Source organism: Dendrobates tinctorius, unplaced genomic scaffold (assembly GCF_039654945.1).
Source record: "Dendrobates tinctorius isolate UK_male_01 unplaced genomic scaffold, ASM3965494v1 ptg000446l, whole genome shotgun sequence".
NCBI lineage: Eukaryota > Metazoa > Chordata > Amphibia > Anura > Dendrobatidae > Dendrobates > Dendrobates tinctorius.
The window spans coordinates 797,097-869,185 of record NW_027362108.1 but is presented as its reverse complement, the minus strand read 5'-3'; positions in this window follow the sequence as shown (position 1 = coordinate 869,185).

Here is a 72,089-nt window from a genome sequence, read left to right as displayed (position 1 = left end):
ATATTCTTCTATTTGTCTCATTAATAAGTGACTACCTTTTCTCCCACTAATTGTTTTTTTTCGAGTCTATCAAATATTTAACCCCTTCCTGCCATCCGACGTACTATCCCGTCCATGGGACCTGGGCCCCTATGCCCATGGACGGGATAGTACGTCTCAGCGATCAGCGGCGCCCATGTGGTGAGCACCGCTGATCGCGGCCGGGTGTCAGCTGATTATCACAGCTGACACCCGGCACAATGTGTCAGGGACGGTCACGGACCGCCCCCGGCACGTTAACCCCTTGCACACCGCGATCAAACATGATCGCGGTGTACCAGGAGTTAAAGGGAAGCATCGGCAGGGAGGGGGCTCCCTCCGTGCTTCCCTGAGCCCCCCACAGCAGCGCAATGTGCAGCGCTGCTGCGGGGGGCTCCTTTCCTCCAGGCCCCCGAATCCAAGATGGCGACGGGGGCCTTCGGGGGCCTGCAGGAAGCTGGCTTCCTCAGTGCCTGCAAAGCGCAGGCAAGAGGAAGTCTGCTTCAATGCCTGTGACAGATCGCTGATCTGTCACAGTGATCTGTGATGTGACAGATCAGCGATCTGTCACAGGACAGTGATGTCCCACCTGGGACTGTGTAATAAATTAAAAAAAAAGTGTAAAAATAATTTTAAAAAAATCGCCAAATAAATTAGTAAAAAAAAAAAAAAAAAAAAATATTCCCCAATATTCATTTTTTGAAAAAAATAAATAAAATAAAAAGTACACATATTAGGTATCGCCGCGTCCGTAACGACCCGCCCTATAAAACTGTCCCGTTAGTTAACCCCTTTAGCGAACCCCTTAAAAAATAAAAATAAAAAACGAAGCAAAAAATGATTTATCATACCGCCAAACAAAAAGTGTAATAACGCGCGATCAAAAAGACGCATATAAATATCCATGGTACCGCTGAAAATGGCATCTTGTCCCACAAAAAAGAGCCGCCACACAGCATCATCAGTGAAAAAATAAAAAAGTTATAGCTCGCAGAATAAAGCGATGCAAAAATAATTATTTTTTATATAAAATAGTTTTCATTGCATAAAACCGACAATCGCCGGCTACGCTGGCTACGTCGATGGTGCCGTCAGCAACGATTTGGATTTCTGGATCACGGAGTGAACTACTTATACGATGGACTACTTGCTAGAGATGGGGTGCACCTTACGAAGACTGGTAAGCATGTATTTGGAAGTCGCCTTGCTACACTTGTAAGGAGAGCTTTAAACTAGAACAACATGGGAAGGGAAGCAAAAGACCAGAAAAAGCCATACACCTGACAAATGCTATCGAGAACTCTGCTATTAGAAGTGGAAAGGAAGAACAAAGACGAAAGAATCTAATTAATAAAAATATTGGATAAAGAGAAACCAATCACAAACTAAAATGTTTCTATACTAATGCACAAAGCATGGGCAACAAACAAGGAGAATTGGAACTACTAACACAGGAAAAGAAATATGATGTCATTGGAATCACTGAAACTTGGTGGGACAATACACATGATTGGAATACAAGACTAGAAGGATACAACTTATTTGCAAGAAACAGACTTGATAAACGAGGAGGGGGTGTCGCATTGTATGTTAGAAACGCGTATATCTGCACAGAGATTGAAGCTTCAGAGACTGGGAGTTCTGTGGAAACTGTTTGGGTAAGAATACAAGGACAGAACAATGGAAAGGACACCATTGTAGGCATTTACTACAGGCCGCCTGTGCAAGCTGAAGCTATGGATGAACTCTTTATGCATCAAATGGCCAAGTTCTCCAAAAAATATGACATAGTTGTCATGGGAGATTTCAACTATCCAGACATTTGTTGGGAATCTCTCTCAGGCAAAACTAACAGGTCAAGGAAATTCTTATCCTCTCTTGCTGACAACTTTATCTTCCAAAAGGTAAGGGAGAAAACAAGGGGAACTGCTACCTTGGATCTAATCCTTATAAACAGGGAGGAAATGGTTGAGGAGGTAAAAGTGGCTGGGACCCTAGGAGGTAGCGACCATGCTATTTTAGAATTTTGGATAACTAGAGGCGGAAGACCTGTGAAGACTCAGACGTCAAGGTTAGATTTCAGAAAGGCAGATTTTAAGGGATTCAGAAAGAGAATTGGAGGGATCCAATGGCTGGATATCCTTAAAGACAAAAATGTCCAGGAAGGATGGGAAATCTTGAAAAATGAAATTCTCAAAGCACAGTTGTTAACAATTCCGAAAAGAGGGAAGAATAGGAAGCAGTTAAGGAAACCAGGATGGATGAACACAGAACTTAAGCACATGCTAAAAAGGAAGAAAAAAAGTTTATAAAATGGAAAGAGGGAGGCATATCTAAAGAAGAATATAATGCTGTCTGCAGAACCTGCAGGGCACAAATCAGATTAGCTAAAGCTGAAAATGAATTGAGGCTTGCAAGAGATGTCAAAAGCAATAATAAAGGATTTTGGGGATATGTCAAAAGTAAAAGAAAAGTCAAAGATGCTATAGGATTTTTACAGGATGAAAATGATGAAATGGTAAGACAGGATGTTGAGAAGGCTGAACTTTTAAATTCCTATTTTGCATCTGTTTTCTCTCAGAAAGGAAATGTAACATCAACTGTTATTCACTGTCCTATTAAGGGAATAGAAGAATCCAGGATATCTATAAACAGAAAGATAGTGAGGAAACACTTAGCTAGCCTAAATGAATTCAAGTCTCCAGGTCCAGATGAATTACACCCCAGAGTACTGAAGGAGATAGCAAAAGAAATTTTTGAACCCCTCTCTATAATCTTTGAAAATTCTTGGAGAACAGGAGAAGTGCCAGAAGACTGGAGAAGAGCAAATGTTGTTCCTATCTTCAAAAAGGGGAAGAAGGTGGACCCAGGTAACTATAGGCCGGTGAGTCTGACTTCTATACCAGGAAAGATCTTTGAACAAATTATTAAACAACATGTATGTCAATACCTGGATAAGAATGAAGTGATTAAACAGAGTCAGCATGGGTTTGTAACTAATAAGTCATGTCAGACTAACTTAATTTCCTTCTATGACGGTATCACTGATTGGGTGGATCAAGGAAATGCTGTAGATATAGTATATCTTGACTTCAGCAAAGCATTTGACAAAGTCTCTCATACAATCCTTATTGAAAAAATGATTAAGTATGGAATGGACAAGGCAACTGTTAGGTGGATTCATAACTGGCTTAGTGATCGGACCCAAAGAGTGGTCGTAAATGGCTGCACATCGAGTTGGAAGAATGTCTCAAGTGGGGTACCACAGGGCTCTGTCCTGGGCCCTGTATTGTTCAACATCTTTATCAACGATTTAGATGAAGGAATTGAGGGTAAACTGATTAAATTTGCTGATGACACAAAGCTAGGAGGGATAGCTAATACTAGAGAAGAGAGAGAGAGGATTCAAAAAGATTTAAATAAACTGGAGAAGTGGGCAGAAACAAACAGAATGGTTTTTAACAGGGAGAAATGCAAAGTACTACATCTGGGCAATAAAAATGGAAAAAGCATATATAGAATGGGAGGAATATGGCTAAGTGACAGCACATGTGAAAAAGACTTGGGTATACTAATAGATTACAGACTGAATATGAGTCAACAGTGTGATGCAGCAGCAAAAAAGGCAAATGCAATTCTAGGATGTATTAACAGAAGCATACAGTCTAGATCACGTGAAGTCATTATTTCCCTCTACTCCTCTTTGGTCAGACCTCATCTGGAATATTGTGTCCAGTTTTGGGCACCACATTTTAAAAAAGACATCAACAAACTGGAGCAAGTTCAGAAAAGAGCGACCAGAATGGTGACCGGTCTGCAAACCCTGTCTTATGAGGAAAGGTTGCAGGATTTGGGAATGTTTAGTTTGCAAAAGAGAAGACTGAGAGGAGACTTAATAGCTGTCTACAAATATCTAAAGGGCTGTCACATTGTAGAAGGATCAACTTTATTCTCATTTGCACAAGGAAAGACTAGAAGCAATGGGATGAAACTGAATGGGAGGAGACACAGATTAGATATTAGAAAAAACTTTTTGACAGTTAGAGTGATCAATGAGTGGAACAGGCTGCCACGAGAAGTGGTGAGTTCTCCTTCAATGGAAGTCTTCAAACAGAGGCTGGACAGACATCTGACTGGGATGATTTAGCGAATCCTGCTTTGAGCAGGGGGTTGGACCAGATGGCCCAGGAGGTCCCTTCCAACTCTATGATTCTATGAAAACCTAAAAAAACAACCTAAATGAGGTATCGCTGTAACCGTACTGACCCGAAGAATAAAACCGCTTTATCAATTTTACTGCACGCAGAACGGTGTAAACGCACTCCCCCAAAAGAAATTCATGAAACGCTGGTTTTTGTTCATTCTGCGTCCCAAAAATCGGAATAAAAAGCGATCAAAAAATGTCACGTGCCCGAAAATGGTACCGATAAAAACGTCAACTCGTCCCGCAAAAAATAAGACCTCACATGACTCGGTGGGTCAAAATACGGAAAAATTATAGCTCTCAATATGTGGTGATGCTAAAACCTATTTTTACAATAAAAAGCGTCTTTTAGCGTGCGACAGCTGCCAAATATAAAAACCGCCATAAATAGTAAATCAAACCCCTCGTTATCACCCCCTTAGTTAGGGAAAAATAATAAAATAAAAAAAATGTATTTATTTCCATTTTTCCGTTAGGGCTAGGGTTAGGGTTAGGGCTTGGGTTAGGGTTAGGGCTAGGGCTGAGATTAGGGTTAGGGGTGTGTTGGGGTTCGGGTTGGAGTTAGAATTGGGGGTTTCCACTGCTTGGGCACATCAGGGGCTCTCCAAATGCAACATTGCGTCTGATCTCAATTCCGGCCAATTCTGAGTTGAAAATGTCATATGGTGCTCCTTCCTTTCCAAGCTCTGCCATGTGCCCAAACAGTGTTTTACCCTCACATGTAGGGTATCAGCCTACTCAGGACAAATTGCAAAACAATTTTTGGGGTCCAATTTCTCCTGTTACCCTTAGGAAAATAAAAAATTGGGGGCAAAAATATCATTTTTGTGGAAAAAAATGATTTTTTTATTTTCACGTCCGAGCGTTATAAACTTCTGTGAAGCACTTGGGGGTTCAAAGTGCTCAGCACACATCTAGATAAGTTCCTTAGGGGTTCTCGTTTCCAAAATGGGGTCATTTGTCGGTGTTTCCACTGTTTAGGTACATTAGGGGCTCTCCAAAGGCAACATGACACCCGCAGACCATTCCATCAAAGTCTGCATTCCAAAACGTCACTACTTCCCTTCCGAGCCCTGACGTGTGTCCATACAGTAGTTTTCTCCCACATATGGGGTGTCAGCGTACTCAGGACAAATTGGACAACAACTTTTGGGGTTCAATTTCTCCTGTTACCCTTGGGAAAATAAAACAATTGGGGACTAATTGATCATGTTTGTGGAAAAAAAACGATTTTTTTATTTTCATGCCCTGGCATTATAAACTTCTGTGAAGCCCTTGGGGGTTCAAAGTGCTCACCTCACATCTAGATAAGTTCCTTAGGGGGTCTAGTTTCCAAAATGGTGTTATTTGTGGGGGGGTTTCCACTGTTTAGGTACATCAGGGGTTTTCCAATCGCGACATGGTGTCCGATCTCAATTCCAGCCAAAAACATCAAATGGCGCTGCTTCCCTTCCGAGCTCTGCCATGCGCCCAAATAGTGGTTTACCCCCACATGTGGGGTATCAGCATACTCAGGACAAATTGCACAATAACTTTTAGGGTCCTGATACCCTTGGGAAAATAAAAATTGGGGTGAAAAGATCATTTTTGTGGAAAAAATATGATTTTTTTAATTGTACCGCTGTACGTTATAAACTTCTGTAAAGCCCTTGTGGGTTCAAAGTTCTCACCACATATCTAGATAAGTTCCTTGGGGGGTCTAGTTTCCAAAATGGGGTCACTTGTAGGGGGTTTCCACTGTTTAGGTACATCAGGGACTCTCCAAACGTGACATGGCGTCCGATCTGAATTCCAGCCAATTTTGCATTGAAAAAGTCAAACGGCGCTCCTTCCATTCTGAGCTCTGCCATGCGCCGAAACAGTCGTTCCCCCCCACAAATCGGGTATCAGCGTACTCAGGACAAATTGCACAATAACTTTTGCAGTCCAATCTCTCCTGTTACCCTTGGTAAAATAAAAAAAATTGAACCTGAAGTACTTTTTTTGTGAAAAAAAGTTAGATGTTCATTTTTTTTTTAAATATTGAAAAAAAATTCCTGTGACGCACCTAAAGGGTTAATAAACTTCTTGAATGTGGTTTTGAGCACCTTAAGGGGTGCAGTTTTTAGAATGGTGTCACTTTTGGGTATTTTCTATCAAAAAGACCCCTCAAAGTGGCTTCAAATGTGATGTGGTCCTAAAAATAAAATGGTGTTGTAAAAATGAGAAATCGCTGGTCAACTTTTAACCCTTATAACTTCCTAACAAAAAAAAATTTTGGTTCCAAAATTGTGCTGATGTAAAGTAAACATGTGGGAAATGTTAGTTATCAAGTTTTTTGTGTGCCATATCTCCGTGATTTAAGGGCATAAAAATTCAAAGTTGGAAAATTGCGAAATTTTCAAAATTTTCACCAAATTTCCATTTTTTTCACAAATAAACGCAAGTTATTTGAATGAAATTTTACCACTAACATGAAGTACAATATGTCACGACAAAACAATGTCAGAATCACCGGGATCCATGGAAGCGTTTCAGACTTATGACCCCATAAAGGTACAGTGGTCAGAATTGTAAAAATTGGCCCGGTCATGAACGTGCAAACCACCCTTGGGGGTGAAGGGGTTAAAAACAAAAAATATATTGAAAAAATGTTCAAAAAACCATAAAGAAAATGATGTGTCAGACTTTCTCTTGATGAAATGTATCACTCTGCGGTGGATTAGGCTGTGAAGCTGGTGAAAATACCGGGAGGAGAGGGCTTCAGTGACATGACTACTGAAGACGGAAACACCCTTCAGCAAGTGAAGAAGAGGATGAGGAACAGTTTGAACAATGGGTTTAAGAAGAGGAGGAGGTTGGCCCAACACTTGATCGACTTGTAACCATGGTCATAATGGGCAATGTACTTCATCGATTGGCTGAGGAATAGGACCTCCGTATGGTTCATATGAAGCAGAACCAGCATCTCTCCATGACTATGTTCATCACTCGAACAAGAGGTTGGTTACGCATTTAGTGGTAGTAAAAGTTACGGATGAGGCTGAAGATACTACTGCCTCACCTGAAGAAGCTCCTGATGAAGTGGTGCCAATAGGAGAGCTGTAATGCTCTTCCATGCTGTGCAGTACAGTACTGTACATTCATCCCATTTTCATCACCTTCAATCATCAGTACTACACAGCTAATTCATCATCTTCATCATGTAGAATTTGTTTATGAACATAAGTAGTGTTTATAAAAAGGTGCAAAAGGTTAATAAGGAACTGGGGTCATTTAATAAGGGACTGGTAATGGTAAATAAGTGTGTGGGAGGGGTTTGTAAATCCTTAAAATATATAAATGCTAAAATAAATGTAAGTTTCTTACTTGGGGGATTTTCAACTATCGTGTTGGAGGTTTAGAATGTAATGCCCGCGAAAAGTGGGGGATCATTGTGTAGGATTGCTGTGGATTATATTCACTTTTTGCAGTGGTTTTGAGGCTCTTTTTAAGGCAGATTCCAGGCAGAATTTAAAACCAATTGGGGGCAATATGAAAATAACACCTGACACCAGATAAAAAGGGGAGAAGTTGACTCAATCTTTGCAATGTATGTCTCTGTGCCACACTAAGCATGGAGGACATAAAGAGAAGATGAGAACTGTGAGGACTTGAGAACCAAAATTGTTGAAAGATATCAACAATCTCAAGGTGGGGCGTGGCTATGCCGTGATCGGGAGAGGACGCTGGCTAGGAGAGCTCCTCATCATCCTGCTGGATCCTGGACCCTATATAAGATATAGTTTGTGACGCCACCTGTGGTATTCGGCAAGGGATAGCCGACGCTGCTTAAAAAGACCGCTGAGGCTGATGGTGATGCAGCAGAGTTGGTACAGCTCTCCACAGGTAGAGCTAAGTCTCAGGGCAATTATATTATAAAAGATGGTGATGATGGATGTAATGCAGGGCTGAGGTGACGCAGCAAATAAACAGGAGAACACAGCGGGGTGCAGTCTTTACGCTTTTACTCACATTTTGAGTTGCAAACCAGGGCACTGAGTACTGATGGTAATGGAGATCCAGCCAGCCTGGAAGCAATTTAGGATCCACTAAGCCAGATGGGTTGGAGGCCTCCTTTCTACGCTGTCCCATGAGGTCTAAAGCTATGCTCAGTCCTCTGTTCATAGAATCATAGAATCGTAGAGTTGGAAGGGACCTCCTGAGCCATCTGGTCCAACCCCCTGCTCAAAGGAGGATTCGCTAAATCATCCCAGTCAGATGTCTGTCCAGCCTCTGTTTGAAGACTTCCATTGAAGGAGAACTCACCACTTCTCGTGGCAGCCTGTTCCACTCATTGATCACTCTAACTGTCAAAAAGTTTTTTCTAATATCTAATCTGTGTCTCCTCCCATTCAGTTTCATCCCATTGCTTCTAGTCTTTCCTTGTGCAAATGAGAATAAAGTTGATCCTTCCACAATGTGACAGCCCTTTAGATATTTGTAGACAGCTATTAAGTCTCCTCTCAGTCTTCTCTTTTGCAAACTAAACATCCCCAAATCCTGCAACCTTTCCTCATAAGACAGGGTTTGCAGACCGGTCACCATTCTGGTCGCTCTTTTCTGAACTTGCTCCAGTTTGTTGATGTCTTTTTTAAAATGTGGTGCCCATAACTGGACACAATATTCCAGATGAGGTCTGACCAAAGAGGAGTAGAGGGAAATAATGACTTCACGTGATCTAGACTGTATGCTTCTGTTAATACATCCTAGAATTGCATTTGCCTTTTTTGCTGCTGCATCACACTGTTGACTCATATTCAGTCTGTGATCTATTAGTATACCCAAGTCTTTTTCACATGTGCTGTCACTTAGCCCTATTCCTCCCATTCTATATATGCTTTTTTCATTTTTATTGCCCAGATGTAGTACTTTGCATTTCTCCCTGTTAAAAACCATTCTGTTAGTTGCTGCCCACTTCTCCAGTTTATTTAAATCTTTTTGAATCCTCTCTCTCTCTTCTCTAGTATTATCTATCCCTCCTAGCTTTGTGTCATCAGAAAATTTAATCAGTTTACCCTCAATTCCTTACGGTTCTTTAGTCCTTGCCTGTATGGCAGGCAGCTTGAGCCTTTCACAGGTGTCACTCCTTCGTGGTGGCTCTGGCTCTGGTATGCTGCTGTGCGTTCAGGTGTGTGATGGGGTCAGGAGGCCTGCAGTCTCCTGCCCTCCGGATTTGGCTGCTGGGACTGTTGTACCCATGCAGCCACGGACTCTGGCGTCCAGTGTCAAGCTCTCTTCGCTGGGGTGAGCTTGGTCACAGCTCCAAACTTAATGTGTATGGTGGTGTAGCACTATAACACCTTATATTACTGGGTCATATTATAGTAATTTATATCTTGGCATATTTTAGTATACGTAAACTTTCATTTGTATTTATCCCTCATATTTTGCCGTACTCTGCAATTCATCTATAGCATTGCAGTACTTTTTGGAGAACATTATTTCTTGGTTATACTTGTATATTCATTTATTTTCAATGTGCATTGTATGTTTTGTCCTCTAGCACTTTATAGTACTGAATCATTTACAGTGGATTTAATTCTATATCTTGCAATACTTTTCACTTTTGCACAATTTTTGTTTTACAGCACTATAGCACTTTTTAGTGCAATTTTTAGAATATTATGGTAGTACTTTTCACGATATTATTGTCTACACTATATATTTAACTTGCACATTATTAATAGAAAAAAGTTTTTTGAGCGATATATTTTAGCACTTAGCATTTTTTTTTACATATTTTTTATTTATTTTTTTCTGGTGCTGATATTATACAAATTTTGGCAAGATGTATTGATATATTTATTATTCAGATTTTTATGTCATCACATTATAATTTGGTATGCAAATATTTATAGTTTTGGCTTTCCATCATTTTTTCATGCTGGATCCGTTTTTTTCTCATAGACTTGTATTAGTGACGGATGGCCACACGTTTCATCTGTCGTCCAACGGATCCGTCAGAAAATCTCTGTCCGTCGGCCGGAGACAACGGACAGATGAACGTTTTTTGTGTACGTCGAAAAGTCGGATAGCGACTGATTCCGTCTTTTAAAACTGAGCATGCCCGGAATCATTTTTCTTCCTTTATTTTAACCCCCTGCGGCTGTTTTTTCTATTCTGGCACAAAATCCTTCTCTCTCTCTCTCACTCCAGAATTCTGTTTCTTTAATTCCTACAGCAAGGCTGCTACAACGGATCAGTCATAAAAACAGATCCAGTGCATTAGTTTTTTGCAATATACGCAGGATCCGTCCACTTGACGGATCTGAACACTTTGACGGATTGTGACTGATTGCAAAAGGCTGGAGTGTGAAAGGGGCCTTAAGAAGCGAGATGTGGATGAGAAAAGGCGGTGGATCCGTTGCCAACCGTTAATTGACGGAATCTGCCATCGGATCCTCCTTTTTATACTGAGCATGCCCGAATGAATGTCCTTTCATGATATTTAACCCCAAATCCCATTCTGGCAGCTAAATCTCTCTCTCTCTCGTGAAACAGGCCTTACTTTAAATTTCATGCACTAGCGTCTAAAGCGGATCCGTACAAAAAACGGATCCAGTTGCATCCGTTTGCCACAAAACGGAAACGGATCCACTTTTGCACACTGGCGGATTTTGACTAACGCCAGAAAACTGAAGTGTGAAACAGGCCTAAGAGAAAGAAAAGACTCAATCTGAGAAGAGGTCACCTATAAGGTACCAGGATGTACATTTTTAGCTATTGGTACTGACTGCGTCTCATCAGTACTATGGTTCCTGTATAGTCCACAGTCTGATAAAGACTGATAACTCCCAGCATCTCCTTACCATTGTTAAGGACATACTGGGAGTTGTAGGTTCATGAGATACAAATGTATATGGGCCTGACTTAGAAGGATTCAGCTCATCAGTTATTAATCACATGATGTCATAGACCTAAAGGAAAAGGGAAGAATTAGCTGGGTAGAAATGCAAAATGGGCGCCTTCGGCTTCATCTGCCTTGGGCACCCAAAATACTTTGTTTTGGCCCTGGTAACGGATAAAGCAAAATCCTACATGACCTATCAGTGTTCTACGATTTGGGTTGAGGACACTTATTGCATGTGGGCTGGTGAATTTTGTGTGCCAGGGCTGCTTTTTAGTCCCAACTCTGCCCTGAATCCCCTCGTGTATCTGAATGGGAGGAAGAGTGTGAACTTGTGCTAATTGTGCAGTCACACTTTGTCATCTCTGCTCCGTCCTGTCTTCCAGCGCAGGGTTAAATTGCTCTGACTTCATATCTGGCTTCATGGCTTGATCATAGATGCTGGATCCTCATCCCCCAACAAAATCTCACCAACCGAAGATTGTGAAAGAAACACACAAAACACTTTTATTGGATGTTAAATTGACCGAATTTTATTCCAAATCTCATCATTATTATTTCTTTCAGTGTCTGAAATTTAGAATCAGCCAATTACTATGAAAGAGACACTGAAAATGGCAGAACCCCCGACTCACGAAGAATCGTCCTTCAGCACTCAGGAGAGGAAAAACCCCCTGTGGTGGAAACCTCTAGGGAACCATGGCTGCAGGACTGCCCTTCCCTTGGGCTTAGAAGGTTAGTGCCAACATGTAACAGCAAATTGTACCTGAATTTGTACATTGTGTCATATTTGTTTTGGAGAAGCCTAATGCGACCTCTCCAGGCCGTACACATAAAGTGAAGGCGGCGAGTACCGGACGTGAGGGAGATCTGGCTGCAACATCTGTCACCCCATTGATCTGGCTGGCTAGGCGCTATGGCTGATCTGGCTGGCTAGGCGGTGTCCCCTTCCTCCCATTGTGGAGTGATGAAGCTCCAGGTCTCCAGACACATCAAGTATGGCTCCGTCTACGGCTGAATGACTTGTGGTTCTGGAATCTTCTCCTGCATCATAGATGCATGTGTTTATGACATCAGCGCAGTTGCCAAAGTTATCACAGGTGTTTTATACTGTGGTTTCATTGGCTAGAAAGTCCCTCTCAGTGTTCCAAAGAATTAACCCTTGAATGACTGGTATTGTGCCTTTCTCCAGAAGCCTGTAAAATAAACTTGTCACTAGACAGGACCATTATCATTATTATATTTTAAAGTTGCCCCAACCAAAGTCTAATAAGTGAGCGCATCTAGAGTTGATGTGTAACAAGCGCAATCATTCCATTAAGCCCTACTAAATGCATAAATGCACAATATGAAAACAGAGCAGTCTCATAGAAAATGAATGATACCAAGGTAAATGCAGTTAGATATGGGATGCTATATAGGGGCTCATACTGTATATAGGAGCTATATGGGGACTCACACTGTATATAGGAGGCAATATGGTGGCAAACAATATTCAGGAGGCTATATGTGAGTGCTCATACTGTATATAGGAGGCTATATGGAGACTTACACTGTATATTGGAGGCAAACACTGTATTCAGGAGGCTATATGTGGGCTCATACTGTATATAGGAAGCGATTTGCAGGCTCATACTGTTTATAGGAAGCGATATGCAGGCTCATACTGTACATAGGAGGCTATGTGGATGCTCATACTGTTTATAGGAAGCAATGCGCATGCTCATACTGTACATAGGAGGCTATATGTGGATGCTCATACTCTATATAGGAGGCTATATGCAGCCTCATACTGTATATAGGAAGTGATGTACAGGCTCATACTGTATATAGGAGGCTATATGTGGCCTCATACTGTATATGGGAAGCGATGTGCAGGCTCATACTGTATATAGGAAGCGATGTGCAGGCTCATACTGTATATAGGAAGCAATGTGCAGACTCATACTGTATATAGGAAGCAATGTGCAGGCTCATACTGTATATAGGAGGCAAAAACTGTATTCAGGAGGCTATATGTGGGTGCTCATACTGTATATAGGAGGCTATATGCGGCCTCATACTGTATATAGGAAGCGATGTGCAGGCTCATACCGTACATAGCAGGCTATGTGGGCTCATATTGTATATAGGAAGCAATGTGCAGGCTCATACTGTATGTAGGAGGCTATATGCGGCCTCATACTGTATATAGAAGGCTATATGCGGCCTCATACTGTATACAGGAGGCTATGTGGGCTCATACTGTATATAAGAGGCTATATGCAGCCTCATACTGTATATAGGAAGCGATGTACAGGCTATGTGCAGCCTCATACTGTATATAGGAAGCAATGTGCAGGCTCATACTGTATATAGGAGGTAAACACTGCATTCAGGATGCTATATGTGGGTGCTCATACTGTATATAGGAGGCTATATGCGGCCTCATACTGTATATAGGAAGCGAAGTACAGGCTCATACTGTATATAGGAGGCTATATGCAGCATCATATTGTATACAGGAGGTTATATGTGGGTGCTCATACTATATATAGGAGGCTATATGTGGCCTCATACTGTATATAGGAAGCGATGTGCAGGCTCATACTGTATATAGAAGGCTATATGGGGACTCACACTGTATATAGGAGGCAAATACTGTATTCAGGAGGCTATATGTGGGCTCATACTGTTTATAGGAAGCGATGTGCAGGCTCATACTGTTTATAGGAAGCGATTTGCAGGCTTATACTGTACATAGGAGGCTATGTGGATGCTCATACTGTTTATAGGAAGCAATGCGCAGGCTCATACTGTACATAGGAGGCTATATGTAGGTGCTCATACTGTATATCATAGAATCATAGAATCGTAGAGTTGGAAGGGACCTCCTGGGCCATCTGGTCCAACCCCCTGCTCAAAGCAGGATTCGCTAAATCATCCCAGTCAGATGTCTGTCCAGGAGGCTATATGCGGCCTCATACTGTATATAGGAGGCTATGTACAGGCTCATACTGTATATAGGAGGCTATGTGCAGGCTCATACTGTATATAGGAGGCTATGTGCAGGCTCATACTGTATATAGAAAGCAATGTGCAGGCTCATACTGTATATAGGAGGCAAAAACTGTATTCAGGAGGTCATGAATGTCACCTGCTTAACCCAGCAGGAAGTACGGCGGAGTCTACAAATCACTAAAATTGACAAATCCCCGGGCCCGGATGGGATACACCCCCGAGTACTGCAGGAATTAAGCACAGTCATAGATAGACCATTATTTTTAATCTTTAAAGATTCCATAATAACAGGGTCTGTACCACAGGACTGGCGTATAGCAAATGTGGTGCCAATATTCAAAAAGGGGACAAAAACTGAATTTGGAAATTATAGGCCAGTAAGTTTAACCTCAACTGTGGGTAAAATCCTGGAGGGTTTTCTAAGAGATACTATACTGGAGTATCTGGAGAAGAAAAACCTTATGACCCAATATCAACATGGGTTTACAAGAGACCCTTCCTGTCAGACTAATCTGATAAGCTTTTATGAAGAGGTAAGTTCCGGACTGGACCAAGGGAATGCAGTGGACGTGGTGTACATGGACTTTTCAAAAGCTTTTGATACGGTGCCACACAAGGTTGATACATAAAATGAGAACAATGGGGATAGGGGAAAATATGTGTAGGTGGGTTAAGAGCTGGCTCAGGGATAGGAAACAAAGGGTGGTTATTAATGGAGCACACTCGGACTGGGTCACGGTTAGCAGTGGGGTACCACAGGGGTCAGTTTTGGGCCCGCTTCTTTTTAACATATTTATTAATGACCTTGTAGGGGGCATAGAGAGTAGAATTTCAATATTTGCAGATGACACTAAACTCTGCAGGGTAATTAATACAGAGGAGGACAATTTTATATTACAGGAGGATTTATGTAAACTAGAAGCTTGGGCTGATAAATGGCAAATGAGCTTTAATCGGGATAAATGTAAGGTCATGCACTTGGGTAGAACGAACAAGTTGTATAATTATGTGCTTAATTGTAAAACACTGGGCAAAACAGTCACTGAAAAAGACCTGGGTATATGGGTGGACGACAAACTCACATTTAGTGGCCAGTGTCAGGCAGCTGCTGCAAAGGCAAATAAAATAATGGGATGCATTAAAAGAGGCATAGATGCTCATGAGGAGAACATAATTTTACCTCTATATAAGTCACTAGTGCGACCACACTTAGAATACTGTGTACAGTTCTGGTCTCCGGTGTATAAGAAAGACATAGCTGAACTGGAGCGGGTGCAGAGAAGAGCGACCAAGGTTATTAGGGAACTAGGGGGTCTGCAATACCAAGACAGGTTATTACACTTGGGGTTATTTAGTTTGCAGAATCAAAGGCTTAGGGGTGATCTTATTACAATGTATAAATATATGCGGGGACAATACAAAGACCTTTCTAATGATCTTTTTACTCTTAGACCTGTGACGGGGACAAGGGGGCATCCTCTACGTCTGGAGGAAAGAAGGTTTAAGCATACTCACAGATGCGGATTCTTTACTGTAAGGGCAGTGAGACTATGGAACTCTCTGCCATATGATGTTGTAATGAGTGATTCCCTACTAAAATTTAAGAAGGGACTGGATGCCTTTCTTGAAAAGTATAATATTACAGGGTATATACACTAGTCTCCTTAATATTGCGTTGATCCAGGGAGCTAGTCTGATTGCCGTATGTGGAGTCGGGAAGGAATTTTTTTCCCCAATGTGAAGCTTACTGTTGCCACATGGGTTTTTTTTGCCTTCCTCTGGATCAACATGTTAGGGCAAGTTAGGATAGGATATGGGTTGAACTAGATGGACTTAAAGTCTCCCTTCAACCTTAATAACTATGTTACTATGTTACTATATGTGGGTGCTCATACTGTATATAGGAGGCTATATGCGGCCTCATACTGTATATAGGAAGCGATGTGCAGGCTCATACCGTACATAGGAGGCAATATGTGGCCTCATACTGTATATAGGAAGCGATGTGCAGGCTCATACTGTATATAGGAGGCTATGTGGGCTCATATTGTATATAGGAAGCAATGTGTAGGCTCATACTGTATATAGGAGACTATATGCGGCCTCATACTGTATATAGAAGGCTATATGCGGCCTCATACTGTATACAGGAGGCTATGTGGGCTCATACTGTATATAGGAGGCTATATGCGGCCTCATACTGTATACAGGAGGCTATGTGGGCTCATACTGTATATAGGAGGCTATATGCAGCCTCATACTGTATATAGGAAGCGATGTACAGGCTCATACTGTATATAGGATAAAGTACAAATATATCCCAAATACTGGAAAAAAATTCTTCAAAGGCTCAACTCACTGGAAATATAATAGCAAAAAAAATCTCAAATGAGCTATTAAGCATCACAAGAGATCAAAATTGGAGTTTTATTCGGTCGTCCATGACAGCACCACCTGAGAGAGGGGATCCGCCCTTTAGGAACAGGAAACCTACAGATACAAAAAGGGCGGCACCTCTCCCACGCATCAGTTAGTTTCCTGTTCCTAGAGGACAGGACTCCCTACAGATCGTCCGTCATGGAGTCGACGAGGGATTCCCAGGCCGGCTGACCGCCTCAGGTAGCGGGGGGATCTCCTACCTCGGTCCAGTTCGGGGTCCCTGGAAGCACCACGGTGGGGCCGGGTAGGTCGCCACAGCTGTGGTTGGAGCAGGTGGAGCATAGGGTCCAGTGGACAGCCGTCTCCAAAGTGCGGGCACCAGGTACGTATACGCCCCTCCTGAGTCTCCCCCTGGGGTCCGGTCATCCTCCAGCGTCCGGGTCGGCGGTCGCGCACAGTCGTCGGGCGCAGGCGGGCGCATGTGGGGGCGGCGGGCACGCCGGGGGCGCCCTGCCGGCTCCGTTCCGCGCGCTCCCGCGGTCTCTGACGCACGGTGGAAGTGACGCGGCGGAAGGGGCGGAGCCGGGGATGCCGAAACCGGAAGTCGGGTGCTGGCCGGCTTTCCAGTGTGCGCCGCGTGTGCGCGGCGGTCCGGGGGGACGCGCTGTACCCGTGGCGAGGGGTGGGGGGGAGGCGGAGCATGCAGGGGGGGGGTCGCGGATGCTGGGGAGGTGCCACGCCAGAACCCTGCTGACCCGGGTACAGGGAGGCCTTAAAAGGCAGGAGGCAACGCTGCGGGGGTGCTTCTGAAGGCCCAGCGATGGATATGACAGAAGCCCCCATAGAGCAGCAGGACGAGATACAGGAGCGGCCACAGAAGGAGGCCGTGGCGAAGCCTCATGCGAGTGGCCATACTGTATATAGGAGCTATATGGGGACTCACACTGTATATAGGAGGCAATATGGTGGCAAACAATGTAATCAGGAGGCTATATGTGAGTGCTCATACTGTATATAGGAGGCTATATGGAGACTTACACTGTATATTGGAGGCAAACACTGTATTCAGGAGGCTATATGTGGGCTCATACTGTATATAGGAAGCGATTTGCAGGCTCATACTGTTTATAGGAAGCGATGTGCAGGCTCATACTGTACATAGGAGGCTATGTGGATGCTCATACTGTTTATAGGAAGCAATGCGCAGGCTCATACTGTACATAGGAGGCTATATGTGGATGCTCATACTGTATATATGAGGCTATATGCGGCCTCATACTGTATATAGGAAGTGATGTACAGGCTCATACTGTATATAGGAGGCTATGTGCAGGCTCATACTGTATATAGGAAGCAATGTGCAGGCTCACACTGTTTATAGGAGGTAAACACTGCATTCAGGAGGCAATATGTGGGTGCTCATACTGTATATAGGAGGCAAATACTGTATTCAGGAGGCTATATGTGGCCTCATACTGTATATGGGAAGCGATGTGCAGGCTCATACTGTATATAGGAGGCTATGTGCGGCCTCATACTGTATATAGGAAGCGATGTGCAGGCTCATACTGTATATAGGAGGCTATATGCGGCCTCATACTGTATATAGGAAGCGATGTGCAGTCTCATACTGTATATAGGAGACTATGTGCAGACTCATACTGTATAGGAAGCAATGTGCAGGCTCATACTGTATATAGGAGGCAAAAACTGTATTCAGGAGGCTATGTGGGTGCTCATACTGTATATAGGAGGCTATATGCGGCCTCATACTGTATATAGGAAGCGATGTGCAGGCTCATACCGTACATAGGAGGCTATATGTGGCCTCATACTGTATATAGGAAGCGATGTGCAGGCTCATACTGTATATAGGAGGCTATGTGGGCTCATATTGTATATAGGAAGCAATGTGTAGGCTCATACTGTATATAGGAGACTATATGCGGCCTCATACTGTATATAGAAGGCTATATGCGGCCTCATACTGTATACAGGAGGCTATGTGGGCTCATACTGTATATAGGAGGCTATATGCGGCCTCATACTGTATATAGGAAGCGATGTACAGGCTCATACTGTATATAGGATAAAGTACAAATATATCCCAAATACTGGAAAAAAATTCTTCAAAGGCTCAACTCACTGGAAATATAATAGCAAAAAAAATCTCATAAATGAGCTATTAAGCATCACAAGAGATCAAAATTGGAGTTTTATTCGGTCGTCCATGACAGCACCACCTGAGAGAGGGGATCCGCCCTTTAGGAACAGGAAACCTACAGATACAAAAAGGGCGGCACCTCTCCCACGCATCAGTTAGTTTCCTGTTCCTAGAGGACAGGACTCCCTACAGATTGTCCGTCATGGAGTCGACTAGGGATTCCCAGGCCGGCTGACCGCCTCAGGTAGCGGGGGGGATCTCCTCATGAGCATCTATGCCTCTTTTAATGCATCCCATTATTTTATTTGCCTTTGCAGCAGCTGCCTGACACTGGCCACTAAATGTGAGTTTGTCGTCCACCCATATACCCAGGTCTTTTTCAGTGACTGTTTTGCCCAGTGTTTTACAATTAAGCACATAATTATACAACTTGTTCGTTCTACCCAAGTGCATGACCTTACATTTATCCCGATTAAAGCTCATTTGCCATTTATCAGCCCAAGCTTCTAGTTTACATAAATCCTCCTGTAATATAAAATTGTCCTCCTCTGTATTAATTACCCTGCAGAGTTTAGTGTCATCTGCAAATATTGAAATTCTACTCTCTATGCCCCCTACAAGGTCATTAATAAATATGTTAAAAAGAAGCGGGCCCAAAACTGACCCCTGTGGTACCCCACTGCTAACCGTGACCCAGTCCGAGTGTGCTCCATTAATAACCACCCTTTGTTTCCTATCCCTGAGCCAGCTCTTAACCCACCTACACATATTTTCCCCTATCCCCATTGTTCTCATTTTATGTATCAACCTTGTGTGGCACCGTATCAAAAGCTTTTGAAAAGTCCATGTACACCACGTCCACTGCATTCCCTTGGTCCAGTCCGGAACTTACCTCTTCATAAAAGCTTATCAGATTAGTCTGACAGGAAGGGTCTCTTGTAAACCCATGTTGATATTGGGTCATAAGGTTTTTCTTCTCCAGATACTCCAGTATAGTATCTCTTAGAAAACCCTCCAGGATTTTACCCACAGTTGAGGTTAAACTTACTGGCCTATAATTTCCAAATTCAGTTTTTGTCCCCTTTTTGAATATTGGCACCACATTTGCTATACGCCAGTCCTGTGGTACAGACCCTGTTATTATGGAATCTTTAAAGATTAAAAATAATGGTCTATCTATGACTGTGCTTAATTCCTGCAGTACTCGGGGGTGTATCCCATCCGGGCCCGGGGATTTGTCAATTTTAGTGATTTGTAGACTCCACCGTACTTCCTGCTGGGTTAAGCAGGTGACATTTAACTTCCTGCTGGGTTAAGCAGGTGACATTCATGGCCTCCTGAATACAGTTTTTGCCTCCTATATACAGTATGAGCCTGCACATTGCTTCCTATATACAGTATGAGCCTGCACATTGCTTCCTATATACAGTATGAGCCTGCACATAGCCTCCTATATACAGTATGAGCCTGTACATAGCCTCCTATATACAGTATGAGGCCGCATATAGCCTCCTATATACAGTATGAGCACCTACATATAGCCTCCTATGTACAGTATGAGCCTGCGCATTGCTTCCTATAAACAGTATGAGCATCCACATAGCCTCCTATGTACAGTATAAGCCTGCAAATCGCTTCCTATAAACAGTATGAGCCTGCACATCGCTTCCTATAAACAGTATGAGCCCACATATAGCCTCCTGAATACAGTATTTGCCTCCTATATACAGTGTGAGTCCCCATATAGCCTTCTATATACAGTATGAGCCTGCACATCGCTTCCTATATACAGTATGAGGCCACATATAGCCTCCTATATATAGTATGAGCACCCACATATAACCTCCTGTATACAATATGATGCTGCATATAGCCTCCTATATACAGTATGAGCCTGTACTTCGCTTCCTATATACAGTATGAGGCCGCATATAGCATCCTATATACAGTATGAGCACCCACATATAGCATCCTGAATGCAGTGTTTACCTCCTATATACAGTATGAGCCTGCACATTGCTTCCTATATACAGTATGAGCCTGCACATAGCCTGTACATCGCTTCCTATATACAGTATGAGGCTGCATATAGCCTCCTATATACAGTATGAGCCCACATAGCCTCCTGTATACAGTATGAGGCCGCATATAGCCTTCTATATACAGTATGAGGCCGCATATAGCCTCCTACATACAGTATGAGCCTGCACATTGCTTCCTATATACAATATGAGCCCACATAGCCTGCTATATACAGTATGAGCCTCCACATCGCTTCCTATATACAGTATGAGGCCACATATAGCCTCCTATGTACGGTATGAGCCTGCACATCGCTTCCTATATACAGTATGAGGCCGCATATAGCCTCCTATATACAGTATAAGCACCCACATATAGCCTCCTGAATACAGTTTTTGCCTCCTATATACAGTATGAGCCTGCACATTGCTTCCTATATACAGTATGAGTCTGCACATAGTCTCCTATATACAGTATGAGCCTGCACATCGCTTCCTATATACAGTATGAGGCCGCATATAGCCTCCTATATACAGTATGAGCCTGCACATCGCTTCCCATATACAGTATGAGGCCACATATAGCCTCCTATATACAGTGAGCCTGTACATCACTTCCTATATACAGTATGAGGCCGCATATAGCCTCCTATATACAGTATGAGCATCCACATATAGCCTCCTATGTACAGTATGAGCATGCGCATTGCTTCCTATAAACAGTATGAGCATCCACATGGCCTCCTATGTACAGTATGAGCCTGCATATCGCTTCCTATAAACAGTATGAGCCTGCAAATCGCTTCCTATATACAGTATGAGCCCACATATAGCCTCCTGAATACAGTGTTTGCCTCCAATATACAGTGTAAGTCTCCATATAGCCTCCTATATACAGTATGAGCACTCACATATAGCCTCCTGAATACATTGTTTGCCACCATATTGCCTCCTATATACAGTGTGAGTCCCCATATAGCTCCTATATACAGTATGAGCCCCTATATAGCATCCCATATCTAACTGCATTTACCTTGGTATCATTCATTTTCTATGAGACTGCTCTGTTTTCATATTGTGCATTTATGCATTTAGTAGGGCTTAATGGAATGATTGCGCTTGTTACACATCAACTCTAGATGCGCTCACTTATTAGACTTTGGTTGGGGCAACTTTAAAATATAATAATGATAATGGTCCTGTCTAGTGACAAGTTTATTTTACAGGCTTCTGGAGAAAGGCACAATACCAGTCATTCAAGGGTTAATTCTTTGGAACACTGAGAGGGACTTTCTAGCCAATGAAACCACAGTATAAAACACCTGTGATAACTTTGGCAACTGCGCTGATGTCATAAACACATGCATCTATGATGCAGGAGAAGATTCCAGAACCACAAGTCATTCAGCCGTAGACGGAGCCATACTTGATGTGTCTGGAGACCTGGAGCTTCATCACTCCACAATGGGAGGAAGGGGACACCGCCTAGCCAGCCAGATCAGCCATAGCGCCTAGCCAGCCAGATCAATGGGGTGACAGATGTTGCAGCCAGATCTCCCTCACGTCCGGTACTCGCCGCCTTCACTTTATGTGTACGGCCTGGAGAGGTCGCATTAGGCTTCTCCAAAACAAATATGACACAATGTACAAATTCAGGTACAATTTGCTGTTACATGTTGGCACTAACCTTCTAAGCCCAAGGGAAGGGCAGTCCTGCAGCCATGGTTCCCTAGAGGTTTCCACCACAGGGGGTTTTTCCTCTCCTGAGTGCTGAAGGACGATTCTTCGTGAGTCGGGGGTTCTGCCATTTTCAGTGTCTCTTTCATAGTAATTGGCTGATTCTAAATTTCAGACACTGAAAGAAATAATAATGATGAGATTTGGAATAAAATTCGGTCAATTTAACATCCAATAAAAGTGTTTTGTGTGTTTCTTTCACAATCTTCGGTTGGTGAGATTTTGTTGGGGGATGAGGATCCAGCATCTATGATCAAGCCATGAAGCCAGATATGAAGTCAGAGCAATTTAACCCTGCGCTGGAAGACAGGACGGAGCAGAGATGACAAAGTGTGACTGCACAATTAGCACAAGTTCACACTCTTCCTCCCATTCAGATACACGAGGGGATTCAGGGCAGAGTTGGGACTAAAAAGCAGCCCTGGCACACAAAATTCACCAGCCCACATGCAATAAGTGTCCTCAACCCAAATCGTAGAACACTGATAGGTCATGTAGGATTTTGCTTTATCCGTTACCAGGGCCAAAACAAAGTATTTTGGGTGCCCAAGGCAGATGAAGCCGAAGGCGCCCATTTTTCATTTCTACCCAGCTAATTCTTCCCTTTTCCTTTAGGTCTATGACATCATGTGATTAATAACTGATGAGCTGAATCCTTCTAAGTCAGGCCCATATACATTTGTATCTCATGAACCTTCAACTCCCAGTATGTCCTTAACAATGGTAAGGAGATGCTGGGAGTTATCAGTCTTTATCAGACTGTGGACTATACAGGAACCATAGTACTGATGAGACGCAGTCAGTACCAATAGCTAAAAATGTACATCCTGGTACCTTATAGGTGACCTCTTCTCAGATTGAGTCTTTTCTTTCTCTTAGGCCTGTTTCACACTTCAGTTTTCTGGCGTTAGTCAAAATCCGCCAGTGTGCAAAAGCGGATCCGTTTCCGTTTTGTGGCAAACGGATGCAACTGGATCCGTTTTTTGTACGGATCCGCTTTAGACGCTAGTGCATGAAACATGGATTTTTGTGAGTACTCACCGTAAAATCCTTTTCTCCGAGACGCTCATTGGGGGACACAGAGACTGTGGGTGTGTGCTTCTGCCGTCTGGAGGCTGACACTAAGTATACAAAAAAAAGTTAGCTCCTCCTCCGCCGCATACACCCTCGCCCCCAGACCGGGCGTAACTCAGTTTAGTGCATAAGCAGTAGGAGAACGCGCCTTAAATTCAGGCAAGAAATTATACATCTGGAAAAGGGACCACCCTGATCCTTACATAAGGATTTGTATAACTTAAAATAAGCAAAAGCCAACTGGCTAGTAGGGTGGGTGCTGTGTCCCCCAATGAGCGTCTCGGAGAAAAGGATTTTACGGTGAGTACTCACAAAAATCCATGTTTCTCCTTCGTCTCATTGGGGGACACAGAGACTGTGGGACGTTCTAAAGCAGTCCCTGGGCGGGATCTTAGCTCACCCAATCCATGCTATTTTGCGCCCCTGATTAGAGGTGCGCAACTGCTGCCTGGAGAATCTTTCTTCCCAGGCTTGCATCCGAGGATGCCTGGGTATGTACGTTATAATGTTTGACAAACGTATGCAAACTGGACCAGGTAGCTGCTTTGCACACCTGTTCCGCTGAAGCTTGGTGTCGCAGTGCCCATGAGGCACCCACTGCTCGAGCCGAGTGTGCCTTGATCCCTGCCGGAACCGGCGTGCCACTGATTTCATAAGATTCTTGGATCGTCAGGCGAACCCATCTGGCCAAAGTCGCTTTGGACGCAGCAAGCCCCTTCCGCCGCCCTTCTGGGATCACGAATAGAGAGTCTGTCCGGCGGAAAGGTGCTGTCCTTGTCACATACCTCCTAAGAGCTCTTACCAGATCCAGGGTGTGCAAAGCCTTTTCTACCCTGTGCACCGGTGCCGGGCAAAACGAGGGTAAGACAATGTCTTCGTTGATATGGAATGCAGAGACAACCTTCGGCAAGAAGGGAGGAGCTGGCCTTAAAACTACCTTATCCTTATAAAAAGTCAGGAACGGCGGTTTACAAGATAAAGCCGCCAATTCCGAAACCCGCCTAATAGACGTAATAGCTACCAGAAAAACGACCTTCCTGGACAGGTAAGGTAAGGAGACTTCTTGTAACGGTTCGAAGGGAGGCTCCTGAAGGGCCCTGAGCACCAAGTTCAGGTCCCATGATTCCGTCGGCGCCTTATAGGGGGGTACTAAATGTGCGACCCCCTGCATAAACGTCTTAACCTGCCAGACCGAAGCGACCTTTCGTTGAAAAAGGACCGACAGGGCCGAGATTTGCGTTCTGAGCGAACTCGGAGCCAATCCTGCGTCCAGCCCTGCCTGCAAAAAAGCCAGTACGTTGGGGATTGAAAAAACCAGAGGAGCCACTCCGCGATCCCTACACCAACGGAAAAAAACTTCCCAAGTCCGATGATATACTTTTGCCGAGGAAGGCTTTCGGGCACTCACCATCGTGGCCACCACATCGCGCCTGAATCCTGCCTGTGTTAACAGCCAAGATTCAATGGCCACGCCGTCAAACACAGGGCCCCTAAGTTCGGATGGTAGATCGGCCCCTGGGACAGGAAGTCCGGCCGATCTGGTAGACGCCAGGGTACGTCCACCACTAGCTGAACCAGATCTGCATACCAGGCCCTCCGAGGCCAGTCTGGGGCTAGCAGAATTGCTGGAACCTTCTCTCTCCTTAACTTTCTGATGACTCTTGGAAGCAGAGGTAGCGGGGGGAACAAGTACGGGAGACGAAACTGGCTCCATGGAAGCACCAGAGCGTCTGCTGCGATCGCCTGCGGGTCGAGGGATCGAGCGACGAACCTTTGTACTTTGGCGTTCTCTCTGGATGCCATAAGGTCCACGTCTGGTGTCCCCCACCGTTGGCAGATCTGTTGAAAAACCTCGGGGTGCAGGGACCATTCCCCTGCCGCGACCCCCTGTCGGCTGAGAAAATCTGCCGCCCAGTTTTCGACTCCCGGAATGTGCACCGCTGAAATTACCACGTGGTTCTTTTCGGCCCAACGCAGTACCAGCCCAACCTCGTGCTTGGCTGCGCGTGCCCCCTTGATGGTTGACATATGCTACTGCTGTAGCATTGTCCGACTGAATGCGCACCGGCCGGTGTCTCAGGAAACACTGAAAATGTTGCAGGGCCAATCGTATTGCCCGTATCTCCAGAATGTTGATCGGGAGAATTATCTCCTGAATGGACCACCGCCCCTGGGCTGTGTGACTCTGGAAAACTGCTCCCCAACCATGCAGGCTTGCATCGGTCGTCACCACCAACCACTGTTCCGGGGGAAAGGGTTTCCCCTGGCCCAGAGACGAGTCGCGAGTCCACCATCGGAGTGATCGTCGGACCAGCGGAGACAAATTGCACCGATGACTGAGGGATAGCAGCCTTCGGTCCCATGCTGACAAGAGCGCATGCTGAAGCGGACGGAGATGGAACTGGGCAAACGGGATTGCCTCCATCGCCGCCACCATTCTGCCCAACACACTCATGCCGTACCGGATGGATCTGGAGCCTGGCTGTAGAAGGTTCCGTACCCCCTGTTTGATCTTTCGCGCCTTGTCCTGAGGGAGGATCACCAGCCCCCGGGAGGTGTTGAAAACCATGCCTAGGAATACGATTCTCTGGGCTGGAACCAAGGACGACTTGTTCCGATTGATCAACCAGCCTAGACGGGCCAGGGTATCCAGCGTGATACTGACATTCTCCTGGCACGCCTGAAACGACGGCCCCTTTACCAAAAGGTCGTCCAGGTAAGGTAGTACCGTTATGCCCCGAGCATGCAGGATGGCCATAACCACCGCCATTATCTTCGTAAAGACTCTGGGAGCAGTGGCTAGACCGAAGGGCAGAGCAACAAATTGAAAATGTCGCCCTCCGATCGCAAAACGCAGGAACCTCTGGTGTGGAGGAAAAAATCGGAATGTGCAGATATGCATCCTGCACATCGATCGAGGCCAGGAACTCCCCTGGATCCATGGCTGCAATGACCGAACGGAGGGATTCCATCCGGAACCGCCTGACTCTGATGAATTTGTTCAGGATTTTTAGATCTAATACTGGCCTTACTGTCCCGTCTTTTTTGGGGACCGAAAACAGGTTGGAGTAAAAACCTTGTGTCTCTTCGCTTTTCGGCACTGGGACAATGACCCCGTTGCGCTGTAGCGTCATTATGGCCTGTAACAAACCCTCCGCCTGCGATTCTGTTCCGGAAAGCCGGGAACGGAAGAATCGCCGTAGCGGGAGTCCGAGAAACTCTATCTTGTACCCGGACGATATCAATTCTGCCACCCAAGCGTCGCGTGCCACTGCGACCCAAACGTGGCTGAACCTTAGTAGGCGTCCGCCCACTCTGTCGTCCGTAGGTACGAAGCGCCTCGAGTCATTTTGCTGGAGGCTTTTGGGATCTGGCCCCCCTTGTTCTGGGCAAACGGCCTCGGCCTCTACCCAGCGGATTGGCTCTGTAAGAGGTTTGCCTTTCCCTAATCTGACCGTCATTTGCGGAGGTGGATGCTCTGGCCGAAGTCCCCCTCCAGGGGTTACGAAAGGGCCGAAAACGCCTCTGTGTCTGCCTGAATGCTGGCCAAGTCCTCTGCTGCGGGAGGAAACTACTCCTCCCCCCTGTGGCTTCTGAGATAAGCTTATCAAGCTTCTCACCGAACAACCGATTGCCCTGAAAAGGCAATGAGGTCAAGGATTTTTTGGAGATAGAATCCGCTTTCCACAATCTCAGCCATAATGCTCGCCTAACGGCGATCGCATTTGCTGCTGCCACAGCAGAACACTCGGCCGCGTCCAGAGAGGCGCTGACGAGAAAATCACTTGCCCCTAAGATCTGATTTGTCACCTCCAAGACCTCCGCAGGCAGATCTCTGTTTTGGAGGGCATTCTGCAGAGCGTCCGCCCATGAAACCATGGCCTTAGCCACCCAAGTAGCCACAAAGGAGGGGGCTAGGGCCGACCCCGCTGCCTCATACACCGAGCGGGCAAGCCCCTCTATAAGGCGATCAGTTGGGTCCTTGACAGAAGAACCGCTGGGTATCGACAATAGCGATCTTGACGCTAAACGTGATACCGGTGGGTCCACTACTGGCGACTCCACCCATCCCTTATGGAGTTCAGGAGGAAACGGATACTTAGCTTGCAGCGCTTTTTGCATTGCAAAACGCTTATCCGGGTGTTCCCTATGTTTCTGGACTAGCTCCTCGAACTCCGGATGCGTGGCAAAACCTTCTATGCGGTCGCCTGGTCTTTTTGAAGGAGACCTTGTGACCTGAGGCCGTGGACACATCGTCCTCGATCTCTAATGTCTGGTTGACTGCCTCAATGAGGCTGTCCACCGAGTCTTGGTATCCCAGGCTTTCTGGATTCCAGGCCTCCTCCTCCTCCTCGCCCTCATCCTGCTCGCTTCCTGAGCTCGGCGACGGGGAACGAGATACCCTAATACCCGCCGCCGAAGCCCCAGAGGGTCCGGCCGACGGGGAACGAGCTCTCTTGCTATGAGCTTGTCTGGTGCTGGAGCGGCCTCTAACGGTCGGAGGGTCCTGAGACGTGGACGAGCTGTCTTCCGCTGGCAGACCACCATCCTTGTCCCTGCCTGGGCCTTGGAGAGACTCAATTGCCCTTGTAAGGGACATCATAGAGTGTGATAAAGACACCGCCCATTCTGGAGGGTCCTGACCTCTGGGCTCTGCAACAATGGGGGGCTCCTGGGCTCGCTCCGACTCGCAGGCTTCACAAAATTTACCCGGCTGCGCTTTAGGCAGCCTGACCCCACAGGAAACGCAAACAGCGTATAGGAAAGAGTGAGCTTTCCCTTTGCCAGACATATTGCAAGGTAGGGTAGGAGGAGGAGGATAACCCCTTCCTTGACTACTAGTGCGGCACTCGAAACGGGGTTGCACTCACCCACCGGTAATGTCCCAACTTGCGTCTCTTCCACGGGGCGTGCGGCGTTACTCGCCGGGGCACTCGCACTCCGGGAGATAGGCGGCGGCTTCCGGCCCCACTTCGGCGAGGAAATGCAAGGAGGGGGGCGGGAGGTCCCCGGTAACTGTGCGCGCCCACCGCTCTCCGCCCCCGGAAGTTAGTGGGCGGGGCTTCCGCTACCCCCGGAAGTCGGCGGGCGGAACTCCGGACCTCCCCATACAGCGGGGACCGCGGCCGCCCGTGGGGCTCTGGCCGCACTCCACGTGCGGCGTTCGAGGGAGGGGGGCGGGAGCTCCCCGGTAACTGTGCGCGCCCGCCGCTCTCCGCCCCCGGAAGTTAGTGGGCGGGGCTTCCGGCTACCCCCGGAAGTCGGCGGGCGGGGCCTCGCGCGGCACTCACGGATCTCCCCATACAGCGGGGGCCGCGGCCGCCCGCGAGGCTCTGGCCGCACTCCGCGTGCGGCGTTACCCGCCGGGGGCAGCGCCGGGTGAGAGGCGGACTACCTGGTCCCGGTCTTCCTATTAACAAAGGTGAGCCGGGCCGCCGAGGGGGCTCTCTTGAGGTGCTTCTCAACCCCATCCCTGGGCAGGGAGGGGGAGGCTACTGCACCGCTCTCCGCCCCCGCTTCAATCCCTTGGCTCACCTGCGCCTCCAACTCCACCCCTGGTCTCACTACCTAGGGGTGGTAGGGGCATTAAAGCATTCCCACGTTGCAGGAGAGAACAACGTGGAGGATCACTCACACGTGCTCGCCCGTTGGGGTCGATGGGGAAACCGAATCCTCTTATCAGGATGCGTTGCCGCCTCTTTACAAAATAAAAAAGAAAAATGGTTGTCTAGGGAAAAGTCCCAGATGTGTCCCTCGGTGCGGGAGAGAAACACGTGGAGGGTTACTCACACGTGGTCGCCCGTTGATGATTTGGGGAGATCGGACCCTCTCTATAGGATCCGTCGCCCCTGTCTTATCTTCATAGAAAAGAAGAAAAAGAAAAAAAAAAAAATCTAGTCTGGAGCTCCAGACTGCGTGTGCCTCCATCAGACACTAAGCAAAAAACTGAGTTACGCCCGGTCTGGGGGCGAGGGTGTATGCGGCGGAGGAGGAGCTAACTCTTTTTTTGTATACTTAGTGTCAGCCTCCAGACGGCAGAAGCACACACACACAGTCTCTGTGTCCCCCAATGAGACGAAGGAGAAATTTAAAGTAAGGCCTGTTTCACGAGAGAGAGAGAGATTTAGCTGCCAGAATGGGATTTGGGGTTAAATATCATGAAAGGACATTCATTCGGGCATGCTCAGTATAAAAAGGAGGATCCGATGGCAGATTCCGTCAATTAACGGTTGGCAACGGATCCACCGCCTTTTCTCATCCACATCTCGCTTCTTAAGGCCCCTTTCACACTCCAGTCTTTTGCAATCAGTCACAATCCGTCAAAGTGTTCAGATCCGTCAAGTGGACGGATCCTGCGTATATTGCAAAAAACTAATGCACTGGATCTGTTTTTATGACTGATCCGTTGTAGCAGCCTTGCTGTAGGAATTAAAGAAACAGAATTCTGGAGTGAGAGAGAGAGAGAAGGATTTTGTGCCAGAATAGAAGAAACAGCCGCAGGGGGTTAAAATAAAGGAAGAAAAATGATTCCGGGCATGCTCAGTTTTAAAAGACGGAATCAGTCGCTATCCGACTTTTCGACGTACACAAAAAACGTTCATCTGTCCGTTGTCTCCGGCCGACGGACAGAGATTTTCTGACGGATCCGTTGGACGACAGATGAAACGTGTGGCCATCCGTCACTAATACAAGTCTATGAGAAAAAAACGGATCCAGCATGAAAAAATGATGGAAAGCCAAAACTATAAATATATATATATATATATATATATATATATATATATATATTGTATACCAAATTATAATGTGATGACATAAAAATCTGAATAATAAATATATCAATACATCTTGCCAAAATTTGTATAATATCAGCACCAGAAAAAAATAAATAAAAAATATGTTAAAAAAAATGCTAAGTGCTAAAATATATCGCTCAAAAAACTTTTTTCTATTAATAATGTGCAAGTTAAATATATAGTGTAGACAATAATATCGTGAAAAGTACTACCATAATATTCTAAAAATTGCACTAAAAAGTGCTATAGTGCTGTAAAACAAAAATTGTGCAAAAGTGAAAAGTATTGCAAGATATAGAATTAAATCCACTGTAAATGATTCAGTACTATAAAGTGCTAGAGGACAAAACATACAATGCACATTGAAAATAAATGAATATACAAGTATAACCAAGAAATAATGTTCTCCAAAAAGTACTGCAATGCTATAGATGAATTGCAGAGTACGGCAAAATATGAGGGATAAATACAAATGAAAGTTTACGTATACTAAAATATGCCAAGATATAAATTACTATAATATGACCCAGTAATATAAGGTGTTATAGTGCTACACCGCCATACACATTAAGTTTGGAGCTGTGACCAAGCTCACCCCAGCGACACTGGACGCCAGAGTCCGTGGCTGCATGGGTACAACAGTCCCAGCAGCCAAATCCGGAGGGCAGGAGACTGCAGACCTCCTGACCCCATCACACACCTGAACGCACAGCAGCATACCAGAGCCAGAGCCACCACGAAGGAGTGACACCTGTGAAAGGCTCAAGCTGCCTGCCATACAGGCAAGGACTAAAGAACCGTAAGGAATTGAGGGTAAACTGATTAAATTTTCTGATGACACAAAGCTAGGAGGGATAGATAATACTAGAGAAGAGAGAGAGAGGATTCAAAAAGATTTAAATAAACTGGAGAAGTGGGCAGCAACTAACAGAATGGTTTTTAACAGGGAGAAATGCAAAGTACTACATCTGGGCAATAAAAATGAAAAAAGCATATATAGAATGGGAGGAATAGAGCTAAGTGACAGCACATGTGAAAAAGACTTGGGTATACTAATAGATCACAGACTGAATATGAGTCAACAGTGTGATGCAGCAGCAAAAAAGGCAAATGCAATTCTAGGATGTATTAACAGAAGCATACAGTCTAGATCACGTGAAGTCATTATTTCCCTCTACTCCTCTTTGGTCAGACCTCATCTGGAATATTGTGTCCAGTTATGGGCACCACATTTTAAAAAAGACATCAACAAACTGGAGCAAGTTCAGAAAAGAGCGACCAGAATGGTGACCGGTCTGCAAACCCTGTCTTATGAGGAAAGGTTGCAGGATTTGGGAATGTTTAGTTTGCAAAAGAGAAGACTGAGAGGAGACTTAATAGCTGTCTACAAATATCTAAAGGGCTGTCACATTGTGGAAGGATCAACTTTATTCTCATTTGCACAAGGAAAGACTAGAAGCAATGGGATGAAACTGAATGGGAGGAGACACAGATTAGATATTAGAAAAAACTTTTTGACAGTTAGTGATCAATGAGTGGAACAGGCTGCCACGAGAAGTGGTGAGTTCTCCTTCAATGGAAGTCTTCAAACAGAGGCTGGACAGACATCTGACTGGGATGATTTAGCGAATCCTCCTTTGAGCAGGGGGTTGGACCAGATGGCTCAGGAGGTCCCTTCCAACTCTACGATTCTATGATTCTATGAACAGAGGACTGAGCATAGCTTTAGACCTCATGGGACAGCGTAGAAAGGAGGCCTCCAACCCATCTGGCTTAGTGGATCCTAAATTGCTTCCAGGCTGGCTGGATCTCCATTACCATCAGTACTCAGTGCCCTGGTTTGCAACTCAAAATGTGAGTAAAAGCGTAAAGACTGCACCCCGCTGTGTTCTCCTGTTTATTTGCTGCGTCACCTCAGCCCTGCATTACATCCATCATCACCATCTTTTATAATATAATTGCCCTGAGACTTAGCTCTACCTGTGGAGAGCTGTACCAACTCTGCTGCATCACCATCAGCCTCAGCGGTCTTTTTAAGCAGCGTCGGCTATCCCTTGCCGAATACCACAGGTGGCGTCACAAACTATATCTTATATAGGGTCCAGGATCCAGCAGGATGATGAGGAGCTCTCCTAGCCAGCGTCCTCTCCCGATCACGGCATAGCCACGCCCCACCTTGAGATTGTTGATATCTTTCAACAATTTTGGTTCTCAAGTCCTCACAGTTCTCATCTTCTCTTTATGTCCTCCATGCTTAGTGTGGCACAGAGACATACATTGCAAAGATTGAGTCAACTTCTCCCCTTTTTATCTGGTGTCAGGTGTTATTTTCATATTGCCCCCAATTGGTTTTAAATTCTGCCTGGAATCTGCCTTAAAAAGAGCCTCAAAACCACTGCAAAAAGTGAATATAATCCACAGCAATCCTACACAATGATCCCCCACTTATCGCGGGCATTACATTCTAAACCTCCAACACGATAGTTGAAAATCCCCCAAGTAAGAAACTTACATTTATTTTAGCATTTATATATTTTAAGGATTTACAAACCCCTCCCACACACTTATTTACCATTACCAGTCCCTTATTAAATGACCCCAGTTCCTTATTAACCTTTTGCACCTTTTTATAAACACTACTTATGTTCATAAACAAATTCTACATGATGAAGATGATGAATTAGCTGTGTAGTACTGATGATTGAAGGTGATGAAAATGGGATGAATGTACAGTACTGTACTGCACAGCATGGAAGAGCATTACAGCTCTCCTATTGGCACCACTTCATCAGGAGCTTCTTCAGGTGAGGCAGTAGTATCTTCAGCCTCATCCGTAACTTTTACTACCACTAAATGCGTAACCAACCTCTTGTTCGAGTGATGAACATAGTCATGGAGAGATGCTGGTTCTGCTTCTTATGAACCATACGGAGTGATACATTTCATCAAGAGAAAGAGGTCCTATTCCTCAGCCAATCGATGAAGTACATTGCCCATTATGACCATGGTTACAAGTCGATCAAGTGTTGGGCCAACCTCCTCCTCTTCTTAAACCCGTTGTTCAAACTGTTCCTCTTCCTCTTCTTCACTTGCTGAAGGGTGTTTCCGTCTTCAGTAGTCATGTCACTGAAGCCCTCTCCTCCCGGTATTTTCACCAGCTTCACAGCCTAATCCACCGCAGAGTGATACATTTCATCAAGAGAAAGTCTGACACATCATTTTCTTTATGGTTTTTTGAACATTTTTTCAATATATTTTTTGTTTTTAACCCCTTCACCCCCAAGGGTGGTTTGCACGTTCATGACCGGGCCAATTTTTACAATTCTGACCACTGTACCTTTATGGGGTCATAACTCTGGAACGCTTCCATGGATCCCGGTGATTCTGACATTGTTTTGTCGTGACATATTGTACTTCATGTTAGTGGTAAAATTTCATTCAAATAACTTGCGTTTATTTGTGAAAAAAATGGAAATTTGGTAAAAATTTTGAAAATTTCGCAATTTTCCAACTTTGAATTTTTATGCCCTTAAATCACGGAGATATGGCACACAAAAAACTTGATAACTAACATTTCCCACATGTTTACTTTACATCAGCACAATTTTGGAACCAAAATTTTTTTTTGTTAGGAAGTTATAAGGGTTAAAAGTTGACCAGCGATTTCTCATTTTTACAACACCATTTTATTTTTAGGACCACATCACATTTGAAGCCACTTTGAGGGGTCTTTTTGATAGAAAATACCCAAAAGTGACACCATTCTAAAAACTGCACCCCTTAAGGTGCTCAAAACCACATTCAAGAAGTTTATTAACCCTTTAGGTGCATCACAGGAATTTTTTTGAATATTTAAAAAAAAAATGAACATCTAACTTTTTTTCACAAAAAAAGTACTTCAGGTTCAATTTTTTTTATTTTACCAAGGGTAACAGGAGAGATTGGACTGCAAAAGTTATTGTGCAATTTGTCCTGAGTACGCTGATACCCGATTTGTGGGGGGGAACGACTGTTTCGGCGCATGGCAGAGCTCAGAATGGAAGGAGCGCCGTTTGACTTTTTCAATGCAAAATTGGCTGGAATTCAGATCGGACGCCATGTCACGTTTGGAGAGTCCCTGATGTACCTAAACAGTGGAAACCCCCTACAAGTGACCCCATTTTGGAAACTAGACCCCCCAAGGAACTTATCTAGATATGTGGTGAGAACTTTGAACCCACAAGGGCTTTACAGAAGTTTATAACGTACAGCGGTACAATTAAAAAAATCATATTTTTTCCACAAAAATGATCTTTTCACCCCAATTTTTATTTTCCCAAGGGTATCAGGACCCTAAAAGTTATTGTGCAATTTGTCCTGAGTATGCTGATACCCCACATGTGGGGGTAAACCACTATTTGGGCGCATGGCAGAGCTCGGAAGGGAAGCAGCGCCATTTGATGTTTTTGGCTGGAATTGAGATCGGACACCATGTCGCGATTGGAAAACCCCTGATGTACCTAAACAGTGGAAACCCCCCCCAAATAACACCATTTTGGAAACTAGACCCCCTAAGGAACTTATCTAGATGTGAGGTGAGCACTTTGAACCCCCAAGGGCTTCACAGAAGTTTATAATGCCAGGGCATGAAAATAAAAAAATCGTTTTTTTTCCACAAACATGATCAATTAGTCCCCAATTGTTTTATTTTCCCAAGGGTAACAGGAGAAATTGAACCCCAAAAGTTGTTGTCCAATTTGTCCTGAGTACGCTGACACCCCATATGTGGGAGAAAACTACTGTATGGACACACGTCAGGGCTCGGAAGGGAAGTAGTGACGTTTTGGAATGCAGACTTTGATGGAATGGTCTGCGGGTGTCATGTTGCCTTTGGAGAGCCCCTAATGTACCTAAACAGTGGAAACACCGACAAATGACCCCATTTTGGAAACGAGAACCCCTAAGGAACTTATCTAGATGTGTGCTGAGCACTTTGAACCCCCAAGTGCTTCACAGAAGTTTATAACGCTCGGACGTGAAAATAAAAAAATCATTTTTTTCCACAAAAATGATATTTTTGCCCCCAATTTTTTATTTTCCTAAGGGTAACAGGAGAAATTGGACCCCAAAAATTGTTTTGCAATTTGTCCTGAGTAGGCTGATACCCTACATGTGAGGGTAAAACACTGTTTGGGCACATGGCAGAGCTTGGAAAGGAAGGAGCACCATATGACATTTTCAACTCAGAATTGGCCGGAATTGAGATCAGACGCAATGTTGCATTTGGAGAGCCCCTGATGTGCCCAAGCAGTGGAAACCCCCAATTCTAACTCCAACCCGAACCCCAACACACCCCTAACCCTAATCTCAGCCCTAGCCCTAACCCTAACCCAAGCCCTAACCCTAACCCTAGCCCTAACGGAAAAATGGAAATAAATACATTTTTTTTATTTTATTATTTTTCCCTAACTAAGGGGGTGATAACGAGGGGTTTGATTTACTATTTATGGCGGTTTTTATATTTGGCAGCTGTCGCACGCTAAAAGACGCTTTTTATTGTAAAAATAGTTTTTGCATCACCACATATTGAGAGCTATAATTTTTCCGTATTTTGACCCACCGAGTCATGTGTGGTCTTATTTTTTGCGGGACGAGTTGACGTTTTTATCGGTACCATTTTCGGGCACGTGACATTTTTTGATCGCTTTTTGGGACGCAGAATGAACAAAAACCAGCGTTTCATGAATTTCTTTTGGGGGAGTGCGTTTACACCGTTCTGCGTGCAGTAAAATTGATAAAGCGGTTTTATTCTTCGGGTCAGTACGGTTACAGCGATACCTCATTTAGGTCTTTTTTTAGGTTTTGTCGGTTTTATGCAATGAAAACTATTTTATATAAAAAATAATTATTTTTGCATCGCTTTATTCTGCGAGCTATAACTTTTTTTATTTTTTCACTGATGATGCTGTGTGGCGGCTCTTTTTTGTGGGACAAGATGCCATTTTCAGCGGTACCATGGATATTTATATGCGTCTTTTTGATTGCGCGTTATTACACTTTTTGTTTGGCGGTATGATAAATCATTTTTTGCTTCGTTTTTTATTTTTATTTTTTAAGGGGTTCGCTAAAGGGGTTAACTAATGGGACAGTTTTATAGGGCGGGTCGTTACGAACGCGGCGATACCTAATATGTGTACTTTTATTTTATTTATTTTTTTCAAAAAATGAATTTATTGGGGAATTTTTTTTTTTTTTTTTTACTAATTTATTTGGCGATTTTTTAAAAATTATTTTTACACTTTTTTTTAATTTTTTTTTTTTTTACTTTATTACACAGTCCCAGGTGGGACATCACTGTCCTGTGACAGATCAGCGATCTGTCACAGGCATTGAAGCAGACTTCCTCTTGCCTGCGCTTTGCAGGCACTGAGGAAGCCAGCTTCCTGCAGGCCCCCGAAGGCCCCCGTCGCCATCTTGGATTCGGGGGCCTGGAGGAAAGGAGCCCCCCGCAGCAGCGCTGCACATTGCGCTGCTGTGGGGGGCTCAGGGAAGCACGGAGGGAGCCCCCTCCCTGCCGATGCTTCCCTTTAACTCCTGGTACACCGCGATCATGTTTGATCGCGGTGTGCAAGGGGTTAACGTGACCGTCCCTGACACATTGTGCCGGGCGTCAGCTGTGATAATCAGCTGACACCCGGCCGCGATCAGCGGTGCTCACCACATGGGCGCCGCTGATCGCTGAGACGTACTATCCCGTCCATGGGCATAGGGGCCCAGGTCCCATGGACGGGATAGTACATCGGATGGCAGGAAGGGGTTAAATATTTGATAGACTCGAAAAAAAACAAGAAGTGGGAGAAAAGGTAGTCACTTATTAATGAGACAAATAGAAGAATATTTACCGTATACACTTGTGTATAAGCCGAGTTTTTCAGCACTTTTTTTGTGCTGAAAACACCCCCCTTGGCTTATACACGAGTCACGGTCCCAGAAAGCCGGCAGAGGAGGGGAGCAGCAGGTCACAGGGGCCATCAGCTTCCATCACACCATACTCACATGCCTGCACGCCTCTCCGCTCCCTTAGGCGTGGAGCGCATATTCATTACGTTAATGAGCAGTACCACATGATCACTCGACAGGAAGAGCTGCAGGCTCCGGCTGTAACGTCTGTCTGCGGTCTGGGCTGCAGCCAGACAACACCCCGAGAAACACTGATACCCTTTACCCCTACACAGGGATCTGGATTTATAGCAGAGCCCAGGAGGTGCTGTCTGAATAGGAGCAGTGGCCAGAGCAGGACGGTCGCCAGAGAGGGAGTTCCAATACAGGACAAAAACGTGGTAGTATCTGGGTCTAAACCAGTCGGGCAGCAGGGTACAAAAACGTTAGGCAGAAGCAGAGTCAGAAGTCCAGGCCAAGGTCAGAGTTATTCAACTATAGCAATTCACACAGTAACACGCAGGGGAACCAAGAATATATCCGGCGGCTTGCAAGACCAGTCCCAAGGTATTTGAGGGATCAGGTCACCCCTCACAGGTTCCCGGACTGCTGATGTCATCAGTACCGCCCCCAGGACCAGGCCAGATGATGATGCAGTAACCTTCTGATAACTGACAGAGGGGCGGAGCCTGCGCCCACCAGATGCCTGCACAGGTGCCCTTACTCTGTCAGCACCATAACTCACGGGCGAGTGACCGCGCCCAGAACAGCAGACCCCGAATTAAAAGGCAACGTGACAGACCGGCGCCTCCTAGAGGCTAAAGCCGGGACAGTAGGCCCTGAGTCTGATGCGAAGTGGCGGTCCGGCGCCTCCTAGTGGCCGCGACCAGAACAGCAGGCCCCAAGTCTGGAGGCGACGTGACAGTACCCCCCCTTCCAAGAGGGGGCTCCGGACCCTCAAAACCCGGTTTGTCCAGGTGAAGGAGGTGAAACCTTCTAATTAATGCCTTGGCATGGATGTTCCTTGCGGAGACCCAGGACCTCTCCTCCGGGCCGTAGCCCTTCCAGTGTACAAGATACTATATGGAGCCTCTCACCAGGCGGGAGTCAAGGATACCCTGGACTTCATACTCTAAAGCTCCCCCGACCGAAACAGGAGGAGGGGGGGACTGGACAGGGTGAATGGGAGAACGATAAGGCTTGCGGAGAGACCTGTGGAATACGTTAGGTAATTTGAATGTGGAAACTGTGGAAGTTTTAAGCGGAAGGCTACTGGGTTAACCACCTCGATAATTTCGTACGGGCCGATGAACCTGGGACCCAGTTTGGCAGATGGTACCTTAAGCTTGATATTTTTTGTAGAGAGCCAAACCTTATCGCCACCTCCCAGGTGCGGCCCCTTAGATCGTCGTCTATTTGAGGCCGAAGCCTGTCTAACCTGAGCCCCTTACAAATTTGAATTAACCTCAGACCAAATCGTTTTCAGCCGATGTATATTTTGCTCAACCCCAGGGAGCTCCGACATCCTGGCCGAAAACGACTCAAAGCGCGTATGTAGTCCAAGGTTACAATAAAAGGGGGTAGTTTTAATGGAGTCCTGATATCGATTATTGAGCGCGAACTCAGCCAATGGCAGATGTTCCACCCAATCGGACTGATGTCCTGACACATAACAGCGGAGGTATTGTTCCAGAGCTTGGTTAGTACTCTCAGTTTGACCATTGGTCTCGGGATGGCATGCCGAGGAGAAGGACAACTCCACACCGATGCGTCTACAGAACGCCCTCCAGAACTTCGAGACAAACTGGGTACCCCTGTCGGACACAATATTTGTCGGAACGCCGTATGTGCAGAATGAACAGCTTACTTAAAGTTTCAGAGTTAGGCAAGCCAGAAAGGGGAATAACATGACACTGCTTGCTGAACCTGTCTACCACCACCTAGATACAAGTTTTCCCATCTGAGGGTGGCAAATCTGTAATGAAGTCCATGGAGATGTGGGTCCATGGACTCTCAGGGGTGGGCAAGGACTGAAGCCAGCCGGCAGGGCGGCTATGGAGGGATTTGGCATGGGCACAGACTTCACACGCAGAAACATAGTCTTTACAGTCCTTGGCCACCGTCGGCCACCAAAAGTTCCTGGTTACCAGCCTGGTGGTATTATTGAGACCGGGATGGCCTGCCAGGACAGAGTCGTGTGATTCTTTTAGAACCTGCAGACGAAGGTTAGCTGGAACAAACAATTTTTTGGGGGGCGTAGCGTCAGGGGCTTGCTCTGAAGACCTACGGATCTCCTCCAGAAGGTCCAAAGACACTGCCGACACGACGATTCCATTAGCCAATATCGGTACTGGTTCACAGTCCTCGGTCTGTGTGGGGCAAAAACTGCGAGAGAGGGCATCTGCCCTCACATTTTTAGTACCGGGGCGAAAAGTAATTAAAAAAAATCAAACCTGGAGAAAAACAAGGCCCACCTGGCCTGCCTGGGATTTAGTCTCTTAGCTGACTCTAGGTAGGTTAAGTTTTTGTGGTCTGTAATAACAGTGACCTTGTGTTTGGCACCTTCGAGGAAGTGGCGCCATTCCTCGAAGGCCCATTTGATCGCCAATAATTCTCAATTACCAATGTCATAGTTTCTCTCCGTGGTAGAGAATTTGTGGGAGAAAAACGCACACAGGCGAAGCTGAGTGAGGGATGCAGTGCCTTGCGATAGCACTGCTCCCACTCCGACCTCGGAGGCATCCACTTCCACAACAAATGGGCGGTCTAAGTCCGGTTGCACCAAAACCGGGTTGGCCACGAAGCACTCTTTCAGTGTGGAAAATGCCTGAATAGCCTCAGGATTCCAATTGGTCACGTCCGCCCCTTTTCGAGTAAGGTCCGTGAGTGGCTTGGCAATCTCCGAGAAACCCCTGATAAACTTGCAGTAGTAATTCGCGAATCCCAAAAACTGCTGCAGCGTCTTCAGCGATTTGGGTTGCACCCAAGCCTTAATAGGTTGAATCTTGGCAGGATCCATGCGAAACCCCTTGCCTGAGACCATGTATCCTAAAAACTGTACCTCTTCGGCAAAGAAAACACATTTTTCCAGTTTCGCAAAGAGTGTTCTCGCAGTCTCTGCTGCACCGACCTGACGTGTTGAGTATGTGTCACAGGGTCAGCAGAGAAAATCAAAATGTCATCAAGATACACGACGACATACACCCCACAAATGTCTCTGAAAACATCATTGACGAAGTGTTGAAATACTGCAGGCGCGTTACTGAGTCCGAACGGCATTACCAGGTATTCAAAGTGACCAAGAGGTGTATTAAAGGCCGTTTTCCATTCGTCACAGTTTCTTATGCGGACTAGATTATATGCCCCCCGGAGGTCAAGTTTAGTAAACCAGTGGGCTCCCAGTAGCTGATTAAACAGATCAGGAATGAGTGGAAGCGGATACTGGTTTTTTACAGTAATAGCGTTAAGCTCACGACAATCTATACATGGTCTGAGTCCACCATCTTTTTTTCCTACAAAGAAAAACCCAGCCCCTACAGGTGAAGTGGAGGGTCTAATAAAACCTTTTCGCAGGCTGTCTGCTATGTAGTCATTCATGGCTACACGCTCAGGACCAGAGAGGTTAAATATTCTCCCCTTAGGGAGGCGGGCACCTGGGACCAAGTCGATAGGACAGTGATACTCTCTATGAGGAGGTAGTTTCTCAGACTCCACTATGGAGAAGACATCTTCATAATCTCTGAGCGCATATGGAATAGAGGGGTTTTTAATTTTAACTTGGTTCACTGACAGTGACATACAGTTACTCTGACACCGTGGACTCAAGCGCACGATATCACCTAAGCGCCAGTCAATAACCGGATTATGCTGGTGCAACCATGGCATGCCTAACATAACCGGATTAGATAAATTATGTAGAACAAAAAATGATATCTGTTCGTTGTGTAATGCCCCCACTGACATAGTAATGTCTGCAGTAACAAACTCCACTCCACCCTGGATAATGGATGTACCATTGATCGCAGTGGTCTGAATAGGGGCATTAAGTCTTAGCAGTGGTACACAGAGATTCCTTGCGAGCAAAAAATCCATGAAATAGCCCGCAGAACCACAATCCACATAAGCCTTCACATACAGGGATTTATTAGAAAATGAGTGTGAGACGGGTAACAAAAGTTTAGCCGCATTTGCGGGCAATACCTGAGCCTCTGGGCCAGCACGACCAGAGCTGCCCAGAGGCCGACGACCCAGGAATGTGGATCTCTGACGCTCAGCATTTCCCTGGCCTCCAGGCTGCAGCATGCTGGTGTAGGAAGATGGGAGTGTTCCTTCAGGCTGTGCTCTGGAGCAGGTGTTAGGCCAGGAAATCAGCTCAGACAGAAGAAGAAAAAAAAAAAAAAATTCAGGAGACTGCTTTTATATATGGTGAACATATACACAAAAAGCAAGTTTTTTTTCCTTGCATTATTTTGGGCCGGATATAATGTAACGTCCGTCTGCAGTCTGGGCTGCAGCCAGACAACACCCCGAGAAACACTGATACCCTTTACCCCTATACAGGGATCTGGATTTATAGCAGAGCCCAGGAGGTGCTGTCTGAATAGGAGCAGTGTCCAGAGCAGGACGGTCGCCAGAGAGGGAGTTCCAATACAGGACAAAAACGTGGTAGTATCCGGGTCTAAACCAGTCGGGCAGCAGGGTACAAAAACGTTAGGCAGAAGCAGAGTCAGAAGTCCAGGCCAAGGTCTGAGTCATAACCAGGAGGGCAGCAGAGATACAGAATCGTTAGGCAGAAGCAGAGTCAGAAGTCCAGGCCAAGGTCAGAGTCATAAATCAGGAGGGCAGCAGAGGTACAGAATCATTAGGCAGAAGCAGAGTCAGAAGTCCAGGCCAAGGTCATAGTTATTCAACTATAGCAAGTAACACACAGGGGAACCAAGAATATATCCGGCGGCTTGCAAGACCATTCCCAAGGTATTTGAGGGATCAGGTCACCCCTCACAGGTTCCCGGACTGCTGATGTCATCAGTACCGCCCCAGGACCAGGCCAGATGATGATGCAGTAACCTTCTGATGACTGACAGAGGGGCGGAGCCTGCGCCCACCAGATGCCTGCACAGGTGCCCTTACTCTGTCAGCACCATAACTCACGGGCGAGTCACGGCGCCTCCTAGTGACCGCGCCCAGAACAGCAGACCCCGAATTAAAAGGCAACGTGACAGACCGGCGCCTCCTAGAGGCTAAAGCCGGGACAGTAGGCCCTGAGTCTGATGCGACGGAACCACGGCCCCTCCCAGTGGCCGAGGCAGGAACAGCCGTCCCTGAGTCTGACGACGAAGTGGCGGTCCGGCGCCTCCTAGTGGCCGCGATCGGAACAGCAGGCCCCAAGTCTGGCGGCGACGTGACACCGGCAGCCAGAACGAGCTGCAAAGCCACCAGGGAGGTAAAAAGGATGGTTTTACCAGTTATAGGGCGTGCTGGGTCTGCTGGACAATTGTTTCTCCAAGGATCATTGTGGATACAGGGACCTCATTGCTTACTGATCAGGCACCAGGAAGCCCTGGATGAGATCTGGAGTTTCCGCTGTAGAGTCTCTGATACTTGCCTGGAGTTCATCCTGAGCCATCTGATTCATGAATACAATGCCAGTCCTGTAGTGAACATTGGCACCGATGTATAATGAAGCTCTGCAGATTCCCGAGGGCTGGTTAACTCTTCAGCCACTGCACAGGTCTCTGCTGATGTCAGGGGGTGGTCTCACGGTCCCCCTGACTATTGTGCTCAGTGCTATAATTGTGTCCCCTTTATGTTGAGGGCTGGTCCTGGCCTATGAATGGCTGATAACAGGGACCCATAGCTGCAGCACTGGAGTAGCGTGGGGGAGGGCGGTCCGCCCCAGGCGGCACGTGTGTGGGGGCGGCGCAGCAGCATGACAGCTCCTCGGCTGCTTTTAGGAAAGGCCCCAGCAGCCGTGTTGCTATGGTAACACTGTAGGACTACATTACCCGTCATGCCTCGGGCGTGCGTTCCTGGTATGACCCCGCTGCAGCGCTGTAGATTGGCAGTCACATGACCGTGGGATCTGCCGAGGCTTCGGCTGTCACATGCCCAAACAACGAGCGGAGCGGCCGCACAGCATGGAGCATGGCCAATGTGGCCAACAGGGTGTCGTGGTCCGGCCGGGAGCAGCTGGAGGAGGCTGGGGAGAGCACGCCGCTGCTGAACGGAGCCGGCAACCAGCAGGTGAGGGCGGGAGGAGGGATACTGGGAATTGGGGGGCTGTGCAGATAGAAAATCAGCATGAAAGCGGCTCAAGCTGCAAAACAGCCAGAGACCGCCGCATACCAGACTGAGCATGTCAGACGGCTCCTAGGGAGGACAGAACTGGGCATGCGCTCAAGTGAGGACAAGAAAATAAAATAATTATGAAGAATAATAATCACTACTTAAAGTGATAGCAAGTGTTGAAAGTGAGGGGATAAAACATAATGATGCTGAAATAATTATAGCGGTGTGTATGAACCATTAAAGTGAATATGCCTGACATAGAGTGCAAAGGCACACACATATGTGTCAATTATAAGCACACTATGCAAGCAATAAATTTTTTTTTTAACAATTAGCATAATGTGTATGCAGGCTATATGAAAGTGTATGTGCATCATATAACTATAACAACTATATATCATGTCTCTGTTAAAAAACAAATGTACATAAAAATAACACATGGCATTCAATACATACATCAAATGTCATATATCATAAAGTAATTATACACACAATTATGTATAATGCATAATACATAGCAAAAATACACAAAGAAAATTGTGAAAAAAATAAAAAATGAGTGAAAAAAATATATATAAAAATAAAACAAATAAAAATGTAAATGAAATAAAGAAATAAAAAAAGAAAAAATGAATAAAAATGTGAACAAATAATATGAAATTTTGAAGACCCAATGGGTGCGAAAAGAGCCGTAGATTTCTTGTGAGAGGAGTGTTTCTTCATAAAATCTTGAAAAATTTCAGTCCTGCATGATTCTACCAAGAAATGTGTGTTCATTGAAACCGCTGGTTTTTGATAGTTTGGGCCCTATTGAATAATGAATGTTTTGAATTTTCTCCAAAAGTAAAGTAGTTGCAAACTCATCCTTTTAGAAACTTGTTTGGGCTGTTGAGAGGAGTAAAAAACCATCAAAAATTTCAATCCTGCATGATTCTACCAAGAAATGTGATTCTTCATTCAAAACGCTGGTTTTTGCTATTGGGCTCTATTGAGTAATGAATGTTTTGAATTTTCTCCAAAAGTAAAGTAGTTGCAAACTCATGCTTTTAGAGACTTGTTTGGGCTCATGAGAGGAGTAGAAAAACATCAAAAATTTCAGTCCTGCATGATTCTACCAAGAAATGTGTGTTCATTGAAACCGCTGGTTTTTGATAGTTTGGGCCCTATTGAATAATGAATGTTTTGAATTTTCTCCAAAAGTAAAGTAGTTGCAAACTCATCCTTTTAGAAACTTGTTTGAGCTGTTGAGAGAAGTAAAAAACCATCAAAAATTTCAATCCTGCATGATTTTACCAAGAAATGTGATTCTTCATTCAAAACCTGATTTTTGCTATAGGGCTCTATTGAATAGTGAATGTTTTGAATTTTCTCCAAAAGTAAAGTAGTTGCAAACTCATGCTTTTAGAGACTTGTTTGGGCTCATGAGAGGAGTAGAAAAACATCAAAAATTTCAGTCCTGCATGATTCTACCAAGAAATGTGTTCATTCAAACCGCTGGTTTTTGATAGTTTGGGCCCTATTGAATAATGAATGTTTTGAATTTTCTCCAAAAGTAAAGTAGTTGCAAACTCATCCTTTTAGAAACTTGTTTGGGCTGTTGAGAGGAGTAAAAAACCATCAAACATTTCAATCCTGCATGATTCTACCAAGAAATGTGATTCTTCATTCAAAACGCTGGTTTTTGCTATTGGGCTCTATTGTATAATGAATGTTTTGAATTTTCTCCAAAAGTAAAGTAGTTGCAAACTCATGCTTTTAGAGACTTGTTTGGGCTCATGAGAGGAGTAGAAAAACATCAAAAATTTCAGTCCTGCATGATTCTACCAAGAAATGTGTGTTCATTGAAACCGCTGGTTTTTGATAGTTTGGGCCCTATTGAATAATGAATGTTTTGAATTTTCTCCAAAAGTAAATTAGTTGCAAACTCATCCTTTTAGAAACTTGTTTGGGCTGTTGAGAGGAGTAAAAAACCATCAAAAATTTCAATCCTGCATGATTCTACCAAGAAATGTGATTCTTCATTCAAAACGCTGGTTTTTGCTATTGGGCTCTATTGAATAATGAATGTTTTGAAATTTCTCCAAAAGTAAAGTAGTTGCAAACTCATGCTTTTAGAGACTTGTTTGGGCTCATGAGATGAGTAGAAAAACATCAAAAATTTCAGTCCTGCATGATTCTACCAAGACATGTGTGTTCATTGAAACGGCTGGTTTTTGATAGTTTGGGCCCTATTGAATAATGAATGTTTTGAATTTTCTCCAAAAGTAAAGTAGTTGCAAACTCATCCTTTTAGAAACTTGTTTGGGCTGTTGAGAGGAGTAAAAAACCATCAAAAATTTCAATCCTGCATGATTCTACCAAGAAATGTGATTCTTCATTCAAAACGCTGGTTTTTGCTATTGGGCTCTATTGAATAAGGAATGTTTTGAATTTTCTCCAAAAGTAAAGTAGTTGCAAACTCATGCTTTTAGAGACTTGTTTGGGCTCATGAGAGGAGTAGAAAAACATCAAAAATTTCAGTCCTGCATGATTCTACCAAGAAATGTGTGTTCATTCAAACCGCTGGTTTTTGATAGTTTGGGCCCTATTGAATAATGAATGTTTTGAATTTTCTCCAAAAGTAAAGTAGTTGCAAACTCATGCTTTTAGAGACTTGTTTGGGCTCATGAGAGGAGTAGAAAAACATCAAAAATTTCAGTCCTGCATGATTCTACCAAGAAATGTGTGTTCATTGAAACCGCTGGTTTTTGATAGTTTGGGCCCTATTGAATAATGAATGTTTTGAATTTTCTCCAAAAGTAAAGTAGTTGCAAACTCATCCTTTTAGAAACTTGTTTGGGCTGTTGAGAGGAGTAAAAAACCATCAAAAATTTCAATCCTGCATGATTCTACCAAGAAATGTGATTCTTCATTCAAAACGCTGGTTTTTGCTATTGGGCTCTATTGAATAATGAATGTTTTGAATTTTCTCCAAAAGTAAAGTAGTTGCAAACTCATGCTTTTAGAGACTTGTTTGGGCTCATGAGAGGAGTAGAAAAACATCAAAAATTTCAGTCCTGCATGATTCTACCAAGAAATGTGTGTTCATTGAAACCGCTGTTTTTTGATAGTTTGGGCCCTATTGAATAATGAATGTTTTGAATTTTCTCCAAAAGTAAAGTAGTTGCAAACTCATCCTTTTAGAAACTTGTTTGGGCTGTTGAGAGGAGTAAAAAACCATCAAAAATTTCAATCCTGCATGATTTTACCAAGAAATGTGATTCTTCATTCAAAACCTGATTTTTGCTATAGGGCTCTATTGAATAGTGAATGTTTTGAATTTTCTCCAAAAGTAAAGTAGTTGCAAACTCATGCTTTTAGAGACTTGTTTGGGCTCATGAGAGGAGTAGAAAAACATCAAAAATTTCAGTCCTGCATGATTCTACCAAGAAATGTGTGTTCATTCAAACCGCTGGTTTTTGATAGTTTGGGCCCTATTGAATAATGAATGTTTTGAATTTTCTCCAAAAGTAAAGTAGTTGCAAACTCATGCTTTTAGAGACTTGTTTGGGCTCATGAGAGGAGTAGAAAAACATCAAAAATTTCAGTCCTGCATGATTCTACCAAGAAATGTGTGTTCATTCAAACCGCTGGTTTTTGATAGTTTGGGCCCTATTGAATAATGAATGTTTTGAATTTTCTCCAAAAGTAAAGTAGTTGCAAACTCATGCTTTTAGAGACTTGTTTGGGCTCATGAGAGGAGTAGAAAAACATCAAAAATTTCAGTCCTGCATGATTCTACCAAGAAATGTGTGTTCATTGAAACCGCTGGTTTTTGATAGTTTGGGCCCTATTGAATAATGAATGTTTTGAATTTTCTCCAAAAGTAAAGTAGTTGCAAACTCATCCTTTTAGAAACTTGTTTGGGCTGTTGAGAGGAGTAAAAAACCATCAAAAATTTCAATCCTGCATGATTCTACCAAGAAATGTGATTCTTTATTCAAAACGCTGGTTTTTGCTATTGGGCTCTATTGAATAATGAATGTTTTGAATTTTCTCCAAAAGTAAAGTAGTTGCAAACTCATGCTTTTAGAGACTTGTTTGGGCTCATGAGAGGAGTAGAAAAACATCAAAAATTTCAGTCCTGCATGATTCTACCAAGAAATGTGTGTTCATTGAAACCGCTGGTTTTTGATAGTTTGGGCCCTATTGAATAATGAATGTTTTGAATTTTCTCCAAAAGTAAAGTAGTTGCAAACTCATCCTTTTAGAAACTTGTTTGGGCTGTTGAGAGGAGTAAAAAACCATCAAAAATTTCAATCCTGCATGATTTTACCAAGAAATGTGATTCTTCATTCAAAACCTGATTTTTGCTATAGGGCTCTATTGAATAGTGAATGTTTTGAATTTTCTCCAAAAGTAAAGTAGTTGCAAACTCATGCTTTTAGAGACTTGTTTGGGCTCATGAGAGGAGTAGAAAAACATCAAAAATTTCAGTCCTGCATGATTCTACCAAGAAATGTGTGTTCATTCAAACCGCTGGTTTTTGATAGTTTGGGCCCTATTGAATAATGAATGTTTTGAATTTTCTCCAAAAGTAAAGTAGTTGCAAACTCATGCTTTTAGAGACTTGTTTGGGCTCATGAGAGGAGTAGAAAAACATCAAAAATTTCAGTCCTGCATGATTCTACCAAGAAATGTGTGTTCATTGAAACCGCTGGTTTTTGATAGTTTGGGCCCTATTGAATAATGAATGTTTTGAATTTTCTCCAAAAGTAAAGTAGTTGCAAACTCATCCTTTTAGAAACTTGTTTGGGCTGTTGAGAGGAGTAAAAAACCATCAAAAATTTCAATCCTGCATGATTCTACCAAGAAATGTGATTCTTCATTCAAAACGCTGGTTTTTGCTATTGGGCTCTATTGAATAATGAATGTTTTGAATTTTCTCCAAAAGTAAAGTAGTTGCAAACTCATGCTTTTAGAGACTTGTTTGGGCTCATGAGAGGAGTAGAAAAACATCAAAAATTTCAGTCCTGCATGATTCTACCAAGAAATGTGTGTTCATTGAAACCGCTGGTTTTTGATAGTTTGGGCCCTATTGAATAATGAATGTTTTGAATTTTCTCCAAAAGTAAAGTAGTAGCAAACTCATCCTTTTAGAAACTTGTTTGGGCTGTTGAGAGGAGTAAAAAACCATCAAAAATTTCAATCCTGCATGATTCTACCAAGAAATGTGATTCTTCATTCAAAACGCTGGTTTTTGCTATTGGGCTCTATTGAATAATGAATGTTTTGAATTTTCTCCAAAAGTAAAGTAGTTGCAAACTCATGCTTTTAGAGACTTGTTTGGGCTCATGAGAGGAGTAGAAAAACATCAAAAATTTCAGTCCTGCATGATTCTACCAAGAAATGTGTGTTCATTCAAACCGCTGGTTTTTGATAGTTTGGGCCCTATTGAATAATGAATGTTTTGAATTTTCTCCAAAAGTAAAGTAGTTGCAAACTCATGCTTTTAGAGACTTGTTTGGGCTCATGAGAGGAGTAGAAAAACATCAAAAATTTCAGTCCTGCATGATTCTACCAAGAAATGTGTGTTCATTGAAACCGCTGGTTTTTGATAGTTTGGGCCCTATTGAATAATGAATGTTTTGAATTTTCTCCAAAAGTAAAGTAGTTGCAAACTCATCCTTTTAGAAACTTGTTTGGGCTGTTGAGAGGAGTAAAAAACCATCAAAAATTTCAATCCTGCATGATTCTACCAAGAAATGTGATTCTTCATTCAAAACGCTGGTTTTTGCTATTGGGCTCTATTGAATAATGAATGTTTTGAATTTTCTCCAAAAGTAAAGTAGTTGCAAACTCATGCTTTTAGAGACTTGTTTGGGCTCATGAGATGAGTAGAAAAACATCAAAAATTTCAGTCCTGCATGATTCTACCAAGACATGTGTGTTCATTGAAACGGCTGGTTTTTGATAGTTTGGGCCCTATTGAATAATGAATGTTTTGAATTTTCTCCAAAAGTAAAGTAGTTGCAAACTCATCCTTTTAGAAACTTGTTTGGGCTGTTGAGAGGAGTAAAAAACCATCAAAAATTTCAATCCTGCATGATTCTACCAAGAAATGTGTGTTCATTCAAACCGCTGGTTGTTGATAGTTTGGGCCCTATTGAATAATGAATGTTTTGAATTTTCTCCAAAAGTAAAGTAGTTGCAAACTCATGCTTTTAGAGACTTGTTTGGGCTTATGAGAGGAGTAGAAAAACATCAAAAATTTCAGTCCTGCATGATTCTACCAAGAAATGTGTGTTCATTCAAACCGCTGGTTGTTGATAGTTTGGGCCCTATTGAATAATGAATGTTTTGAATTTTCTCCAAAAGTAAAGTAGTTGCAAACTCATGCTTTTAGAGACTTGTTTGGGCTCATGAGAGGAGTAGAAAAACATCAAAAATTTCAGTCCTGCATGATTCTACCAAGAAATGTGTGTTCATTGAAACCGCTGGTTTTTGATAGTTTGGGCCCTATTGAATAATGAATGTTTTGAATTTTCTCCAAAAGTAAAGTAGTTGCAAACTCATCCTTTTAGAAACTTGTTTGGGCTGTGGAGAGGAGTAAAAAACCATCAAAAATTTCAATCCTGCATGATTCTACCAAGAAATGTGATTCTTCATTCAAAACGCTGGTTTTTGCTATTGGGCTCTATTGAATAATGAATGTTTTGAATTTTCTCCAAAAGTAAAGTATTTGCAAACTCATGCTTTTAGAGACTTGTTTGGGCTCATGAGAGGAGTAGAAAAACATCAAAAATTTCAGTCCTGCATGATTCTACCAAGAAATGTGTGTTCATTGAAACCGCTGGTTTTTGATAGTTTGGGCCCTATTGAATAATGAATGTTTTGAATTTTCTCCAAAAGTAAAGTAGTTGCAAACTCATCCTTTTAGAAACTTGTTTGGGCTGTTGAGAGGAGTAAAAAACCATCAAAAATTTCAATCCTGCATGATTCTACCAAGAAATGTGATTCTTCATTCAAAACGCTGGTTTTTGCTATTGGGCTCTATTGAATAATGAATGTTTTGAATTTTCTCCAAAAGTAAAGTAGTTGCAAACTCATGCTTTTAGAGACTTGTTTGGGCTCATGAGAGGAGTAGAAAAACATCAAAAATTTAAGTCCTGCATGATTCTACCAAGAAATGTGTGTTCATTGAAACCGCTGGTTTTTGATAGTTTGGGCCCTATTGAATAATGAATGTTTTGAATTTTCTCCAAAAGTAAAGTAGTTGCAAACTCATCCTTTTAGAAACTTGTTTGGGCTGTTGAGAGGAGTAAAAAACCATCAAAAATTTCAATCCTGCATGATTTTACCAAGAAATGTGATTCTTCATTCAAAACCTGATTTTTGCTATAGGGCTCTATTGAATAGTGAATGTTTTGAATTTTCTCCAAAAGTAAAGTAGTTGCAAACTCATGCTTTTAGAGACTTGTTTGGGCTCATGAGAGGAGTAGAAAAACATCAAAAATTTCAGTCCTGCATGATTCTACCAAGAAATGTGTTCATTCAAACCGCTGGTTTTTGATAGTTTGGGCCCTATTGAATAATGAATGTTTTGAATTTTCTCCAAAAGTAAAGTAGTAGCAAACTCATCCTTTTAGAAACTTGTTTGGGCTGTTGAGAGGAGTAAAAAACCATCAAAAATTTCAATCCTGCATGATTCTACCAAGAAATGTGATTCTTCATTCAAAACGCTGGTTTTTGCTATTGGGCTCTATTGAATAATGAATGTTTTGAATTTTCTCCAAAAGTAAAGTAGTTGCAAACTCATGCTTTTAGAGACTTGTTTGGGCTCATGAGAGGAGTAGAAAAACATCAAAAATTTCAGTCCTGCATGATTCTACCAAGAAATGTGTGTTCATTGAAACCGCTGGTTTTTGATAGTTTGGGCCCTATTGAATAATGAATGTTTTGAATTTTCTCCAAAAGTAAATTAGTTGCAAACTCATCCTTTTAGAAACTTGTTTGGGCTGTTGAGAGGAGTAAAAAACCATCAAAAATTTCAATCCTGCATGATTCTACCAAGAAATGTGATTCTTCATTCAAAACGCTGGTTTTTGCTATTGGGCTCTATTGAATAATGAATGTTTTGAATTTTCTCCAAAAGTAAAGTAGTTGCAAACTCATGCTTTTAGAGACTTGTTTGGGCTCATGAGATGAGTAAAAAACCATCAAAAATTTCAATCCTGCATGATTTTACCAAGAAATGTGATTCTTCATTCAAAACCTGATTTTTGCTATAGGGCTCTATTGAATAGTGAATGTTTTGAATTTTCTCCAAAAGTAAAGTAGTTGCAAACTCATGCTTTTAGAGACTTGTTTGGGCTCATGAGAGGAGTAGAAAAACATCAAAAATTTCAGTCCTGCATGATTCTACCAAGAAATGTGTTCATTCAAACCGCTGGTTTTTGATAGTTTGGGCCCTATTGATAATGAATGTTTTGAATTTTCTCCAAAAGTAAAGTAGTTGCAAACTCATCCTTTTAGAAACTTGTTTGGGCTGTTGAGAGGAGTAAAAAACCATCAAACATTTCAATCCTGCATGATTCTACCAAGAAATGTGATTCTTCATTCAAAACGCTGGTTTTTGCTATTGGGCTCTATTGTATAATGAATGTTTTGAATTTTCTCCAAAAGTAAAGTAGTTGCAAACTCATGCTTTTAGAGACTTGTTTGGGCTCATGAGAGGAGTAGAAAAACATCAAAAATTTCAGTCCTGCATGATTCTACCAAGAAATGTGTGTTCATTGAAACCGCTGGTTTTTGATAGTTTGGGCCCTATTGAATAATGAATGTTTTGAATTTTCTCCAAAAGTAAATTAGTTGCAAACTCATCCTTTTAGAAACTTGTTTGGGCTGTTGAGAGGAGTAAAAAACCATCAAAAATTTCAATCCTGCATGATTCTACCAAGAAATGTGATTCTTCATTCAAAACGCTGGTTTTTGCTATTGGGCTCTATTGAATAAGGAATGTTTTGAATTTTCTCCAAAAGTAAAGTAGTTGCAAACTCATGCTTTTAGAGACTTGTTTGGGCTCATGAGAGGAGTAGAAAAACATCAAAAATTTCAGTCCTGCATGATTCTACCAAGAAATGTGTGTTCATTCAAACCGCTGGTTTTTGATAGTTTGGGCCCTATTGAATAATGAATGTTTTGAATTTTCTCCAAAAGTAAAGTAGTTGCAAACTCATGCTTTTAGAGACTTGTTTGGGCTCATGAGAGGAGTAGAAAAACATCAAAAATTTCAGTCCTGCATGATTCTACCAAGAAATGTGTGTTCATTGAAACCGCTGGTTTTTGATAGTTTGGGCCCTATTGAATAATGAATGTTTTGAATTTTCTCCAAAAGTAAAGTAGTTGCAAACTCATCCTTTTAGAAACTTGTTTGGGCTGTTGAGAGGAGTAAAAAACCATCAAAAATTTCAATCCTGCATGATTCTACCAAGAAATGTGATTCTTCATTCAAAACGCTGGTTTTTGCTATTGGGCTCTATTGAATAATGAATGTTTTGAATTTTCTCCAAAAGTAAAGTAGTTGCAAACTCATGCTTTTAGAGACTTGTTTGGGCTCATGAGAGGAGTAGAAAAACATCAAAAATTTCAGTCCTGCATGATTCTACCAAGAAATGTGTGTTCATTGAAACCGCTGTTTGTTGATAGTTTGGGCCCTATTGAATAATGAATGTTTTGAATTTTCTCCAAAAGTAAAGTAGTTGCAAACTCATCCTTTTAGAAACTTGTTTGGGCTGTTGAGAGGAGTAAAAAACCATCAAAAATTTCAATCCTGCATGATTTTACCAAGAAATGTGATTCTTCATTCAAAACCTGATTTTTGCTATAGGGCTCTATTGAATAGTGAATGTTTTGAATTTTCTCCAAAAGTAAAGTAGTTGCAAACTCATGCTTTTAGAGACTTGTTTGGGCTCATGAGAGGAGTAGAAAAACATCAAAAATTTCAGTCCTGCATGATTCTACCAAGAAATGTGTGTTCATTCAAACCGCTGGTTTTTGATAGTTTGGGCCCTATTGAATAATGAATGTTTTGAATTTTCTCCAAAAGTAAAGTAGTTGCAAACTCATGCTTTTAGAGACTTGTTTGGGCTCATGAGAGGAGTAGAAAAACATCAAAAATTTCAGTCCTGCATGATTCTACCAAGAAATGTGTGTTCATTCAAACCGCTGGTTTTTGATAGTTTGGGCCCTATTGAATAATGAATGTTTTGAATTTTCTCCAAAAGTAAAGTAGTTGCAAACTCATGCTTTTAGAGACTTGTTTGGGCTCATGAGAGGAGTAGAAAAACATCAAAAATTTCAGTCCTGCATGATTCTACCAAGAAATGTGTGTTCATTGAAACCGCTGGTTTTTGATAGTTTGGGCCCTATTGAATAATGAATGTTTTGAATTTTCTCCAAAAGTAAAGTAGTTGCAAACTCATCCTTTTAGAAACTTGTTTGGGCTGTTGAGAGGAGTAAAAAACCATCAAAAATTTCAATCCTGCATGATTCTACCAAGAAATGTGATTCTTCATTCAAAACGCTGGTTTTTGCTATTGGGCTCTATTGAATAATGAATGTTTTGAATTTTCTCCAAAAGTAAAGTAGTTGCAAACTCATGCTTTTAGAGACTTGTTTGGGCTCATGAGAGGAGAAGAAAAACATCAAAAATTTCAGTCCTGCATGATTCTACCAAGAAATGTGTGTTCATTGAAACCGCTGGTTTTTGATAGTTTGGGCCCTATTGAATAATGAATGTTTTGAATTTTCTCCAAAAGTAAAGTAGTTGCAAACTCATCCTTTTAGAAACTTGTTTGGGCTGTTGAGAGGAGTAAAAAACCATCAAAAATTTCAATCCTGCATGATTTTACCAAGAAATGTGATTCTTCATTCAAAACCTGATTTTTGCTATAGGGCTCTATTGAATAGTGAATGTTTTGAATTTTCTCCAAAAGTAAAGTAGTTGCAAACTCATGCTTTTAGAGACTTGTTTGGGCTCATGAGAGGAGTAGAAAAACATCAAAAATTTCAGTCCTGCATGATTCTACCAAGAAATGTGTTCATTCAAACCGCTGGTTTTTGATAGTTTGGGCCCTATTGAATAATGAATGTTTTGAATTTTCTCCAAAAGTAAAGTAGTTGCAAACTCATCCTTTTAGAAACTTGTTTGGGCTGTTGAGAGGAGTAAAAAACCATCAAAAATTTCAATCCTGCATGATTCTACCAAGAAATGTGATTCTTCATTCAAAACGCTGGTTTTTGCTATTGGGCTCTATTGAATAATGAATGTTTTGAATTTTCTCCAAAAGTAAAGTAGTTGCAAACTCATGCTTTTAGAGACTTGTTTGGGCTCATGAGAGGAGTAGAAAAACATCAAAAATTTCAGTCCTGCATGATTCTACCAAGAAATGTGTGTTCATTGAAACCGCTGGTTTTTGATAGTTTGGGCCCTATTGAATAATGAATGTTTTGAATTTTCTCCAAAAGTAAAGTAGTAGCAAACTCATCCTTTTAGAAACTTGTTTGGGCTGTTGAGAGGAGTAAAAAACCATCAAAAATTTCAATCCTGCATGATTCTACCAAGAAATGTGATTCTTCATTCAAAACGCTGGTTTTTGCTATTGGGCTCTATTGAATAATGAATGTTTTGAATTTTCTCCAAAAGTAAAGTAGTTGCAAACTCATGCTTTTAGAGACTTGTTTGGGCTCATGAGAGGAGTAGAAAAACATCAAAAATTTCAGTCCTGCATGATTCTACCAAGAAATGTGTGTTCATTCAAACCGCTGGTTTTTGATAGTTTGGGCCCTATTGAATAATGAATGTTTTGAATTTTCTCCAAAAGTAAAGTAGTTGCAAACTCATGCTTTTAGAGACTTGTTTGGGCTCATGAGAGGAGTAGAAAAACATCAAAAATTTCAGTCCTGCATGATTCTACCAAGAAATGTGTGTTCATTGAAACCGCTGGTTTTTGATAGTTTGGGCCCTATTGAATAATGAATGTTTTGAATTTTCTCCAAAAGTAAAGTAGTTGCAAACTCATCCTTTTAGAAACTTGTTTGGGCTGTTGAGAGGAGTAAAAAACCATCAAAAATTTCAATCCTGCATGATTCTACCAAGAAATGTGATTCTTCATTCAAAACGCTGGTTTTTGCTATTGGGCTCTATTGAATAATGAATGTTTTGAATTTTCTCCAAAAGTAAAGTAGTTGCAAACTCATGCTTTTAGAGACTTGTTTGGGCTCATGAGATGAGTAGAAAAACATCAAAAATTTCAGTCCTGCATGATTCTACCAAGACATGTGTGTTCATTGAAACGGCTGGTTTTTGATAGTTTGGGCCCTATTGAATAATGAATGTTTTGAATTTTCTCCAAAAGTAAAGTAGTTGCAAACTCATCCTTTTAGAAACTTGTTTGGGCTGTTGAGAGGAGTAAAAAACCATCAAAAATTTCAATCCTGCATGATTCTACCAAGAAATGTGTGTTCATTCAAACCGCTGGTTGTTGATAGTTTGGGCCCTATTGAATAATGAATGTTTTGAATTTTCTCCAAAAGTAAAGTAGTTGCAAACTCATGCTTTTAGAGACTTGTTTGGGCTTATGAGAGGAGTAGAAAAACATCAAAAATTTCAGTCCTGCATGATTCTACCAAGAAATGTGTGTTCATTCAAACCGCTGGTTGTTGATAGTTTGGGCCCTATTGAATAATGAATGTTTTGAATTTTCTCCAAAAGTAAAGTAGTTGCAAACTCATGCTTTTAGAGACTTGTTTGGGCTCATGAGAGGAGTAGAAAAACATCAAAAATTTCAGTCCTGCATGATTCTACCAAGAAATGTGTGTTCATTGAAACCGCTGGTTTTTGATAGTTTGGGCCCTATTGAATAATGAATGTTTTGAATTTTCTCCAAAAGTAAAGTAGTTGCAAACTCATCCTTTTAGAAACTTGTTTGGGCTGTTGAGAGGAGTAAAAAACCATCAAAAATTTCAATCCTGCATGATTCTACCAAGAAATGTGATTCTTCATTCAAAACGCTGGTTTTTGCTATTGGGCTCTATTGAATAATGAATGTTTTGAATTTTCTCCAAAAGTAAAGTATTTGCAAACTCATGCTTTTAGAGACTTGTTTGGGCTCATGAGAGGAGTAGAAAAACATCAAAAATTTCAGTCCTGCATGATTCTACCAAGAAATGTGTGTTCATTGAAACCGCTGGTTTTTGATAGTTTGGGCCCTATTGAATAATGAATGTTTTGAATTTTCTCCAAAAGTAAAGTAGTTGCAAACTCATCCTTTTAGAAACTTGTTTGGGCTGTTGAGAGGAGTAAAAAACCATCAAAAATTTCAATCCTGCATGATTCTACCAAGAAATGTGATTCTTCATTCAAAACGCTGGTTTTTGCTATTGGGCTCTATTGAATAATGAATGTTTTGAATTTTCTCCAAAAGTAAAGTAGTTGCAAACTCATGCTTTTAGAGACTTGTTTGGGCTCATGAGAGGAGTAGAAAAACATCAAAAATTTAAGTCCTGCATGATTCTACCAAGAAATGTGTGTTCATTGAAACCGCTGGTTTTTGATAGTTTGGGCCCTATTGAATAATGAATGTTTTGAATTTTCTCCAAAAGTAAAGTAGTTGCAAACTCATCCTTTTAGAAACTTGTTTGGGCTGTTGAGAGGAGTAAAAAACCATCAAAAATTTCAATCCTGCATGATTTTACCAAGAAATGTGATTCTTCATTCAAAACCTGATTTTTGCTATAGGGCTCTATTGAATAGTGAATGTTTTGAATTTTCTCCAAAAGTAAAGTAGTTGCAAACTCATGCTTTTAGAGACTTGTTTGGGCTCATGAGAGGAGTAGAAAAACATCAAAAATTTCAGTCCTGCATGATTCTACCAAGAAATGTGTTCATTCAAACCGCTGGTTTTTGATAGTTTGGGCCCTATTGAATAATGAATGTTTTGAATTTTCTCCAAAAGTAAAGTAGTAGCAAACTCATCCTTTTAGAAACTTGTTTGGGCTGTTGAGAGGAGTAAAAAACCATCAAAAATTTCAATCCTGCATGATTCTACCAAGAAATGTGATTCTTCATTCAAAACGCTGGTTTTTGCTATTGGGCTCTATTGAATAATGAATGTTTTGAATTTTCTCCAAAAGTAAAGTAGTTGCAAACTCATGCTTTTAGAGACTTGTTTGGGCTCATGAGAGGAGTAGAAAAACATCAAAAATTTCAGTCCTGCATGATTCTACCAAGAAATGTGTGTTCATTGAAACCGCTGGTTTTTGATAGTTTGGGCCCTATTGAATAATGAATGTTTTGAATTTTCTCCAAAAGTAAATTAGTTGCAAACTCATCCTTTTAGAAACTTGTTTGGGCTGTTGAGAGGAGTAAAAAACCATCAAAAATTTCAATCCTGCATGATTCTACCAAGAAATGTGATTCTTCATTCAAAACGCTGGTTTTTGCTATTGGGCTCTATTGAATAATGAATGTTTTGAATTTTCTCCAAAAGTAAAGTAGTTGCAAACTCATGTTTTTAGAGACTTGTTTGGGCTCATGAGATGAGTAAAAAACCATCAAAAATTTCAATCCTGCATGATTTTACCAAGAAATGTGATTCTTCATTCAAAACCTGATTTTTGCTATAGGGCTCTATTGAATAGTGAATGTTTTGAATTTTCTCCAAAAGTAAAGTAGTTGCAAACTCATGCTTTTAGAGACTTGTTTGGGCTCATGAGAGGAGTAGAAAAACATCAAAAATTTCAGTCCTGCATGATTCTACCAAGAAATGTGTTCATTCAAACCGCTGGTTTTTGATAGTTTGGGCCCTATTGATAATGAATGTTTTGAATTTTCTCCAAAAGTAAAGTAGTTGCAAACTCATCCTTTTAGAAACTTGTTTGGGCTGTTGAGAGGAGTAAAAAACCATCAAACATTTCAATCCTGCATGATTCTACCAAGAAATGTGATTCTTCATTCAAAACGCTGGTTTTTGCTATTGGGCTCTATTGTATAATGAATGTTTTGAATTTTCTCCAAAAGTAAAGTAGTTGCAAACTCATGCTTTTAGAGACTTGTTTGGGCTCATGAGAGGAGTAGAAAAACATCAAAAATTTCAGTCCTGCATGATTCTACCAAGAAATGTGTGTTCATTGAAACCGCTGGTTTTTGATAGTTTGGGCCCTATTGAATAATGAATGTTTTGAATTTTCTCCAAAAGTAAATTAGTTGCAAACTCATCCTTTTAGAAACTTGTTTGGGCTGTTGAGAGGAGTAAAAAACCATCAAAAATTTCAATCCTGCATGATTCTACCAAGAAATGTGATTCTTCATTCAAAACGCTGGTTTTTGCTATTGGGCTCTATTGAATAAGGAATGTTTTGAATTTTCTCCAAAAGTAAAGTAGTTGCAAACTCATGCTTTTAGAGACTTGTTTGGGCTCATGAGAGGAGTAGAAAAACATCAAAAATTTCAGTCCTGCATGATTCTACCAAGAAATGTGTGTTCATTCAAACCGCTGGTTTTTGATAGTTTGGGCCCTATTGAATAATGAATGTTTTGAATTTTCTCCAAAAGTAAAGTAGTTGCAAACTCATGCTTTTAGAGACTTGTTTGGGCTCATGAGAGGAGTAGAAAAACATCAAAAATTTCAGTCCTGCATGATTCTACCAAGAAATGTGTGTTCATTCAAACCGCTGGTTTTTGATAGTTTGGGCCCTATTGAATAATGAATGTTTTGAATTTTCTCCAAAAGTAAAGTAGTTGCAAACTCATGCTTTTAGAGACTTGTTTGGGCTCATGAGAGGAGTAGAAAAACATCAAAAATTTCAGTCCTGCATGATTCTACCAAGAAATGTGTGTTCATTCAAACCGCTGGTTTTTGATAGTTTGGGCCCTATTGAATAATGAATGTTTTGAATTTTCTCCAAAAGTAAAGTAGTTGCAAACTCATGCTTTTAGAGACTTGTTTGGGCTCATGAGAGGAGTAGAAAAACATCAAAAATTTCAGTCCTGCATGATTCTACCAAGAAATGTGTGTTCATTGAAACCGCTGGTTTTTGATAGTTTGGGCCCTATTGAATAATGAATGTTTTGAATTTTCTCCAAAAGTAAAGTAGTTGCAAACTCATCCTTTTAGAAACTTGTTTGGGCTGTTGAGAGGAGTAAAAAACCATCAAAAATTTCAATCCTGCATGATTCTACCAAGAAATGTGATTCTTCATTCAAAACGCTGGTTTTTGCTATTGGGCTCTATTGAATAATGAATGTTTTGAATTTTCTCCAAAAGTAAAGTAGTTGCAAACTCATGCTTTTAGAGACTTGTTTGGGCTCATGAGAGGAGAAGAAAAACATCAAAAATTTCAGTCCTGCATGATTCTACCAAGAAATGTGTGTTCATTGAAACCGCTGGTTTTTGATAGTTTGGGCCCTATTGAATAATGAATGTTTTGAATTTTCTCCAAAAGTAAAGTAGTTGCAAACTCATCCTTTTAGAAACTTGTTTGGGCTGTTGAGAGGAGTAAAAAACCATCAAAAATTTCAATCCTGCATGATTTTACCAAGAAATGTGATTCTTCATTCAAAACCTGATTTTTGCTATAGGGCTCTATTGAATAGTGAATGTTTTGAATTTTCTCCAAAAGTAAAGTAGTTGCAAACTCATGCTTTTAGAGACTTGTTTGGGCTCATGAGAGGAGTAGAAAAACATCAAAAATTTCAGTCCTGCATGATTCTACCAAGAAATGTGTGTTCATTGAAACCGCTGGTTTTTGATAGTTTGGGCCCTATTGAATAATGAATGTTTTGAATTTTCTCCAAAAGTAAAGTAGTTGCAAACTCATCCTTTTAGAAACTTGTTTGGGCTGTTGAGAGGAGTAAAAAACCATCAAAAATTTCAATCCTGCATGATTTTACCAAGAAATGTGATTCTTCATTCAAAACCTGATTTTTGCTATAGGGCTCTATTGAATAGTGAATGTTTTGAATTTTCTCCAAAAGTAAAGTAGTTGCAAACTCATGCTTTTAGAGACTTGTTTGGGCTCATGAGAGGAGTAGAAAAACATCAAAAATTTAAGTCCTGCATGATTCTACCAAGAAATGTGTGTTCATTCAAACCGCTGGTTTTTGATAGTTTGGGCCCTATTGAATAATGAATGTTTTGAATTTTCTCCAAAAGTAAAGTAGTTGCAAACTCATGCTTTTAGAGACTTGTTTGGGCTCATGAGAGGAGTAGAAAAACATCAAAAATTTCAGTCCTGCATGATTCTACCAAGAAATGTGTGTTTATTCAAACCGCTGGTTTTTGATAGTTTGGGCCCTATTGAATAATGAATGTTTTGAATTTTCTCCAAAAGTAAAGTAGTTGCAAACTCATGCTTTTAGAGACTTGTTTGGGCTCATGAGAGGAGTAGAAAAACATCAAAAATTTCAGTCCTGCATGATTCTACCAAGAAATGTGTGTTCATTGAAACCGCTGGTTTTTGATAGTTTGGGCCCTATTGAATAATGAATGTTTTGAATTTTCTCCAAAAGTAAAGTAGTAGCAAACTCATCCTTTTAGAAACTTGTTTGGGCTGTTGAGAGGAGTAAAAAACCATCAAAAATTTCAATCCTGCATGATTCTACCAAGAAATGTGATTCTTCATTCAAAACGCTGGTTTTTGCTATTGGGCTCTATTGAATAATGAATGTTTTGAATTTTCTCCAAAAGTAAAGTAGTTGCAAACTCATGCTTTTAGAGACTTGTTTGGGCTCATGAGAGGAGTAGAAAAACATCAAAAATTTCAGTCCTGCATGATTCTACCAAGAAATGTGTGTTCATTCAAACCGCTGGTTTTTGATAGTTTGGGCCCTATTGAATAATGAATGTTTTGAATTTTCTCCAAAAGTAAAGTAGTTGCAAACTCATGCTTTTAGAGACTTGTTTGGGCTCATGAGAGGAGTAGAAAAACATCAAAAATTTCAGTCCTGCATGATTCTACCAAGAAATGTGTGTTCATTGAAACCGCTGGTTTTTGATAGTTTGGGCCCTATTGAATAATGAATGTTTTGAATTTTCTCCAAAAGTAAAGTAGTTGCAAACTCATCCTTTTAGAAACTTGTTTGGGCTGTTGAGAGGAGTAAAAAACCATCAAAAATTTCAATCCTGCATGATTCTACCAAGAAATGTGATTCTTCATTCAAAACGCTGGTTTTTGCTATTGGGCTCTATTGAATAATGAATGTTTTGAATTTTCTCCAAAAGTAAAGTAGTTGCAAACTCATGCTTTTAGAGACTTGTTTGGGCTCATGAGATGAGTAGAAAAACATCAAAAATTTCAGTCCTGCATGATTCTACCAAGACATGTGTGTTCATTGAAACGGCTGGTTTTTGATAGTTTGGGCCCTATTGAATAATGAATGTTTTGAATTTTCTCCAAAAGTAAAGTAGTTGCAAACTCATCCTTTTAGAAACTTGTTTGGGCTGTTGAGAGGAGTAAAAAACCATCAAAAATTTCAATCCTGCATGATTCTACCAAGAAATGTGTGTTCATTCAAACCGCTGGTTGTTGATAGTTTGGGCCCTATTGAATAATGAATGTTTTGAATTTTCTCCAAAAGTAAAGTAGTTGCAAACTCATGCTTTTAGAGACTTGTTTGGGCTCATGAGAGGAGTAGAAAAACATCAAAAATTTCAGTCCTGCATGATTCTACCAAGAAATGTGTGTTCATTCAAACCGCTGGTTGTTGATAGTTTGGGCCCTATTGAATAATGAATGTTTTGAATTTTCTCCAAAAGTAAAGTAGTTGCAAACTCATGCTTTTAGAGACTTGTTTGGGCTCATGAGAGGAGTAGAAAAACATCAAAAATTTCAGTCCTGCATGATTCTACCAAGAAATGTGTGTTCATTGAAACCGCTGGTTTTTGATAGTTTGGGCCCTATTGAATAATGAATGTTTTGAATTTTCTCCAAAAGTAAATTAGTTGCAAACTCATCCTTTTAGAAACTTGTTTGAGCTGTTGAGAGGAGTAAAAAACCATCAAAAATTTCAATCCTGCATGATTCTACCAAGAAATGTGATTCTTCATTCAAAACGCTGGTTTTTGCTATTGGGCTCTATTGAATAATGAATGTTTTGAATTTTCTCCAAAAGTAAAGTAGTTGCAAACTCATGCTTTTAGAGACTTGTTTGGGCTCATGAGAGGAGTAGAAAAACATCAAAAATTTCAGTCCTGCATGATTCTACCAAGAAATGTGTGTTCATTCAAACCGCTGGTTTTTGATAGTTTGGGCCCTATTGAATAATGAATGTTTTGAATTTTCTCCAAAAGTAAAGTAGTTGCAAACTCATGCTTTTAGAGACTTGTTTGGGCTCATGAGAGGAGTAGAAAAACATCAAAAATTTCAGTCCTGCATGATTCTACCAAGAAATGTGTGTTCATTGAAACCGCTGGTTTTTGATAGTTTGGGCCCTATTGAATAATGAATGTTTTGAATTTTCTCCAAAAGTAAAGTAGTTGCAAACTCATCCTTTTAGAAACTTGTTTGGGCTGTTGAGAGGAGTAAAAAACCATCAAAAATTTCAATCCTGCATGATTCTACCAAGAAATGTGATTCTTCATTCAAAACGCTGGTTTTTGCTATTGGGCTCTATTGAATAATGAATGTTTTGAATTTTCTCCAAAAGTAAAGTAGTTGCAAACTCATGCTTTTAGAGACTTGTTTGGGCTCATGAGAGGAGTAGAAAAACATCAAAAATTTAAGTCCTGCATGATTCTACCAAGAAATGTGTTCATTGAAACCGCTGGTTTTTGATAGTTTGGGCCCTATTGAATAATGAATGTTTTGAATTTTCTCCAAAAGTAAAGTAGTTGCAAACTCATCCTTTTAGAAACTTGTTTGGGCTGTTGAGAGGAGTAAAAAACCATCAAAAATTTCAATCCTGCATGATTCTACCAAGAAATGTGATTCTTCATTCAAAACGCTGGTTTTTGCTATTGGGCTCTATTGAATAATGAATGTTTTGAATTTTCTCCAAAAGTAAAGTAGTTGCAAACTCATGCTTTTAGAGACTTGTTTGGGCTCATGAGATGAGTAGAAAAACATCAAAAATTTCAGTCCTGCATGATTCTACCAAGACATGTGTGTTCATTGAAACGGCTGGTTTTTGATAGTTTGGGCCCTATTGAATAATGAATGTTTTGAATTTTCTCCAAAAGTAAATTAGTTGCAAACTCATCCTTTTAGAAACTTGTTTGGGCTGTTGAGAGGAGTAAAAAACCATCAAAAATTTCAATCCTGCATGATTCTACCAAGAAATGTGATTCTTCATTCAAAACGCTGGTTTTTGCTATTGGGCTCTATTGAATAATGAATGTTTTGAATTTTCTCCAAAAGTAAAGTAGTTGCAAACTCATGCTTTTAGAGACTTGTTTGGGCTCATGAGATGAGTAAAAAACCATCAAAAATTTCAATCCTGCATGATTTTACCAAGAAATGTGATTCTTCATTCAAAACCTGATTTTTGCTATAGGGCTCTATTGAATAGTGAATGTTTTGAATTTTCTCCAAAAGTAAAGTAGTTGCAAACTCATGCTTTTAGAGACTTGTTTGGGCTCATGAGAGGAGTAGAAAAACATCAAAAATTTCAGTCCTGCATGATTCTACCAAGAAATGTGTTCATTCAAACCGCTGGTTTTTGATAGTTTGGGCCCTATTGATAATGAATGTTTTGAATTTTCTCCAAAAGTAAAGTAGTTGCAAACTCATCCTTTTAGAAACTTGTTTGGGCTGTTGAGAGGAGTAAAAAACCATCAAACATTTCAATCCTGCATGATTCTACCAAGAAATGTGATTCTTCATTCAAAACGCTGGTTTTTGCTATTGGGCTCTATTGTATAATGAATGTTTTGAATTTTCTCCAAAAGTAAAGTAGTTGCAAACTCATGCTTTTAGAGACTTGTTTGGGCTCATGAGAGGAGTAGAAAAACATCAAAAATTTCAGTCCTGCATGATTCTACCAAGAAATGTGTGTTCATTGAAACCGCTGGTTTTTGATAGTTTGGGCCCTATTGAATAATGAATGTTTTGAATTTTCTCCAAAAGTAAATTAGTTGCAAACTCATCCTTTTAGAAACTTGTTTGGGCTGTTGAGAGGAGTAAAAAACCATCAAAAATTTCAATCCTGCATGATTCTACCAAGAAATGTGATTCTTCATTCAAAACGCTGGTTTTTGCTATTGGGCTCTATTGAATAAGGAATGTTTTGAATTTTCTCCAAAAGTAAAGTAGTTGCAAACTCATGCTTTTAGAGACTTGTTTGGGCTCATGAGAGGAGTAGAAAAACATCAAAAATTTCAGTCCTGCATGATTCTACCAAGAAATGTGTGTTCATTCAAACCGCTGGTTTTTGATAGTTTGGGCCCTATTGAATAATGAATGTTTTGAATTTTCTCCAAAAGTAAAGTAGTTGCAAACTCATGCTTTTAGAGACTTGTTTGGGCTCATGAGAGGAGTAGAAAAACATCAAAAATTTCAGTCCTGCATGATTCTACCAAGAAATGTGTGTTCATTCAAACCGCTGGTTTTTGATAGTTTGGGCCCTATTGAATAATGAATGTTTTGAATTTTCTCCAAAAGTAAAGTAGTTGCAAACTCATGCTTTTAGAGACTTGTTTGGGCTCATGAGAGGAGTAGAAAAACATCAAAAATTTCAGTCCTGCATGATTCTACCAAGAAATGTGTGTTCATTCAAACCGCTGGTTTTTGATAGTTTGGGCCCTATTGAATAATGAATGTTTTGAATTTTCTCCAAAAGTAAAGTAGTTGCAAACTCATGCTTTTAGAGACTTGTTTGGGCTCATGAGAGGAGTAGAAAAACATCAAAAATTTCAGTCCTGCATGATTCTACCAAGAAATGTGTGTTCATTGAAACCGCTGGTTTTTGATAGTTTGGGCCCTATTGAATAATGAATGTTTTGAATTTTCTCCAAAAGTAAAGTAGTTGCAAACTCATCCTTTTAGAAACTTGTTTGGGCTGTTGAGAGGAGTAAAAAACCATCAAAAATTTCAATCCTGCATGATTCTACCAAGAAATGTGATTCTTCATTCAAAACGCTGGTTTTTGCTATTGGGCTCTATTGAATAATGAATGTTTTGAATTTTCTCCAAAAGTAAAGTAGTTGCAAACTCATGCTTTTAGAGACTTGTTTGGGCTCATGAGAGGAGAAGAAAAACATCAAAAATTTCAGTCCTGCATGATTCTACCAAGAAATGTGTGTTCATTGAAACCGCTGGTTTTTGATAGTTTGGGCCCTATTGAATAATGAATGTTTTGAATTTTCTCCAAAAGTAAAGTAGTTGCAAACTCATCCTTTTAGAAACTTGTTTGGGCTGTTGAGAGGAGTAAAAAACCATCAAAAATTTCAATCCTGCATGATTTTACCAAGAAATGTGATTCTTCATTCAAAACCTGATTTTTGCTATAGGGCTCTATTGAATAGTGAATGTTTTGAATTTTCTCCAAAAGTAAAGTAGTTGCAAACTCATGCTTTTAGAGACTTGTTTGGGCTCATGAGAGGAGTAGAAAAACATCAAAAATTTCAGTCCTGCATGATTCTACCAAGAAATGTGTTCATTCAAACCGCTGGTTTTTGATAGTTTGGGCCCTATTGAATAATGAATGTTTTGAATTTTCTCCAAAAGTAAAGTAGTAGCAAACTCATCCTTTTAGAAACTTGTTTGGGCTGTTGAGAGGAGTAAAAAACCATCAAAAATTTCAATCCTGCACGATTCTACCAAGAAATGTGATTCTTCATTCAAAACGCTGGTTTTTGCTATTGGGCTCTATTGAATAATGAATGATTTGAATTTTCTCCAAAAGTAAAGTAGTTGCAAACTCATGCTTTTAGAGACTTGTTTGGGCTCATGAGAGGAGTAGAAAAACATCAAAAATTTCAGTCCTGCATGATTCTACCAAGAAATGTGTGTTCATTCAAACCGCTGGTTTTTGATAGTTTGGGCCCTATTGAATAATGAATGTTTTGAATTTTCTCCAAAAGTAAAGTAGTTGCAAACTCATGCTTTTAGAGACTTGTTTGGGCTCATGAGAGGAGTAGAAAAACATCAAAAATTTCAGTCCTGCATGATTCTACCAAGAAATGTGTGTTCATTGAAACCGCTGGTTTTTGATAGTTTGGGCCCTATTGAATAATGAATGTTTTGAATTTTCTCCAAAAGTAAAGTAGTTGCAAACTCATCCTTTTAGAAACTTGTTTGGGCTGTTGAGAGGAGTAAAAAACCATCAAAAATTTCAATCCTGCATGATTCTACCAAGAAATGTGATTCTTTATTCAAAACGCTGGTTTTTGCTTTTGGGCTCTATTGAATAATGAATGTTTTGAATTTTCTCCAAAAGTAAAGTAGTTGCAAACTCATGCTTTTAGAGACTTGTTTGGGCTCATGAGAGGAGTAGAAAAACATCAAAAATTTCAGTCCTGCATGATTCTACCAAGAAATGTGTGTTCATTGAAACCGCTGGTTTTTGATAGTTTGGGCCCTATTGAATAATGAATGTTTTGAATTTTCTCCAAAAGTAAAGTAGTTGCAAACTCATCCTTTTAGAAACTTGTTTGGGCTGTTGAGAGGAGTAAAAAACCATCAAAAATTTCAATCCTGCATGATTTTACCAAGAAATGTGATTCTTCATTCAAAACCTGATTTTTGCTATAGGGCTCTATTGAATAGTGAATGTTTTGAATTTTCTCCAAAAGTAAAGTAGTTGCAAACTCATGCTTTTAGAGACTTGTTTGGGCTCATGAGAGGAGTAGAAAAACATCAAAAATTTCAGTCCTGCATGATTCTACCAAGAAATGTGTGTTCATTCAAACCGCTGGTTTTTGATAGTTTGGGCCCTATTGAATAATGAATGTTTTGAATTTTCTCCAAAAGTAAAGTAGTTGCAAACTCATGCTTTTAGAGACTTGTTTGGGCTCATGAGAGGAGTAGAAAAACATCAAAAATTTCAGTCCTGCATGATTCTACCAAGAAATGTGTGTTCATTCAAACCGCTGGTTTTTGATAGTTTGGGCCCTATTGAATAATGAATGTTTTGAATTTTCTCCAAAAGTAAAGTAGTTGCAAACTCATGCTTTTAGAGACTTGTTTGGGCTCATGAGAGGAGTAGAAAAACATCAAAAATTTCAGTCCTGCATGATTCTACCAAGAAATGTGTGTTCATTGAAACCGCTGGTTTTTGATAGTTTGGGCCCTATTGAATAATGAATGTTTTGAATTTTCTCCAAAAGTAAAGTAGTAGCAAACTCATCCTTTTAGAAACTTGTTTGGGCTGTTGAGAGGAGTAAAAAACCATCAAAAATTTCAATCCTGCATGATTCTACCAAGAAATGTGATTCTTCATTCAAAACGCTGGTTTTTGCTATTGGGCTCTATTGAATAATGAATGTTTTGAATTTTCTCCAAAAGTAAAGTAGTTGCAAACTCATGCTTTTAGAGACTTGTTTGGGCTCATGAGAGGAGTAGAAAAACATCAAAAATTTCAGTCCTGCATGATTCTACCAAGAAATGTGTGTTCATTCAAACCGCTGGTTTTTGATAGTTTGGGCCCTATTGAATAATGAATGTTTTGAATTTTCTCCAAAAGTAAAGTAGTTGCAAACTCATGCTTTTAGAGACTTGTTTGGGCTCATGAGAGGAGTAGAAAAACATCAAAAATTTCAGTCCTGCATGATTCTACCAAGAAATGTGTGTTCATTGAAACCGCTGGTTTTTGATAGTTTGGGCCCTATTGAATAATGAATGTTTTGAATTTTCTCCAAAAGTAAAGTAGTTGCAAACTCATCCTTTTAGAAACTTGTTTGGGCTGTTGAGAGGAGTAAAAAACCATCAAAAATTTCAATCCTGCATGATTCTACCAAGAAATGTGATTCTTCATTCAAAACGCTGGTTTTTGCTATTGGGCTCTATTGAATAATGAATGTTTTGAATTTTCTCCAAAAGTAAAGTAGTTGCAAACTCATGCTTTTAGAGACTTGTTTGGGCTCATGAGATGAGTAGAAAAACATCAAAAATTTCAGTCCTGCATGATTCTACCAAGACATGTGTGTTCATTGAAACGGCTGGTTTTTGATAGTTTGGGCCCTATTGAATAATGAATGTTTTGAATTTTCTCCAAAAGTAAAGTAGTTGCAAACTCATCCTTTTAGAAACTTGTTTGGGCTGTTGAGAGGAGTAAAAAACCATCAAAAATTTCAATCCTGCATGATTCTACCAAGAAATGTGTGTTCATTCAAACCGCTGGTTGTTGATAGTTTGGGCCCTATTGAATAATGAATGTTTTGAATTTTCTCCAAAAGTAAAGTAGTTGCAAACTCATGCTTTTAGAGACTTGTTTGGGCTCATGAGAGGAGTAGAAAAACATCAAAAATTTCAGTCCTGCATGATTCTACCAAGAAATGTGTGTTCATTCAAACCGCTGGTTGTTGATAGTTTGGGCCCTATTGAATAATGAATGTTTTGAATTTTCTCCAAAAGTAAAGTAGTTGCAAACTCATGCTTTTAGAGACTTGTTTGGGCTCATGAGAGGAGTAGAAAAACATCAAAAATTTCAGTCCTGCATGATTCTACCAAGAAATGTGTGTTCATTGAAACCGCTGGTTTTTGATAGTTTGGGCCCTATTGAATAATGAATGTTTTGAATTTTCTCCAAAAGTAAATTAGTTGCAAACTCATCCTTTTAGAAACTTGTTTGAGCTGTTGAGAGGAGTAAAAAACCATCAAAAATTTCAATCCTGCATGATTCTACCAAGAAATGTGATTCTTCATTCAAAACGCTGGTTTTTGCTATTGGGCTCTATTGAATAATGAATGTTTTGAATTTTCTCCAAAAGTAAAGTAGTTGCAAACTCATGCTTTTAGAGACTTGTTTGGGCTCATGAGAGGAGTAGAAAAACATCAAAAATTTCAGTCCTGCATGATTCTACCAAGAAATGTGTGTTCATTCAAACCGCTGGTTTTTGATAGTTTGGGCCCTATTGAATAATGAATGTTTTGAATTTTCTCCAAAAGTAAAGTAGTTGCAAACTCATGCTTTTAGAGACTTGTTTGGGCTCATGAGAGGAGTAGAAAAACATCAAAAATTTCAGTCCTGCATGATTCTACCAAGAAATGTGTGTTCATTGAAACCGCTGGTTTTTGATAGTTTGGGCCCTATTGAATAATGAATGTTTTGAATTTTCTCCAAAAGTAAAGTAGTTGCAAACTCATCCTTTTAGAAACTTGTTTGGGCTGTTGAGAGGAGTAAAAAACCATCAAAAATTTCAATCCTGCATGATTCTACCAAGAAATGTGATTCTTCATTCAAAACGCTGGTTTTTGCTATTGGGCTCTATTGAATAATGAATGTTTTGAATTTTCTCCAAAAGTAAAGTAGTTGCAAACTCATGCTTTTAGAGACTTGTTTGGGCTCATGAGAGGAGTAGAAAAACATCAAAAATTTCAGTCCTGCATGATTCTACCAAGAAATGTGTTCATTGAAACCGCTGGTTTTTGATAGTTTGGGCCCTATTGAATAATGAATGTTTTGAATTTTCTCCAAAAGTAAAGTAGTTGCAAACTCATCCTTTTAGAAACTTGTTTGGGCTGTTGAGAGGAGTAAAAAACCATCAAAAATTTCAATCCTGCATGATTCTACCAAGAAATGTGATTCTTCATTCAAAACGCTGGTTTTTGCTATTGGGCTCTATTGAATAATGAATGTTTTGAATTTTCTCCAAAAGTAAAGTAGTTGCAAACTCATGCTTTTAGAGACTTGTTTGGGCTCATGAGATGAGTAGAAAAACATCAAAAATTTCAGTCCTGCATGATTCTACCAAGACATGTGTGTTCATTGAAACGGCTGGTTTTTGATAGTTTGGTCCCTATTGAATAATGAATGTTTTGAATTTTCTCCAAAAGTAAAGTAGTTGCAAACTCATCCTTTTAGAAACTTGTTTGGGCTGTTGAGAGGAGTAAAAAACCATCAAAAATTTCAATCCTGCATGATTCTACCAAGAAATGTGATTCTTCATTCAAAACGCTGGTTTTTGCTATTGGGCTCTATTGAATAATGAATGTTTTGAATTTTCTCCAAAAGTAAAGTAGTTGCAAACTCATGCTTTTAGAGACTTGTTTGGGCTCATGAGAGGAGTAGAAAAACATCAAAAATTTCAGTCCTGCATGATTCTACCAAGAAATGTGTGTTCATTGAAACCGCTGGTTTTTGATAGTTTGGGCCCTATTGAATAATGAATGTTTTGAATTTTCTCCAAAAGTAAAGTAGTTGCAAACTCATCCTTTTAGAAACTTGTTTGGGCTGTTGAGAGGAGTAAAAAACCATCAAAAATTTCAATCCTGCATGATTTTACCAAGAAATGTGATTCTTCATTCAAAACCTGATTTTTGCTATAGGGCTCTATTGAATAGTGAATGTTTTGAATTTTCTCCAAAAGTAAAGTAGTTGCAAACTCATGCTTTTAGAGACTTGTTTGGGCTCATGAGAGGAGTAGAAAAACATCAAAAATTTCAGTCCTGCATGATTCTACCAAGAAATGTGTTCATTCAAACCGCTGGTTTTTGATAGTTTGGGCCCTATTGAATAATGAATGTTTTGAATTTTCTCCAAAAGTAAAGTAGTAGCAAACTCATCCTTTTAGAAACTTGTTTGGGCTGTTGAGAGGAGTAAAAAACCATCAAAAATTTCAATCCTGCATGATTCTACCAAGAAATGTGATTCTTCATTCAAAACGCTGGTTTTTGCTATTGGGCTCTATTGAATAATGAATGTTTTGAATTTTCTCCAAAAGTAAAGTAGTTGCAAACTCATGCTTTTAGAGACTTGTTTGGGCTCATGAGAGGAGTAGAAAAACATCAAAAATTTCAGTCCTGCATGATTCTACCAAGAAATGTGTGTTCATTGAAACCGCTGGTTTTTGATAGTTTGGGCCCTATTGAATAATGAATGTTTTGAATTTTCTCCAAAAGTAAATTATTTGCAAACTCATCCTTTTAGAAACTTGTTTGGGCTGTTGAGAGGAGTAAAAAACCATCAAAAATTTCAATCCTGCATGATTCTACCAAGAAATGTGATTCTTCATTCAAAACGCTGGTTTTTGCTATTGGGCTCTATTGAATAATGAATGTTTTGAATTTTCTCCAAAAGTAAAGTAGTTGCAAACTCATGCTTTTAGAGACTTGTTTGGGCTCATGAGAGGAGTAGAAAAACATCAAAAATTTCAGTCCTGCATGATTCTACCAAGAAATGTGTGTTCATTCAAACCGCTGGTTTTTGATAGTTTGGGCCCTATTGAATAATGAATGTTTTGAATTTTCTCCAAAAGTAAAGTAGTTGCAAACTCATGCTTTTAGAGACTTGTTTGGGCTCATGAGAGGAGTAGAAAAACATCAAAAATTTCAGTCCTGCATGATTCTACCAAGAAATGTGTGTTCATTGAAACCGCTGGTTTTTGATAGTTTGGGCCCTATTGAATAATGAATGTTTTGAATTTTCTCCAAAAGTAAAGTAGTTGCAAACTCATCCTTTTAGAAACTTGTTTGGGCTGTTGAG